The sequence below is a fragment of the Narcine bancroftii genome, chromosome 12, assembly GCF_036971445.1.
Source record: "Narcine bancroftii isolate sNarBan1 chromosome 12, sNarBan1.hap1, whole genome shotgun sequence".
Classification (NCBI taxonomy): domain Eukaryota; kingdom Metazoa; phylum Chordata; class Chondrichthyes; order Torpediniformes; family Narcinidae; genus Narcine; species Narcine bancroftii.
In genome coordinates, this window is record NC_091480.1 from 86,267,902 (window position 1) to 86,339,990 (window position 72,089).

General features: G+C 40.1%; 1 protein-coding gene across 7 annotated transcripts; it reads left to right on the top strand.

Moving 5' to 3' along the window:
• Positions 1-24,247: 24,247 nt before the first annotated feature.
• znf281b (zinc finger protein 281b) lies at positions 24,248-47,050 on the top strand. 7 transcript variants are annotated; one of them, XM_069904580.1, is made up of 8 exons: positions 24,248-24,418; positions 25,698-25,920; positions 28,216-28,613; positions 37,936-38,055; positions 39,326-39,446; positions 40,761-40,844; positions 41,014-41,132; positions 45,255-47,050. In XM_069904580.1, the coding sequence occupies exons 3-8, from the start codon at positions 28,260-28,262 to the stop codon at positions 46,800-46,802; spliced, it is 2,346 nt and encodes a 781-aa protein (XP_069760681.1). In that variant the 5' UTR covers positions 24,248-24,418; positions 25,698-25,920; positions 28,216-28,259; the 3' UTR covers positions 46,803-47,050. The 7 variants fall into 7 exon arrangements, with proteins under 7 accessions (XP_069760681.1, XP_069760682.1, XP_069760680.1 ...); XM_069904581.1 differs by having other exon boundaries at positions 25,698-25,857; XM_069904579.1 differs by lacking the exon at positions 25,698-25,920.
• The last annotated feature ends 25,039 nt before the right edge of the window (positions 47,051-72,089 follow it).

A 72,089-nucleotide genomic window follows, 5' to 3' on the forward strand; every position in this document is an offset into this window, starting at 1 on the left:
AACTATATGTCTTTAAATATTAATGGAATACATAACCAAATTAAAAGGAATAAACTACCAAATTTAAATGAATAAATGTATTCCATTAGAAAAAATAACATATTGGTTAAGAAATAATATTGAAATATTCGTACAAGTATAGGAGCCTTACATTAAATACAATAGCGAAAACCTACCGGGGACAAACATTACCTAAGTTGATGGAAGGAGAAGGAAAGAAAAGAATGGACTCAGTAGAATTTCTGGTATAATTTTGTTGAATGACAACATTGTCTGACTGGATTAATGCAACCTAGATTGTATACCTAAAATGGATGAGAGGGGGGGTGGGGGGGTGGTTTGGGAGGAAAGGGGGGGGGGAGAAAAAGTCACTGTATATGTGTGAAAAAGAAATTGTGTATATCATGGCTAATGTGATTTATGGTGTGAAAAATAAAAAAAATTTAAAAAAAAAAAAAAAAAAAAAAAACCTCAAGGTGAAAAGGATCTTCCTCTGAACCTTTTATCCCTCACTCTAAATCTACATCCTTTGCTTATGGGCAAAATCCCCCAACTCAGAAAAAGTTTGAAAACCACTGTTTTAATCGTACCTCATTGACTCGTTATGTGCACGGTTCCATAGCTCCAAAGGAAATGGGCCAATGACAATTTTTCTCAAGCAAAATATTTCAATAACAATTGGGTCGAGAGCAGTGATTCTCAACCTTCCCTTCCCACTCACTTACCGCCTTAAGCAATCCCTTACGAATCATATAGGGATTACATATAATGGTATGTGAGTGGAAAGAAAACGGTTGAGAGAACTGCTCCAACCCTTTATGTCTTTGGAATCCAGGAGGAAGCTGTAACACCCAAAGGAAACCCATACAGTTATGGGAAGAGCAGACAGCATTGGATTTGAACCTGAGTTGCTGGCACTGTAACAACGTTGCGCTAACCTCCACACGAACCATGCCATATCTCCCCATATCTGCATGGGTTTCCTCCAGGTGCTGCCATTTCCTCCCACCCTCCGAAACCTACTGGGGTTGTAGGTTATTTGGAGTATTTTGGCAGCACGGGCTCAAGGGCCTGTTAATGAGCTGTGTGTCTAAATTTAAATGTAAATTATTATCTTTTTTTTTGTTTAAAGAAATAGATGTTATTGTTGTTGGTAATTTTATAGTGCCAAAACAGAATGCTTTCTAGCAGCATGGCTTACCCTCAATTGAAAATATCTTTCATGTAGAATTCTACTCTTGATATCCTGAGATGCGCTTGATCTTGTGATCGTCGTAATACATCAAATATTCATTCAGAATGTATATTTCTATCATCAGTCCCTCAAAGGAATTCAAGTCAAACAAAAATCGTGCACTGAATTATTAGACAAGCTTTTTCCCACCAGACACTGCTCTAACTTAAAAATATTCTGTCCATATTCTATTTACTTCATTGTTTTATACATCATATTCCTTGGAAACAAACATGTTTGTACTCATGAGCTTATTGTAAAGCATCGAGTCCATGCTGCTGAAGATCCAGCTGCGCTGGGTGGGTCACGTCTCCAGAATGGAGGACCATCGCCTTCCCAAGATCGTGTTATATGGCAAGCTCTCCACTGGCCACCGTGACAGAGGTGCACCAAAGAAAAGGTACAGGGACTGCCTAAAGAAATCTCTTGGTGCCTGCCACATTGACCACTGCCAGTGGGCTGATATCGCCTCAAACCGTGCATCTTGGCGCCTCACAGTTCGGAGGGCAGCAACCTCCTTTGAAGAAGACTGCAGAGCCCACCTCACTGACAAAAGGCAAAGGAGGAAAAACCCAACCCCAACCAACCAATTTTCCCCTGCAACCGCTTCAACCGTGTCTGCCTGTCCCGCATCGGACTTGTCAGCCACAAACGAGCCTGCAACTGACGTGGACATTTACCCCCTCCATAAATCTTCATCCGCGAAGCCAAGCCAAAGAATTCAAGATACAAGTTAGTATCCAGCGAGTGGAAATAAAAGTGATACAACACAAATAAGAAATTTAAAAAAACATTCTGTAGATGATGGAAATCTGAAATTAAATGAACAGACTGGAAATGCTGGTGGAGTGGGAAACAGTGCAAAAAAGTTTACGCTTCAGGTCGTGGATCTTCCTAACCTCTCTGATGAAAGCTCATTCACTTGAAACATTAACCCTCTTTCTCTCTCCACACATGCTGATCTTACGTCTGCATAAATCACTAAGCTTGCTTACAATCTGACTGTGAGACTAAATATTTTAACACTTCATCCAATATGTGCATTTTGTGACAGGGTGACCAAATTTTCCTCCTAAATTATGTCCAAGAGCATGTCATATCCCTTCATGCCTCCAAAGAACTGCACCCTGCTGGGTTCTGCTCATAGGGGAGTAACATGGATCTGACCACATTGAAAAATCCCTCCGTAAATGGAAAATGCTATGAAATAAATTTTGTCCGTCAACACTCAGAAATGTTAAAGTGACCCTCATGGAGTAGAATTGAGCTCATGATTGCACTTTCATTAAAAATTGAAGCACATTTAGAGCACAGCACCCTGGAAATTGTAATATTGCCATGGGTAACACTGAAAATTAAAGACAAGAGGTCAAAAAATGTTTTTGCAGAAAGATTCTGTAATTATTTTTCCTGCGTTCGTCCCAGTCAAGCATAAAATGGATACAATTTCAGAAATTTAAACATATTAATATCATTAGGTAAGTAATGTAAATGCAAGATAATCTTTGGCCTAGAATTATAGCTAATGCACAAATCACTCTTGATCCAGACTCAATTTAATAAGGGCCATCTCTGCTGGATTGTTTGGAGTAAAAATCACGAAAGTCTGCAGACACTGGGGTTGAAGTAAATACACAAACAGCCCAAACAGTGTTCTTTACGGAGCAAAGGTAAAGATACATAATCAGTGGTTCAGGCTTGAGCCCTTCATCAAGGTACGAACAAAATGTGGCCAGGCACCCGCACAAATTGGAGGGGGTAGGGGCAGGGGAAGAGCAGTCCCATAGGCTGTGCGGCACTTCCTGCAGCCACAGGGGAAGGTGCCAAGGGGGAAGGGAGAAATGAGTAGGTGAGGGAGTCACATGGCTTCCCCTCCACCACCATCAACTCAGCCCTCATCTGTATCTCCTCCATTTCTCATCTACGCTGGCCCCCTCTGCCCCAGATGTAGCAAACACAGGATTCCCTTTGTCCTTACCTACCACCCCTCTAGTCTCTGCATCCAACACACTGTCCTCCACAATTTCCACCACCTACAGCAGGCCCCCACCACTTGACACATTTTTCCCTCTCCTCCTTCTGTAGGGACCACCCCTTCCATGATTCCCTCGTCCACTCATCCTCCCTCGTCCACTCATCCTTCCCTTTGGCACCTTCTCCAAAAGGCCACACTTGGGCCCACACCTCCTCCCTCACCACAGTTCAGGGCCCCAATAATTCCTTTCACTTGAAGCAACTCTTCACTTGTGTATCCACAGGAGTTATGTACTGCATCCTGTTCTCCCTTTATGGCCTTCTCTACATCAGAGAGGCTGGACAGACTGGGAGATTGCTTCGCTGAGCACCTTTGCTCTGTCCACATCAGTGACAGGGACCTCCCAGTGGCCAACCACTTCAATTCCTCACCACAATCCCATGATCACATCTGTCCATGGCCTTATACTATCCCATGTAAAAGGGAGGAACAACACTTGATTTTCCATCTGGGCACCCTCCAACCAGATGGTATCAACATCAACTTCTCTGGTTTCTGCTAGTCTACTCTCTGTTCTCCCTCCCTCCCCTTTCCCTTTGTCTTCTTTCCTCCAAATCTCCACCCCCTTCCCTCTCCGTTCACAGAGCCATCTCTCCTCCCCCCCACCCCACCCCCCACCCCCGTTTGCTGGTGTGCCCTCCCCTCCCTCATCCACCTATTGCCTCCTGCCATTGGGACAGAGCTTCTCCCCCTGCCCCTCCCTCCCTCATGCCATTTAGCTAGGTTGCCTGTCCACATTTTGTTCATACCTTGATGAAGGGCCCGAGCCCAAAGAGTTGCTGATGTATTTTTTCTGCATAAAGTAAACTGTTTGACCAGTAATGAGTTTTTACTTTAGATAGTTTTCTTGCTGATTTTTATGCCTATTAATTGTAGCAGAACAGTGTCTGCAATGTGAGTCAACTTTTTTGAGCTAAAGATTCAGGGAAGCATGTTAATTTTAGCATTATAACTAAACTATCTGACTGAAAGAAAACAGGCAGATATAAAAGATTGAATTTATACGGGAGTCCCCATGCTTTCAGCAAATCTCCCTTATAATGGAGATTGTGCAAAGCCCTGGTGAAATTCAATTTCCATGACTTCAAACAGCATCAGGAGACAATGATCACCATATAAATATTGCATATTCTTAATGCTTTAACTGCTCTGCTTTTGAGATTTTGAAGATTGATATAATAAAGATCACAGGTAATGTGTTTCTAAGCTTTGCGCAATTGTATCCATGATGAAAACAGCAAAAAAAAATTAATTTCATAGTTATTTACCTTCATCAGTTAAAAACTATTCAAAAGGACTATAAGGACGCTTGGACACAATAGTTTTGGAGAAAGGTTTCATGTACATCAGGCTTTTTAATGACTAACATCTTCTGCTATCGTGAAATGATTAAAACAGTATGAGAGTAGAACATTGAGCAGCAAAGTAATTGTTTGATGTGCGTATCCTTTCCTATCTACAGCATGGTGATAACCTCTTCCAGTTTATAGGTGACTGGTGGCGTTACGGATTCTGCCTGAACATTAGCGTTAATAATTGGCAGTGAGTTAAAACCTTAGCATTTGTTATAAATCAATTTGATCAATTAATAAATCTATTTGTGACTGCATCGTAAAGTTCTCTAGTCTGCATTTTATTCAGCAAGATCTTTATTGCATTACAATTAACCAGAAGCTCTTTGTTTTGGCCTGAAAGTAAAGGGTAGACAATCAACTGACCATCTTAACCTGGAATGAGAGATCCACAGATAATTGTCTTGTCCATTTCATTGGATGGTTGCATTTGGGCAGTGGTTCTCAACCTTTATTTTCCCCCACTCATAAGTTATCCCTTACTAAGCACAGAGCACCTGTGGCATTGGATTGATGGTTGATTGATGGGTTGCTGACCTAAGTTAAATTGTTCATTGCCACCTATACTGTTAGCCAGAATCAGACACACACAAAGATAAACAACAGGCTCTAATTCACAAAGACTTCCAGTGGCTGCAGCAACTCTGAGTGAGGCCTCAGGAGGCCGGCGCAGGCTTATATCCCGGAGGGTGATTGGCACCCGACCAGGTGGCTTGATCCATTCAGGCCGACTGATTGACAGCCGGCCAGGCATTGTCCTGTCCCCCTTACGCTCCTGCAGGTACAGAGGTTGCCCCCTGCAGTAGGCCGGGGGTGTACCACCACATGTACATAGATGCAGAGCTTTGCAGGCCATGCAGGCAGCTCGGAAAGAGTTGCTAAGCTTCGGTGATCCACAAAAGGTTCACAGGTCGCACAGTTAGCGGTCCCACACTGCCCGTAAGGTGTTTGTACATTCTCCCTGTTTCCTCCAAGTGCTCTGGTTTCCTCCCACCGTTCAAAAACATACGGAATTTGTAGATCAATTTCTGTAATTGGGCAGCATGGACTCGTGGGTCGGGAAGGCTTCTCACCATATTATATGTATGTATAAATGTCTAAAATTGTAATGAGGTTAATCGTGATAATGATAGCATCTAATTTTAACAGGCAAACTGATTTTGAAATTTAAGTCAAAACTAACAGTGGCTTCGCAGCAGGAATGCTGCACTCTGGGTAGCAAGGATAAGTTAGGCCGAAGGGCCTGTTTCATGCTGGATGACACTAGTCCCTGAACTGTTCAGTCTGATCCCCTCTCTCACTGTCAGGCTCTCCAAAGACCTACACCACCCAGCACACGCTCTGTTCTCACTGCTGCTATCAGGTAAAAGGTATAGGTACTGCAAGACTCGCACCACCAGGTTCAGGAACGGCTGCTACCCCTCCACCCTCAGACTCCTCGACAACAAACTCAGTCAGGGTCTCATTTGTGCACATTATTGATTTTTTTTAAATTCTCTCTGTATTGCACATTCAGTTTGTTTACGTTCATTGTCCTGTTTACAGTTCTTTATTTACATGTATATGATGTGTACAGTTTATTTTGCACTACCAATAAGTGGTAATTCTGCTTCACCCACAGTAAAAAAAGAATCTCATGTATGCACTCTGACAATAAATCTGAATCTGGATCCTAAGATCATGTTACAGATTCAGACAACTCTGCTTGGTCTCAGAAGGCATCAACATTTTCCAATTTTCCAATGTTTAAGAAGATGCAACAATGCCACCTACTGTTTGCAAACTGTATTGGCTTCCACTAATCCCTTCAAAATGGTGGTTTCAGATCATGGATTTAATTCTTTAAACATTACAGTCAGGCTAATAATAAAACTCTTCAATATTTTAGCACTGAAGTATTGGTCATATCTTTCTCATTTTTTTATCTGAGGTAACGTGCATTCTTCATTAAGAATGAAGGCATTGAAATACCCTCAAAAACAAGCCACTGTCATTGGCCATAGAACACGACAACATAGAAACAAGCCCTTTGGCCCATCTAGTCTGTGCTGATCTATTATTCTGCTTAATCCTATTGACCATATCCCACCATGCCCTTCCCATCCATGAACCTGTCTAAATGTTTCTTAAATATCAAAATTAAGCTTGCCAATTATAATGGGCCAATAATCTCCCTCAGAATTATTAATTACACTGCTGATCTCCGCCAGCTGCATCATGGCTTTCTGCTTCAACATAAAGTCATCTTAAAGTCTGTACTCCGAGGGAACACTTCATCTACTTTTCCTTCATGACCAGGCAGAGACTGAATGGCAGGTTTCCCCAAAAGTGTAGGCACGAAAGAGGTAGAGGTGCCACAAGACTTGCACCACCAGGTTCAGGAACAGCTGCTACGACTCCACCATCAGACTCCTCAATGACTAATTCAATCAGGGACTCATCTAAGGACTTTTATTTTTGCACTTTACTGTTTGTTTGTTTTTTAACCTCTCTGTGTTGCACATTCCTCTTGTTTATATGTGTACAGTTTTGATTTGCACTACCAATTAGTGGAAATTCTGCCTTGCCCACAGGAAAAAGAATCTCAGGGTTGTATGTGATATCATGTACGTACTCTGACAATAAATCTGAAAAGATCTCCCCTGCAAACTTCAGCTTGAAGCTCTGAACTACAGCTCTGGAGAGTTTTTGAGTTGTATATACAAAAAGAATTATCATCAAATCCTAACCCCCAGGAGGCATATTTGCACCCCACTCCTGTCATTATAGCTTCTATTAATGTAATTGCCACATTTCCCAGCAACAGGAAGAGTATCACTTGTTTTACAATATTTCCGTTTAATCGTGAATCGTGTCGGTCCAGATTTTTGATTTTCCGGATTCTTAGGCAGTACTATTAAAATTCAATTTTGAGGAGGAATAAAGAAGAGAGAAAGATGTAAATTTTGATAGTATATTCACTCACAAATGCAGCATGCTTCATTAATGAAAGCGAGCAGTTTTAAAGATAAATGAAAAATGCCACTGTGAATCCGTGCTGCTTCCACTCGCAAACGAAAGCCCGCTAAATTTTAAAAGTTTGAGATTTTTCGAAAAGTCCGGAATCCAGATTTTTGAACTTCTACTGTGGTCGCAAATATCACGGTTGTTGAGCCAACATGCAGAGAACTGTAAGAATCCACAACATTTCAAAGGGGTTATGCCACACTGAAACCCATTTCAACACAATGTGTTGGGAAGGCTTGTTTTTCTGAAATTCACGACGCAAGTTCTTCCACCAAATGCAACTTTCTCAAAGAATATTAGAGTGATCTATTATGCTGGTTTAATGCCAAAAATAGCATGGCAAATTTGTGACCAAAATGTCCACTGAAAACACTGTGTCATGGGATGGAGGAAAGATATCACTGAGTTCACCAAACTGCATCTCCTCGAGTAATCCAATTCAATCTACTCAGGAAACGGAGTTCATTTAATCATCACAGGGACATTATAGGACATAGGAAGTTGGAACAGAAGTAGGCCAAAAATGGCCCATCGAGCCTGCTCCGCCATTCAATACGATCATGGCTGATCTAATTTATGACCTAACTCCACCTACCTGCCCTCTCCCCATATCTCCTAATTCCTCTATCATTTTAAAATTTATCTAACCGAATTTTAAATATGTTTAATGAGGCAGCCTCAATCACTTCCCTGGTTAGAGAATTCCAAACATTCACTACTCCCTGGGAAAAACTATTTTTCCTCATCTCTGTCCTAAATCTACTCCCCCGAATCTTGAGACTGTGTCCTCTCGTTTTAGTTTCCCCGGCCAGCTCAAAAATCCTTCCTACATCTCTCCTATCCATACCCTTCATAATCCTATATGTTTCTATAAGATCTCCTCTCATTCTTCTGAACTCGAGCGAATACAATCCTAGACTATTTAATCTTTCATCATGTCAATCCCTTCATCCCAGGGATCAACCTACTAAACCTCCTCTGGACCGTCTCCAAAGCCAGTATATCCTTCCTCAAATATGGAGACCAGAACTGGACACAGTACTCCAGGTGCGGTCTCACCAGTACCTTATACAGTTGCAACATTACCTCCCTACTCCTGAATTCAATTCCTCTAGCGATGAAGGCCAACATTCCATTTGCCTTCTTAATAACCTGCTGCACCTGCAACCTAACTTTTTGCGATTCATAAATTTATGATTTGGTGATCAAGGTTGAGACTGGCAGAAGGGGTACCAGGTGTCAGAACCATGATGCGAGAGGCTGCCAAGGGTGCTGGAGGCTCGGGTTGTCGATGGTTTGGACTGAAGTCTGTGTGGCTGCAGAGGCTCAGATGCACTGGAGGTGAATCCGCAGACACTTGGTGACTCTGGGGGAAACTCTCTTTTGCTTCTCTTTCTCTGACGGTAAGAGTAGCCCAGCAATTTCTGCTGATCACGAATCTATCTGCCTTATGGCAGACAAGTAGCAATTTCATATATTAGTTTTTATTACATGACAATAAAGGAATATTGAATCCTGAAGGTTAGGAATGTGCACAGCTAGTGTCTTCAAGAATTATTGCTGCAAATAGTTTCCAAAATGAGCAAATATTATGATTATAAACCTTCCAACAGATGCTCTTGCTGACTCAGAGTTATCTCCAAGCAATCACAGTACCTCAACTTTCTGAGTCATTAAAAGGCCTCTCCCATTCTCCTTGAGGTTAAACTGGCAACATATGCTCTCCAGTGAGCATCCTCCAACCCACAAGAAAAGCAGGTCAGAATGCATCTTAATAGAAGGTGATGGGATCAGAGGGAGAATGTCCAGTTTTAAGAATTTACACTGTAGGTTCAGATCTACTGATTTGATTAGCCTCTTTTTTTTAAACTGTCTTCAGTTTCAGCTGTCATTCTACTACACTGGAGCAGCACAATGGTAGAGCTGTACCTGTCACCTCCAGTGACCTTGGTTCAATCCTGACTTCAGAGTTTGCACTGTCTCCCTGTGACTATCCTCTGAAAAGGCTTGTTTCTTATCACATGCCCAAGATGTATGGGTTGGTAGATTATTTGACCGCTCATAAATGCTCACAGTAAGTGGGTGGTAAGAGTCTCTGCAGAGTTGACGAGAGCACGAGGATAATATAAATGAGATTAGTGTAGAATTAGCAATAATAGGTGTTTGATACTGAGCATAAACTCGGTGGTCAAAGGGTCTGGTTCTGCACCCCTCCATAAATCTTCGTCCGCGAAGCCAAGCCAAAGGAAGAAGAATGAGTTAATGACAAAACAAAAGCAAGCAAAGAGTTCAAATTACCATCATATATAAAGCTTTAAAGTAAGTTTAGAATTAATTTGCAATTAAAATTTTGTAAGTGGTTAGCTTAGGTGACTGCTTTTGGAGATGTATTAGAAGGTCATATATTAATGCTTACGCAAGCTTCTGCATGCATCCTTAATAACTACCCCCGTCCCAAAATCTCATGTAGGTCACTAAAATCACTTTTTCCTAAAGATACACAGATTTATATGAATATGTTCAACTGCAGTTTAAAGATTGTTCTGTATTCCAGGATGCAAATATCTATATAAAAAAAACAAAGTGAATAAAAATAGATTATTTTAAACACAAAGGATAAATTTACAGATCAATAACTATTGTAATAATAGTCTAGGGTTGCAGCTAGTTTAACCAGCAATGTAATGGATAAAGATTCATTAACGTGTTTTGTACAGGAGATTTGTTTCTGACCTTGGCCACAACACGATTTATCCCCACAGTGTCATAGGTATGATATCACATTTGTAGAAAATCCTGATAAAGTATCTCATCTTGATGGATTTTTCTGCCAGCATACCAGTAAAACTGCAAAAGGGATTTTCCTGATGTGACACATTTTGCCATAAGCTGAGTGAGATTTAATAAACTTGCTGTTTATTGAGGAAATGATCACAAGGTCACTGTTTCAACCAATTATGAATTGTATTTTATTCAGTAGCGAACAAAAGTAAGCAAATACTTTTGCAAGATTCTTTTTCTTTGGCTTGGCTTCGCGGACGAAGATTTATGGAGGGGGTAAAAAGTCCACGTCAGCTGCAGGCTCGTTTGTGGCTGACCAGTCCGATGCGGGACAGGCAGACACGATTGCAGCGGTTGCAATGGAAAATTGGTTGGTTGGGGTTGGGTGTTGGGTTTTTCCTCCTTTGCCTTTTGTCAGTGAGGTGGGCTCTGCGGTCTTCTTCAAAGGAGGCTGCTGCCCGCCAAACTGTGAGGCGCCAAGATGCACGGTTTGAGGCGTTATCAGCCCACTGGCGGTGGTCAATGTGGCAGGCACCAAGAGATTTCTTTAGGCAGTCCTTGTACCTTTTCTTTGGTGCACCTCTGTCACGGTGGCCAGTGGAGAGCTCGCCATATAATACGATCTTGGGAAGGCGATGGTCTTCCATTCTGGAGACGTGACCCATCCAGCGCAGCTGGATCTTCAGCAGCGTGGACTCGATGCTGTCGACCTCTGCCATCTCGAGTACCTCGACGTTAGGGGTGTGAGCGCTCCAATGGATGTTGAGGATGGAGCGGAGACAACGCTGGTGGAAGCGTTCTAGGAGCCGTAGGTGGTGCCGGTAGAGGACCCATGATTCGGAGCCGAACAGGAGTGTGGGTATGACAACGGCTCTGTATACGCTTATCTTTGTGAGGTTTTTCAGTTGGTTGTTTTTCCAGACTCTTTTGTGTAGTCTTCCAAAGGCGCTATTTGCCTTGGCGAGTCTGTTGTCTATCTCATTGTCGATCCTTGCATCTGATGAAATGGTGCAGCCGAGATAGGTAAACTGGTTGACCGTTTTGAGTTTTGTGTGCCCGATGGAGATGTGGGGGGGCTGGTAGTCATGGTGGGGAGCTGGCTGATGGAGGACCTCAGTTTTCTTCAGGCTGACTTCCAGGCCAAACATTTTGGCAGTTTCCGCAAAGCAGGACGTCAAGCGCTGAAGAGCTGGCTCTGAATGGGCAACTAAAGCGGCATCATCTGCAAAGAGTAGTTCACGGACAAGTTTCTCTTGTGTCTTGGTGTGAGCTTGCAGGCGCCTCAGATTGAAGAGACTGCCATCCGTGCGGTACCGGATGTAAACAGCGTCTTCATTGTTGGGGTCTTTCATGGCTTGGTTCAGCATCATGCTGAAGAAGATTGAAAAGAGGGTTGGTGCGAGAACACAGCCTTGCTTCACGCCATTGTTAATGGAGAAGGGTTCAGAGAGCTCATTGCTGTATCTGACCCGACCTTGTTGGTTTTCGTGCAGTTGGATAATCATGTTGAGGAACTTTGGGGGACATCCGATGCGCTCTAGTATTTGCCAAAGCCCTTTCCTGCTCACGGTGTCGAAGGCTTTGGTGAGGTCAACAAAGGTGATGTAGAGTCCTTTGTTTTGTTCTCTACACTTTTCTTGGAGCTGTCTGAGGGCAAAGACCATGTCAGTGGTTCCTCTGTTAGCGCGAAAGCCGCACTGTGATTCTGGGAGAATATTCTCAGCGACACTAGGTATTATTCTATTTAGTAGAATCCTAGCGAAGATTTTGCCTGCAATGGAGAGCAACGTGATTCCCCTGTAGTTTGAGCAGTCTGATTTCTCGCCTTTGTTTTTGTACAGGGTGATGATGGTGGCATCACGAAGATCCTGAGGCAGTTTACCTTGGTCCCAACAAAGCTTGAAAAACTCATGCAGTTTGGCATGCAGAGTTTTGCCGCCAGCCTTCCAGACTTCTGGGGGGATTCCATCCATACCTGCTGCTTTGCCACTTTTCAGTTGTTCGATTGCCTTATATGTCTCATCCAGGGTGGGAACCTCATCCAGCTCTAGCCTTAGGGGCTGTTGAGGGAGCTGGAGCAGGGCGGAATCTTGGACTGAGCGGTTGGTACTGAAAAGAGATTGGAAGTGTTCTGACCATCGGTTGAGGATGGAGATCTTGTCGCTGAGGAGGACTTTGCCGTCTGAGCTGCGCAGCGGGCTTTGGACTTGGGGTGAGGGGCCGTACACAGCCTTTAGAGCCTCGTAGAAACCCCTGAAGTCCTGATGTGACACATTTTGCCATAAGCTGAGTGAGATTTAATAAACTTGCTGTTTATTGAGGAAATGATCACAAGGTCACTGTTTCAACCAATTATGAATTGTATTTTATTCAGTAGCGAACAAAAGTAAGCAAATACTTTTGCAAGATTAGCCTCAAAATATTCAGCGTGTGTTGAAGATTCCAAGGGAAGAAGCACTCAGACATAACTTGCCGTGAGCAACTGTTCCTCCCTGAAAGTAAATTTCAACAACTACACCAGAGGCATGAAAATGTGCCAAATGTAATATTACCTATATTCCTCGAAATTCTTTTCTTTGGCTTGGCTTCGCGGACGAAAGATTTATGGAGGGATACGTCAGCTGCAGGCTCATTGGTGGCTGACAAGTCCGATGCGGGACAGGCAGACACGGTTGCAGCGGTTACAAGGGAAAATTGGTTGGTTGGGGTTGGGTGTTGGTGTTCCTCGAAATACAACCTATTAATTAACAGTGCTCAATCATTCACACAAAATTACCTGCTTTTATTCCCCTTCCTGGACACCATTTATTAAGGTTAGTTCAAAAACAAAAATATTGTACTGACAATAACTACACCAGTAGTGCGAGTATAATTTTATAAACTAATATGTACACTAAGAGGTCTTGTCTCTCTGCAAGACGAACCTGGAAGGCTAGACTAGCTCTGGACTGCTTTATAGACAAGGTCACTGGGATGACCCCTGGTGACCTAATGGTGTAATTACAAGAGGTCTTGTCTCTGCAAGACGAACCTGGAAGGCTGGACTGTAGCTCTGGACTGCTTTATAGACAAGGTCACCGGGATGACCCCTGGTGGCCTAGTGGTGTCATTACATATCACCACAAATATAATTTCAATATTTAGTTTCAAGTTGCTCTTCTCTTTCCTGTCTTTTGAAAGGATATACAATCACAAATTTGTACTTTAATACAATTCAGTTTTACTACAAAATATTTTCATTCAAAAACAGTGTTCTAGATATATCTAACCAATCTCGACTGACCAACATCAATATTTCTAGAATCAGATCATTATCATGGTATCACTTCCTCATTCTCCAACATCAACATCCTTCACTCTCTTCTTGCTTCTGTTCAAACTTTCACAAACCATCATCGCACAGCTAATTTAATTTGTTTTGATTTGCATGTGCATTCTTGGTTTTCTTTAGTTTTCATTCCTTTGTCAGGGTTAAACTAATTTGACAGAAGACTCAAGTGCTTTGAAAGGCTAACGTTGCAACCTAATGCATTTTGCAGTAGACTAGTAACATTCCCTTGCACTTCTAATGAACATTACATCATACTTCCAGTCACTAGAATACATGATCTTCTTGTTAATGCACTTGGTCCTTGGTTGCAGATTTACTTATCTTGTGCTTCACAGCATGAGGTATTGAAGGCATTTTCCTCTTCTATTACACAAAAGTCTTAGCTGAATATAACAAATGATTTACTATAGTGCATGTACTCAATTTAAAATGATCAAATGACCCATTAGATATCAATGAATGGACAGTTGTATAAACTTTCTCAACCTTACATATTTCTATGTTAAATTTTATGTGAAAATCACTGTTATGCTTTTTATCTACTGTAAATATTGACAATAGAATTCTGAAAGTCCACCCTGACATTATAAAAATGCTTTTAATGAGTATCTTCACCATCTTCCTTCGTATGCCGGATTCCAAGTACAAGAGATTGTGGCACGATCAATGACAACTCGCAGACATGAAGCAAGAAGTCAAAGGCTTTATTGATCAGAAGACCCAGACACGCCTCTACATGCTCCAGGCTCATGAAGGAGGAGAGTAAGGCACTCCATCTTTATTAGAGGATTTTATGGGGAGGGGCTACAGGTACAGAAGGCAGACCATCCTGCCCAGCTCAATGAGGATATACCCAGCTATGCCTGAAGTAAGTACCATGCTCCACCACAGAGATTAATGTAATTCTCTGTCTAGAAATGTAAGCCTACTTATTCATTTCTCAAACTCCAACTCCTTGCTCCTGAATATGGCCAGCCCACTGCTAAGCGCAAAACACAAGCAAAAGGGCAAAAGTTTAAGGTGAAGGAAGAAAGATTTATAAGGGGTAAAACACAAAAGTCTGCAGATGCCATGATCAAAGTCAAAACCTAATACTGGAGAAGTTCAGCAGTTAAAAAAATGTTATTTATCTTTGGCTTGGCTTCGCGGACGAAGATTTAAGGAGGGGGTAAAAGTCCACGTCAGCTGCAGGCTCGTTTGTGGCTGACAAGTCCGATGCGGGACAGGCAGACACGGTTGCAGCGGCTGCAGGGGAAAATTGGTTGGTTAGGGTTGGGTGTTGGGTTTTTCCTCCTTTGCCTTTTGTCAGTGAGGTGGGCTCTGCGGTCTTCTTCAAAGGAGGTTGCTGCCCGCCAAACTGTGAGGCGCCAAGATGCACGGTTTGAGGCGATATCAGCCCACTGGCGGTGGTCAATGTGGCAGGCACCAAGAGATTTCTTTAGGCAGTCCTTGTACCTTTTCTTTGGTGCACCTCTGTCACGGTGGCCAGTGGAGAGCTCGCCATATAACACGATCTTGGGAAGGCGATGGTCCTCCATTATGGAGACGTGACCCATCCAGCGCAGCTGGATCTTCAGCAGCGTGGACTCGATGCTGTCGACCTCTGCCATCTCGAGTACTTCGACGTTAGGGATGAAAGCGCTCCAATGGATGTTGAGGATGGAGCGGAGACAACGCTGGTCGAAGCGTTCTAGGAGCCGTAGGTGATGCCGGTAGAGGACCCATGATTCGGAGCCGAACAGGAATGTGGGTATGACAACGGCTCTGTATACGCTTATCTTTGTGAGGTTTTTCAGTTGGTTATTTTTCCAGACTCTTTTGTGTAGTCTTCCAAAGGCGTTATTTGCCTTGGCGAGTCTGTTGTCTATCTCATTGTCGATCCTTGCATCTGATGAAATGGTGCAGCCGAGATAGGTAAACTGGTTGACCGTTTTGAGTTTTGTGTGCCCGATGGAGATGTGGGGGGGCTGGTAGTCATGGTGGGGAGCTGGCTGATGGAGGACCTCAGTTTTCTTCAGGCTGACTTCCAGGCCAAACATTTTGGCAGTTTCCGCAAAGCAGGACGTCAAGCGCTGAAGAGCTGGCTCTGAATGGGCAACTAAAGCGGCATCGTCTGCAAAGAGTAGTTCACGGACAAGTTTCTCTTGTGTCTTGGTGTGAGCTTGCAGGCGCCTCAGATTGAAGAGACTGCCATCCGTGCGGTACCGGATGTAAACAGCGTCTTCATTGTTGGGGTCTTTCATGGCTTGGTTCAGCATCATGCTGAAGAAGATTGAAAAGAGGGTTGGTGCGAGAACACAGCCTTGCTTCACGCCATTGTTAATGGAGAAGGGTTCAGAGAGCTCATTGCTGTATCTGACCCGACCTTGTTGGTTTTCGTGCAGTTGGATAATCATGTTGAGGAACTTTGGGGGACATCCGATGCGCTCTAGTATTTGCCAAAGCCCTTTCCTGCTCACGGTGTCGAAGGCTTTGGTGAGGTCAACAAAGGTGATGTAGAGTCCTTTGTTTTGTTCTCTGCACTTTTCTTGGAGCTGTCTGAGGGCAAAGACCATGTCAGTAGTTCCTCTGTTTGCGCGAAAGCCGCACTGTGATTCTGGGAGAATATTCTCGGCGACACTAGGTATTATTCTATTTAGTAGAATCCTAGCGAAGATTTTGCCTGCAATGGAGAGCAACGTGATTCCCCTGTAGTTTGAGCAGTCTGATTTCTCGCCTTTGTTTTTGTACAGGGTGATGATGGTGGCATCACGAAGATCCTGAGGCAGTTTTCCTTGGTCCCAACAAAGCTTGAAAAACTCATGCAGTTTGGCATGCAGAGTTTTGCCGCCAGCCTTCCAGACCTCTGTTATTTATATAACAAGCTAAAGATACATAAACAACGTTTTGGGCTTGAGCCTGAAATGTTGGTTATGTTATCTTTATCTCTTTTTTATGCTATGCTGTTTGACCTGCTGAGTTTCTCGAATATATATACGATATATAAAGAGCTTTTTTTTTTAACTGAGGGTGATATAATTATGCAATAAACTGCTAGAGGAAGGGATAAAGGCAGTAATAATTACATTTATAAGATATTTGGAATAGTAGGCAGATAGGGAAGGGTTAGTACAATATGGGACAAGTGCAGACAAATGGGACTAGCTCAGATGGGCAAATTGATAAGCCTAGACAAGTTGGGCCAAATGGCCTGCTTCCATGCTGTTCAGCTCTGTAACTCTACGAATCTAAACAATTGCTCCTCTTTCTTCGGGTATGTATTCATGGGTTTAGCATCCCCAGATAGATTCACTTTACAACTCAGTGTCTGGCAACTCTAGGTGAATGATCATTCCCCCTCTCCTTAAACGCTTCTTCATCTCCTTCCAGAGTTGCCTGAATTGGGCAGATTTGTCCTTTGGCCACTGGTTCCACTTTGAACTTTTTCAATTTGGCTTCCATCATGACTGGCAAAGTCCTGATGCAAACTGTCCTCATTGAGGGTCAAGAACTTCAAATTCCTGGGTGTCAACATCTCTGAGGGTCTGTCCTGGAGCTTCCATGTTGATGCGATCATGAAGAAGTCAACTAACCTACCCAAATTTCCTCTTGTTTGTAACCCAATTGCACTTAACTCGATTGACAATATGTGGCTCATCTTCACATATTATACCTCTTTGCTGTGAGCCACATTTCCTTCAATGTGTCTATCTGTATTCCTTCTCTATCATCTCAGGCAGATTCTTCAAGTGTGTAGTTTTGTCAATAATTCATTCCAAATTCAAATACCTTGTTACGTCTTCCACCCACCTTACAAATTTCCTTCAAACGTATCCACTTTTTGCAATTGAGTTTACAAATTTCTTCCTCTTCCTTCCTTGGTCTGAAAACCACAAAACTGGTTTCCTCCTCTCCAACATAAATTATGAAAAACATCTGGAGTTTTTTTTTAAAGTTACTGGTGCCATATAAAAAATTGTGGTTGTTTTTTTCCCCATGAAAATATTTTGCAGTTATTTACAGAATTAACAAATTATAATCTAAATTACTAAGGCAAATGTATTTGTTTGCAATAGATTTATTCCATGAAAATCTTCAAAATTCTTCAGATTTAATTAGCGCAAATGTATTTTAATTCTCAATTCAATTCACTTCATTAACTGAAAATTCTGAGAAGTTTTATACATTTTATATATGTACTGAAATACTTAAGTCTCGTTCTTTATTGGAGATTGTAGCAGTATGCCTTTGTAGTTGTATAATTGTACATGGTACTGACACTTCATTGAAAAACAGAGGAAGCACTGAAATGTGATGTGAAATATTGAGCCTCGACTCCAAGTGCCTTAGTGTCATACTTACGTCTTGGACCACAATCACTGGGAATACCTGGTCACACTTAGTTAGTTAACATCCTTGTTGTGGATGAGATTTACATCTGCTACTGAATCACTTATCTGAACTTCTGCTCTTTCTACAATTAACTTCAAGGCTAGCAGAGTGGAGGCTCTGGTAGGGCAAGAGGCTAACCAAAAATTGCTGATGCGAATTAAGGTATATTTTTAAGAAATTGTTCGTTTCTCCCTCCTTCCACCACTCTATAACTATCAATAACTATATTTCCTATCACCTCACTCACAACGGGTACCATTCACCCTTCATCCCCATTTACACAACTTTATGGTGAATCCTCATTAAGCAGCCTCTCAGCTTCAGAAATTGCTGCTTGTTTTCAAACCATTCAGTTCTCCTGCCTAATGGTAAGGAAATATCTGTAACATTTTCCTTCCACCAGTGGTGTGTCATTTCTGTACTCCAGTTTTGGACATCTCTGGCCTTAATTCCTTGTCAGTAGCAGCCATATCTAAAGTAATAAGGGCAGAATGGTTAGCACAGCTGTTAGCAAACATGGTTAGAGTACCAGCGGCTGAGTTTGGAATCCGGTGCTGTCTGCAAGGAGTTTGTATGTTCTACTCTTGTCTGCTTGGGTTTCGTCTGGGCACACCAGTTTCCTGCCACCCTTCAAAACATGCAGGGGTTGTAGGTAAATTAGGGTATTTGGATGGCACAGGCTTGTGGGCCAGAAGGGCCTGTTACTGTGCTGTATGTCTAAATTTAAATTTACTCATCTAGAATTCCCTCCAAAACTGGACTTTTCATCCCTCCTTGTTTGATCTAAACATTAACCACGTTTTTCTCTCTCTGTTGACCATTTCAAGCACTTTTTAGTTTTTATTTTTTTTTTCTGGCATCTTAATTCATTTGATTTTCAATCTTTGCTCAAGCCTTTTGCAAGCAAATCTAATGTCTGCTCAACAGATTTTACTTTATATTATCACAGACCATTTTACAAAGTTATATAAGGACAAGCTGTATTTATTCGAATGTGCAAAGGTCTCAAACAAACTTTTTTTCTAAAACATGAAGGATTTGCCTTTGCCCTGGTAAAAATTCTCCCTCCAGAAGTCTGTCAAAACTTGTTAGTCGTTCACTTAATTATTTCTTATGAGACTTGACTGTGAGCATTTCGTGATCATGTGCTTCACTAGACAATTATTTTCCACAAGGTTATCCACTTTGGAAGGAAAAATGGAAGATCAGAATATTATTTAAATGGCAAGCGATTAAAACATGCCGCTGTGCAGAGGACTTGGGAGTGCTTGTGTATGAATAGCAAAAGTTTGGTTTGCAGGCGTAACAGGCTATCAAGAAGCAAATAATATTGGCCTTCATTGCTAGGGGGATTGAACTTAGGAGCAGAGAGGTTATGCTGAAAGGTACTATACAAGGTACTACTGAGACCACTCCGTATGTGAGTGGGAAGGGAAGGTTGAGAACCACTGCTCTAGACCCAATTGTTACTGAAATATTTAGCTTAAGAAAAATTATCATTGGTCCATTTCCTTTGGAGTTATGAAACCTTGCACATAGCGAGTCAGAGGTTCAATTAAAATAGTGGTTTTCAAACTTTTTCTTTCCACCCACATACCACCTTAAGCAATCCCTTACTAATCACACAGCACTTATGGCATAGGGAATGTGAGTGGAAGAAAAAGGTTGAGAATGACTGGTCTACAATAACCACAAGTTGCTGCTCCACGTTTCCAGAAATTGACCTGATATATTCCTTCAGAGTGCTTCAGAAAGCCCTGTGATTAATAAGGGATTGCTTAAGGTGGTATGTGGGTAGAAAGAAATAGTTTGATAACCACAGTTTTAATTATTTCTCATTGACTCGTTATGTGCACAGTTTCATAACTCCAAAGGAAATAGGCCAATGACAATTTTTCTCCTGCAAAATATTTCAGTAACAACTGGGTCTAGAGCAGTGATTCTCAACCTTCCCTTCCCACCCACATACCACCTTAAGCAATCCCTTACTAATTACAGAGCCCCTCTAGTGTAGAGAGTGGAAAGAAAATAGTTGAGAACCACTGGGTTAACCTATGAGGAGAGATTGAGTCATCTAGGACTGTACTCAATTAAATTTAGAAGAATGAGAGGGAATCTTATACAAACATAAAATTATGAAGAGTATAAAAAAGATAAGCTGGGTAAGTTGTTTCCATTGGTAAGGGAGACCAGAACTAGAGACATAACTTCAAGATTCTAGGTAGTAAATTTAGGACAGAGATGAGGAGGAACTGCTTTTCACAGAGGGTTGTGAAACTGTGGAATTTGCTGCCCATTGAAGCAGAGGAGGTGACTTCAGTAAATATATTTAAGACAAGGTTGGATAGATGTTTACAAAGTAGGGGAATTAAGGGATATGGGGAAAAGGTAAGTTGATGGAGATGAGCCCATCATCAGATCAGCCATGATCATATTGAATAGTGGAGCAGGTTTGATGGGCCGGATGGCCAATTCTTGCTCCTATTTCTTAAGTTCTGATAACCTAAGCACCTCATAACAAATAAACATGCACAGATTGGATGAAACTGCAACTGCACCAGGAATACATGGTCTTTTTCTCTCAAAGATCACACCTCAGTTGCTTTATTCAAGAGGGTGTGAAATTAACAAAATGACATCCCTAGGGAAAACTTGGAACTATTTTTCTAATCATACAGAAATGTCATAATTTACTGGTAGTAGTTTTCAAACTGCCCCCTAAACACACATTCCACCTTAAGCAATCCCTATGCCATAAGTGCTCTCCAGAGGAAAAGGGATTGCTTAAGGTGGGATGTGAATTGTTATGTACTAAACTAGCATCAATGGTAATATCCAAGACAATTATATTTTAAAAACAATTATTTTTTATGAATAACTTAATACTTCTTACTCAACTCTAAACTTAACCCTACTATGCACAAGTATACACACACACACACACACACACACACACACACACACACACACACACACACACACACACACACACACATACACAAATATATATATATAGTGTGTGTGTGCGGTAAAACAAAAGCAATTACAGTTCAGCACAATTCTGAAGAGATTATTTTTAAAGTTCAGTCTCAGAATGCTTTCGTGTTGAAACTCAAAGTCTTTACTGCTGTTCAAAAGCAATTATGGAATAAGTGTGAGGCATTAGATTTTTTTAAATTGTTCCTCAAAAGCAATTGTGAAGTATTTTGAAACATCAAGTCATCAGACCTCTTTAAAACTCACAAGTTTCTTGTTGAGTGGTTTTCGGACCAACGTTTCTTCATATGAATGATTTTTCTCCCTCTTGCAGGGAGATTTCGGGATCTGTGTTCCACGCGATGAATTTGCCCTCTTTTCAAAGAGACGGAGAAGTGGCTATTTTCTTCCCCAATGATTTCACAAACCCAGACAGGGGTTAAAGCAGTGGTTCTCAACCTTTTTCTTTCCACTCACATTCCACCTTAAGCATTGCCTAGGCCGTAAGTGCTCTGTGATTAGTAAGGGATTGCTTAAGGTGGGATGTGAGCGGAAAGGAAAAGGTTGAAAACCACTGTTTTAATCGTGCCTCATTGACTCGGTCTGTGCATGGTTTCATAACTCCAGAGGAAATGGGAAAATGACAATTTTGCTCAAGCCAAATATTTTAGTAGCAATTGGGTCCAGAGCGATGGTTCTCAACCTTCCCTTCCCACTCACACCCCACCTTAAGCATTGCCTCTGCCATAAGTGATCTGTGATTAGTAAGGGATTGCTTAAGGTGGGATGTGAGTGGAAAGAAATAGTTTGATAACCACTGTTTTAATCGTGCCTCATTGACTCGTTCTGTGCACGGTTTCATAACTCCAGAGGAAATGGGCCAATGACGATTTTTCTCAAGCAAAATATTTCAGTAGCCATTGGGTCCAGAGCAATGGTTCTCAACCTTCCCTTCCCACTCACACCCCACCTTAATTAAGCATTGCCTCTGCCATAAGTGATCTGTGATTAGTAAGGGATTGCTTAAGGTGGGATGTGAGCAGAAAGAAAAAGGTTGAAAACCACTGTTTTAATCGTGCCTCATTGACTCATTCTGTGCACGGTTTCATAACTCCAGAGGAAATGGGCCAATGATGATTTTGCTCAAGCCAAATATTTCAGTAGCCATTGGGTCCAGAGCGGCGGTTCTCAACCTTCCCTTCCCATTCACACACCACCTTAAGCAATCCCTTACTAATCACAGAGCACTGATGGCATAGGGATTACTTAAAGTAGTACGAGAGTGGAAAGAGAAAGGTTGACAAACCACCTTAAGCAATCCCTTACTAATCACAGAGTACTGATGGCATAGGGATTACTTAAAGTGGGATGTGAGCGGAAAGTAAAAGGTTGAAAACCACTGTTTTAATCGTGCCTCATTGACTCGTTCTGTGCACGGTTTCATAACTCCAGAGGAAATGGGCCAATGACGATTTTGCTCAAGCCAAATATTTCAGTAGCCATTGGGTCCAGAGCAATGGTTCTCAACCTTCCCTTCCCACTCACACCCCACCTTAATTAAGCATTGCCTCTGCCATAAGTGATCTGTGATTAGTAAGGGATTGCTTAAGGTGGGATGTGAGCAGAAAGAAAAAGGTTGAAAACCACTGTTTTAATCGTGCCTCATTGACTCGTTCTGTGCACGGTTTCATAACTCCAGAGGAAATGGGCCAATGATGATTTTGCTCAAGCCAAATATTTCAGTAGCCATTGGGTCCAGAGCGGCGGTTCTCAACCTTCCCTTCCCATTCACACACCACCTTAAGCAATCCCTTACTAATCACAGAGCACTGATGGCATAGGGATTACTTAAAGTAGTACGAGAGTGGAAAGAGAAAGGTTGACAAACCACCTTAAGCAATCCCTTACTAATCACAGAGTACTGATGGCATAGGGATTACTTAAAGTGGGATGTGAGCGGAAAGTAAAAGGTTGAAAACCACTGTTTTAATCGTGCCTCATTGACTTGTTCTGTGCACGGTTTCATAACTCCAGAGGAAATGGGCCAATGACGATTTTGCTCAAGCCAAATATTTCAGTAGCCATTGGGTCCAGAGCAATGGTTCTCAACCTTCCCTTCCCACTCACACCCCACCTTAATTAAGCATTGCCTCTGCCATAAGTGATCTGTGATTAGTAAGGGATTGCTTAAGGTGGGATGTGAGCAGAAAGAAAAAGGTTGAAAACCACTGTTTTAATCGTGCCTCATTGACTCGTTCTGTGCACGGTTTCATAACTCCAGAGGAAATGGGCCAATGATGATTTTGCTCAAGCCAAATATTTCAGTAGCCATTGGGTCCAGAGCGGCGGTTCTCAACCTTCCCTTCCCATTCACACACCACCTTAAGCAATCCCTTACTAATCACAGAGCACTGATGGCATAGGGATTACTTAAAGTAGTACGAGAGTGGAAAGAGAAAGGTTGACAAACCACCTTAAGCAATCCCTTACTAATCACAGAGTACTGATGGCATAGGGATTACTTAAAGTGGGATGTGAGCGGAAAGTAAAAGGTTGAAAACCACTGTTTTAATCGTGCCTCATTGACTCGTTCTGTGCACGGTTTCATAACTCCAGAGGAAATGGGCCAATGACGATTTTGCTCAAGCCAAATATTTCAGTAGCCATTGGGTCCAGAGCAATGGTTCTCAACCTTCCCTTCCCACTCACACCCCACCTTAATTAAGCATTGCCTCTGCCATAAGTGATCTGTGATTAGTAAGGGATTGCTTAAGGTGGGATGTGAGCAGAAAGAAAAAGGTTGAAAACCACTGTTTTAATCGTGCCTCATTGACTCGTTCTGTGCACGGTTTCATAACTCCAGAGGAAATGGGCCAATGACGATTTTGCTCAAGCCAAATATTTCAGTAGCCATTGGGTCCAGAGCAATGGTTCTCAACCTTCCCTTCCCACTCACACCCCACCTTAAGCACACAGAGCACATGGCATTAGGGATTACTTCATGCATTAGGGATTACTTCATGCATTAGGGATTACTTCATGCATTAGGGATTACAGTGCGAAGGGATTGGTGGAGGTGGGATGGGGAGCAGTTGGAAGCACCAGCTGACATCAACCCGGATCGCGTTTGCTCACAAGCCGGGCGGCCCCGCGCATGCGCGGTGGGCGGGGAGGCGCTCGGCAAGACTCGGCGCCTCTCGCGATTGTCCCCATCCGAGCTCCCGTATTACCCGGCGTGCAGCCTGGGCCAAGATGGAGGAGCCGAGCGGCTGAACGATGTTGACAAATTAGCGACTGAATTGAGCCTTAAATTCGGGGAGCGGCGATGCGAGGTGAGCGGGAAGTGGGGGAGCCCACCCACCTCCCCCCCGCCCCCCAGTCGACGGCGGCGGGGCCGGCGGACGAGGACGAGGCGGGCGGCGGGGGGGTGGCCGGACAAAGCGGCGCTGGAGCCGGCCTGAGAGTGAGGAGAAAGCCCCCGGTCCTTCCCGCAGGGCCCCGAGCCCAGCAGTCCCGCGGGGAACCCTAACCCCCCCCCCCCCCCACCCCACCTGGCCCCCACCACGACTTCACCCCAGGATCGTGGCAAGTTTTTTTCTTAAAAATCTCTTTCTATAAATCAAATTTCAACCAATATTCAAATGAAACAGAAATTGTCCAGTCCTGGGTAGGATTTCACCCTAAATTTGAATCCACTCCAGTTACTTTTCCCATCCTGCATCCTTGCACAGGAGTTGGGTTTTATTCAACATGCTTTTTTTTTGGGGGGGGGGGGTGGGGAGAAATTGGAATGATCCATGAGGAAAGTTTTCCTAAGCAGTTCCATTGGAAACAATGGGAATCCGATTAATGAGTGTTGAACTGGTTGGGGGGGGTGGGGTTGGGGGGGTGGGGGGGGACTCGATCAGCTGGTTCACTCAGCTCTGGTTGAGCCAGCTGTGTTCCTGGATACAGGAATGTTCCATTGTTGATCATGGCAGTGAAATTCCCTTGCACAATCTTGCTTGTGAGTAGCTCCAATGTGATGCATTTTGTTAAAAATTAAAAGAAATTCTGGAGGTTATTTCTCTTTAAATGCATGTTCCAAAACTGTTTACTCATTTTTGAGAAATTCTTGTCCTCTTAATATTACTATGTACAGTTCTGAATCAGCAGTGTTTGAAATATAACATTGTTGTCCTCAACTAAGTGCAATCTTGTATTTCAGATTGTGCTCAGTTGGGAACACAATGTCGCCTTGTACAAATACCAAATGTTTAATATTTGATGACGTCAGGCATCATGATCAGTTGACCAAAAGACACTTGCAGACTGGTGTCATTTTTATTATTTAAGGTATAAGCTAAACCTATAGGCACTGCACAGTCTTAGAAAACCAAGGTAAAGTTTGGCAAACGTGCACCCAAATGAGTTTGCTGATTTTTGTTCTACTCCAGTCTGGTTTTTTTGGGGGCGGGGGGGGGGGGCTTTATTGAACAGCCTTATCAGCAACACTCCACTTTTGGGGTGCTTGTGGAAATTGATGACACGAGAAGAAGAGGAAGACATTTTTTTAATTATTAAAGAAGCATTTTGTATGGAAAACATTTTCATTCCCGCATTCTTTTCCAGTTTAAGTGTCGAATCACAGACAAGGATCTTGTGTATAAATTGTGATCGGATACTTCCACTGAGCAATATTTTGAAAATGGAAACACCGAGGGAGGAGTAAATGACAAAAGTCTGCAGACACCGTGGTTGAAGTAAACACAATGCTAGAGAAACTCAGCAGGTCAAACAGTGTATATTAGTAAAGATAAAGTTGCTTAATGTTTTGGGCAAGCCTTTCATCAAGGTATGGAAAAATGTTCATACACCTGGGGGGGGGGGGGGGGGGGGGTGGTTTGTTCATCTGGAAGGTGTGCCTTCCCTGTAACCTTCTTTTGATCAAGAGAGCTGACCTATTTCAGTAAATTCAGTTTCTCAAGCCAAGCATGATAAATCTCACATAAATAATAGGATAAAACAAATGAAAAGTTGAATGTTTGAAATATAATGGTGCCCTGAATGGGGGAAAAACATTCTTGAACACAAACATTTTCTTCTTTTATTCCAGAAATTAAGTAATAAAACTTTTAATTTATTGTTGGGAAATTTATTTTGGGGATTTGATGATAGTGAAATTTAAACAAGTTAGAATATCCTTAACTGTCCAGTGGGTACATCTCAAATGTGATTCTATTTATATGGAATGTAATTAAAATTGATTGTACAATGCAGTTACTCATGTAAGTAGACTAGATTTTGTAACAAACAAAATGCATATGTCATTCATTACATATATATTTGTCCACATACAATGAACCTTTGCACTGGACCATGCAATAGTTTGGAAATCCAAAACTCTGGTGACCTCTACTGGAAATCAGGGACACATGGCTGTTTATATCCTGAAACAATTGGATTGAAGTGTCTTACTGAGGCTTCATCAGCAAGTGTAAACTAGATTATTTAATATGATGCCCCAATCGGGCCATAAAACAAATATAGAAAGAAAAAGTTTAAAATGTCATTGTAAGTCTTCAGTGCATAAAATTGCTAAGAATGAGATTCCGAACTTAAATTTTCAATGCCCAAATGCAGTGATAAGACTTGCGTGCAAACTGCATTTTTTTTTTGTTCTCGTGTGAAGTCCTATCTCTATTGAGTATTCTGGAAATCAACCACTAAAGTACACTCATGTGTGATGTATATGTAAGTATGTGTGTGTGTCAGATTTCTTGATAGCACCCCATTAACACAGAGTTTTTTGATGCAGCTTCCTTGCATTAGTTTAAGTTTTGAGCACATTTTCCTCACAAGAACTGGACATTTTAGTTTACAAGCAAAAGTAGATAATTTATGGGACCTTTTCTATGCCTTAGCACTACCGTTCAGATTCCACGTTATTTCATATTAACAGTTGATACTTATTTCTTGTGGACACAACTTAGTGTTGCAAGTGTTCAGTAACTGGTAAATCTAAGAGTATAGACATGAACTGCAGATAAAAGGCCACACATTTTCTCAAACTAATCCTGCAAATTGAAGAAGTAGAAAGAATATCAAACAAAATAGAAACTATATCTAAATCCATAAAAATGTTTGTAGTATTCAAAAAAAGTTTCGAATTTGGTGATTTTATTTTGTAGGGAGCTATCGGTAATGGAAACACTTAATTTTGAAATGCATTGTTGTCTTCTCCTTCATGGACCTTATTTAAACATTCTTTGGCTTGGCTTTACGGATGAAGATTTATGGAGGGCTATGTCCACGTCTGCTGCAGGCTCATTGGTGACTGACAAATCCGATGCGGGACAGGCAGGCACGGTTGCAAGGGAAAATTGGTGGGTTGGGTGTTGGGTTTTTCCTCCTTTGTCTTTTGTCAGTGAGGTGGGCTCTGCGGTCTTCTTCAAAGGAGGTTGATGCCCGCCGAACCATGAGGCGCCAAGATGCACGGTTTAAGCATATAAATCTTTCAAACATACCTTTTTGGATATGAAAAAAGTTGACTTGGGAGACTCCAGTTGCAGAATAGTGTGTGTTGAAATTGACTGGAAAGATCTAGTTTTAATTAAATATTAAGCACCCATCACTTGGATGTTATTTGATTTAAAGTAACTCCTACTTCATCAGACAGGCAGTGTGTTCTGATGAAATGCTGTACTTCCCCATTATTTGACCGTGAAAATTCAATTCCTAAAAGTTGATGAAAGTTGAGCCCTACCAACTTTCTTGTACCTCGTTAAAACACTGAATAAAAATGTTACTAAGGTAACAAAACAACTGAATGATTATGATGTCATGAGCATCAAGATCAAAGTATTGAGTAGACCACAAAAGGAATGTCGTCACCTCTCTACCTAGGATGACTGTCATTGTAACTTTTATGGTAAAGGATCCCACGCTGCAGTCACTGTTTCCAACATAGATGTCCTCTTGTAACCGATATTAAGATATCAGTAATCAACAAAATATAAATGATAAGAGTGATTCTTTTGGCTATTAATGTGCATTTTAAATTTTCTAACCCTTTCATTAACAGGGTTAGCAACATTGTATGCTTAACTGTTTCATGTGTCTTAATAATTTTGTCCTCTCTTTACTTTAGGAGTGTGCTGTCGATCTGGCTTTGAATAATTTTAGACCTACATCATGAGCATTGTTCACGACAAACTAGGTAACGAATTCCTCAGGAACGGTGGGATGGAACCAAACTTTTCTTCTGGTATGATCATGTTCAGTCACCTCCCACCAATCACAAATTTTTCCAGCCTCGCTACTCATTCTGTCACATCATCTGTACCTCAGGATTTGATCCTCAAAAAAGATCCTGATGCGCCAGCAGAAAAATATCCATCAGAATATGTGCAGCCAATCTCGGACATTAAAGAGAAAAAGTTCTCCGCGCATGATGGATTTTTATTTTTTAAGAACAAGCTTCTTGAGGAAGAAGAGATGGGCAGAGGACAGAGCATCTTGACCCACAATCTAAATCATACTGGTGTAGTAAGTAGAATGTTTACCATTCAAAATCTTGCAATGCTTGATAGTTGAATGTTTTTAATGAAGTTAAATCGGATGATTTGCTTCCTACCCAATGAAGCAATAATGAAGTTCCATCTTTGACCATGACCTTCGATGAGACTGATTTTTTTTTTCATTTAATACTTTGAGTAGGCCAGTTTTTTTTCTGTTTTATACCTAATACTAGTTGAAGTCAATGCCTCCCATCAGTATATGATTCTACATGGTGATAATCTTTTAAGCCTAACCAAATTAAGAGTAGTGGATTATTCATCTCATGCAGGTTGGAATTGAAGCTGCCATCCAGTGGTATGCTGTATTTATCTGTTGCATTGTTGAGATGTCCGTTAACTTGTTTGTTTTGCTTTTTTTTTAAATCTCTTTCTCCCTTGTATATTGTGGTAAGAGATGAAGCATTTTCCATTTTGATGCCCCAGATCACTGATCATGCATTCAGAGGTCAAATAGTAATTGATACTCAACAATATACTGCAGCCTCAATCTCAGAAGAATAGTCCTTTCAGTGGTATTTTGTGATAGATGCCCCTCAAGAAGAGGTGGGCTATGTAAAATTGATTAATTTGCCTAATATATTTTCCATATTTTGGATGTGTGGTATTACTGGTTATGAGACTGGATTAACATTGAGGAACTTCAAATACAACAGGAGCACTTTTTATTCATTATCAGTAATAAGAGAGTGTCTGCTACCCATCCAATAATAATCTTTGACTCCCCAGTCCATTTTTTAAATTTATTTTGTTCTTTGAATGTGGGAAACATGATAAGTTTGACATTTATTGTGCAATCCTGCTATTGAAGGCTATATAATGCGAGAATGGATTCCCGAGTTCACTCAGACTTCATCGGTGTTCTAAACAATTGTGGGTGGGTGATACATGCTGCTAAGTTTGGTATTCACATCTTTGGATACAAATGCAGTTGAATAAAACAATTTTTAGTACAGTAGCACAAGAATAAGTTCAAGGCAGAATCATATATGATGTGAACACACACAACATGACATGAGGCATGTGGTTTTGTAGTATCACTTTATCTAAAATCACAGGTATATCTAAAAAATATTTGCTTTAAACTTCCTGATTTGACCATTTTATCAGGATCGTACAATGTATATGATTCATGGATAAATACAGCATGAAAATGGGCTCTTTGACCTAATGAGTTCATGCCAACGATCAATGCCCATTCTACATTGAATGTCTTTGTTTTCCCCACCTTCTCAACAACTCCAAGATTCTACCACACACTTGCATTCGAGGGCCAATGAACTTGCTACCAGCTCATGTGGAAGAAAACTGGAATATCTAGGCAGTGACAGGGAGAATGTAAAAACTCCTTAGAGGCAACACATGAAGCCAAGCATTGGCTCTGCTTGCTGTGCCTTTCTTAAAATACCAATATAACTTTTCCTGTAGCCTTGCAAAATAAGCAGTCAATATGCTTTCAAAAGTTGGCATTCAATCTCGTTTTACCACCCTTTTACAAAGTACAGAGAACCATTACATATTATATAAAATTGTGCTTCTTCCATTTGGTTCTGCACTCAATACAAATACAGGTTGTACCTCAAATCTGGCGATGTTTGGACCTGGCCATTGCCAGACCACAGAAAATGCCAGAAAACAGAAATTGACCCCTAAGGGAACCCCCTTTGTAAACATAAAAAGGTAGAACAAAGCTTAAAACAGGACATAATACTGTGGGGCAGAACGGTTAGCTTAGCAGTTAGCCCAACGCCTGTACAGAGCCAGCTATTGGGACTGGGTTTGAGTCCCATGCTGTCTGTAAGGAATTTGTACTAAGGGCAGCAGATTCAACTTTTACAGCGCCAACAATAGGGACCATGGTTCGAGTCCTGCACTCTCTGTAAGGAGTTTGTACTAATGGCAGCAAATTCAAAAGTGCTGGACCACGGGTGTTGCCAGACCAGAGTGCTGGATGAGAGAGGTACAACCTGTATGTGGAAAGTGCTAGCTTTTTTTGACCAAACAATTATTGTGAGCATTCTTATCATTATTTTACAGGTGACTATCATCTTACAATTCCTGATCAACTAAATTGGGTGGCCAAACTTGTTGGTTGTGGGCCACATTAAGAAAAATATAAGGAGATTGGATGTGGGAGTTGTTGGAGTATTTTATGTTTTAAATGTGCTGTCATACTTTGAGTTTAAAAAGGGAAAACTGAGAGATGAAAATGGGTGGTGAGAAAGCGGAAATGAGGTGAAAACAGGATATGAGATGGCCACGCTGAACTATATGACTATAGACATTAATGTAATACATAACCAAATTAAATGGAAGAAGCTATTAAATTTACTGAAAAAAGAAAAAAATAGATATAACATTTGTACAGGAAACACATCTAACTGAAGTGGAACATAATAAATTAAAGAGAGACTGGGTAGGGCACGTAGCGGCAGCATCATATAATTCAAAAGCTAGAGATGTAGCTATGTTAATTAATAAAAATAGAGGAGGAAATAATAGATCCAGCAGGGAGGTATGTAATGATAAAGTGTCAGATATATTCAGAATTTTGAAATTTGCTCAATATATATGCACCTAATGAGGAGGATTAAAAGTTTATGCAAGATATTTTTTTGAAGATTGTAGATAAAACTGGACAAAAAAACGAGCAAAAAGAATTAAAGTGGTCAAATTTATGGTTAAATCAATTGCAGGAAATGAAACATGGATATATGGAGGAGACAGCACCCAAGAGAGATGGAATACTCATATTATTCAAGTAGGCATACTCAAGGATTGATATATTTTTGTTGTCGGCCCATATTCAAGGGAAAATTAGGAAAACTGAATATAAAGCTAGATTACTATCTGATCATTCACACCTGTTATTAGCAATAGAACTGGAGGACATCCCACTAAGAACATATAGATGGAGGTTAAACTCCATGCTACTTAAAAAGCAGGAATTTAGAGAGTTTATTGAACGCCAAATTAAAACATATTTTGAAATAAATACGGAATCAGTGAAAGACAAATTTATATTATGGAACGCAATGAAAGCCTTCATTAGAGGGCAGATAATAAGTTATGTAACTAAGATGAAAAAGGACTACAATCGGGAAATAGAGCAATTGGAAAGGGAGATGGTAAGTACAGAAAAGGAACTAGTAAAAAGGGATGATATAACAAAAAGGAGAGAATTGGCGGACAAAAAAAAATACGAAACATTACAAACGTATAAGGTGAAGAACATAATGAAAATAAAGCAAAAGTATTATGAACTAGGGGGAAAAAAACACTTAAAATATTAGCCTGGCAACCTAAAACAGGACAAGCTAAAAGAACTGTATTGGCATCAAGGAAAAAGGACAAACAAATAACATATAACCCAATAGAGATTTATGAGAACTTTAAGGAATTTTATGAACAATTATACCAAACTGAGGACAAGGGAAAAGATGATAAAGTAGATTTTTTAGCTAAAATTGATCTGCCGAAATTGCAAGAAGAGGAATAAAACAAACTGATAAAACCATTTGAAATAGAGGAAGTACAGGATATATTAAAAAAGCTGCCGAACAATAAAAGGCCTGGAGAGGATGGATTCCCAATAGAATTCTATAAAACATTTAAAGAGTTATTAATTCCTCCTCTCCTGGAAGTAATGAACCAGATAGAAGAAACACAAAACTTGCCAGACTCATGTAAGACAGCAATAATTATAGTAATTTCCAAAGACGGGGAAGGATCCACTAACACCAGCATCATATAGACCAATATCGCTACTTAATTCAGATTATAAGATAATAGCAAAATTATTAGTAAACATCTGGCCAATTGTGTACCAAAAATAGTGAAACAAGATCAAACTTGATTATTAAGAAAAGACGAACAGCGGATAATGTCTGTAAACTTATTAATCTAATTAAAACAGTTCAAGGAAATAAGAAGCCAACAGTGGCTGTTGCTTTAGATGCAGAAAAAGTCTTTGACAGAGTAGAATGGAATTATTTATTTAAAGTATTACAGAGGTTCAATCTAACAGAAAAATATATTAATTGGATTAAAGCCATTATATAATGGACCATTGGCGAAGGTAATAGTAAATGGATATGTATCGAACCAATTTAAATTAAGTAGGTCAATTAGACAGGGATGTCCCTCACTGTTCGCTTTAGCAATAGAACCATTTGGCAGAACTGATGAGAACAGTAAATAAAATAAAAGGGATAAAAATAAAAGAGAAGGAGTATAAAATCAGTTTATTTGCAGATGACATCATAGTACTTAACAGAACCAGAAATATCAATAAAAGAATTACATAAGAAATTGAAGGAGTATGGAGAAATATCGGGGTACAAGATCAATGCAAATAAAAGTGAAGTGATGCCAATGAGTAATGCGAATTATACAGAATTTAAAAAAGAATCACCATTTAAATGGCAAACACAAGCAATCTGATACCTAAGTATTAGGATAGATAATAACTCAAGCCACCTGTACAAATTAAATTATCAGTCACTAATTAAGAAATTGCAGGAAGACTTAGAACATTGGAAAGAATTACCGCTAATGTTGATAGGGAGGGTAAATTGCTTTAAAATTAATGTCATCCCAAGGATACAATACTTATTTCAATCATTACCAATTCCCTTAGAGAAACTCTTTAATGAACTAAAGAGAATTAGAAGGAAATTCTTGTGGAAAGGGGGGAAACCGAGGATAGCGTTAGATAAATTAACAGAGAGGTACAACTAAGGTGGTTTGCAGTTACCAAACTTTAAAAATTATTATAGAGCAGCACAATTAAGGAATTTATCAGATTTTTACCAGACAAGAGAAAAACCAGACTGGACTAAGATAGAACTAGATAAAATAGGTGAGAAGGTACCGGAACATATACTTTATAAGTAGGATGAAAAGCTGGAACAATATAAAAGCTCACCAGTACTGCATCATTTACTCAATATATGGAAGAAGATCCACTTAGAAAGGAAAAAAAGAATTACCAAATACCAAAATTACTATTGACGTAAAATCCGCTAATCCCTTTTACAATAGATAACCTTTCCTTTAGAGAATGGGAGAGAAAAGGAATCAAAAGAATAGAAAATTGTTTTTTGGGAAATAATTTATTAACATTTGAACAGTTGAAGTACAAATATGGAATAACTCATGGTACAATGTTTGCATATCATCAATTGAAAGCTTATTTAAAGGATAAATTGGGAAGCAGACTAAGATTACCAGAAGGAAGCAGCTTTGAATATGTGATTACAGACACAATGATAATTAAAAATTTATAACGAATATGTACATTAAGCTGCAAGATAAGAAAAATGATGAAATAAGCTATAAACCCAAACAAAAGTGGGAAAAGGATTTAAACATAAAGATAAAAAATGAAACATGGGAAAAGTGATGTTCTAGAACTATGAAGAATATAATAAACACAAGGTTACGCATGATACAGTATAATTGGTTACACAGGTCACACTCTAAAAGTTTTTTTTAAATGGGATCCAACATTATCAGATAGATGTTTTCACTGTAAGAAGGAAATGAGAACAGTACATGCAATTTGGGTATGTGAGAAAGTGAAAATGTTTTGTGAAGATCTAAATCAGATATTAAATAAAATCACAAAAAATAACATACCAAAAAATCCAGAGATCTTTCTTCTAAGTAATATAAGAAGTAAGGAATTAGGCCTCAAATTGGATAAAGCGCAAAAAAAAAATTATTATGATAGCCTTAGCAGTAGCAAAATATATATATATAATGTCCACTTGGGAAAAAAAAATAAAGTCACATTATTTGAACAAATTTGGGAACCTTGCATGGAACTTAACAGAGAGGGCTTGCCTTGGACCTCCACCCCCTAAAATGATAAGAAGACAAAATGATTTCATCCAGTGTGTAAAAGTAGATGACACATTTTTCTTGTTTATTTTTTCATTGTGTGAAGACATTGTTTAATGGTTTTATTGTATTGTATATGTTGAATATTTATTGGTTTTGGAGGGGGGTGGGAAGGAGGGAGGGAGGGTAGGGGGGAAAAAAGGGAGAAAATGCCACTGTGTATATTTAATGAGAAACGCTTGTATATATTTTGCTTGATATGGTTCACAGTGTAAAATAAAAAAATATTTAAAAAAAAAATATGGGCAAAACAGTTTTAAGCTTGGCAATTTTCGACCAATTAGACTGCAAAAAAAAGCAGTGTTTTTAGACCAGGAAACCTCTGTGCCATCAAAAATTAATTTTCTATCAAAATAACTATGCGACACTACTGAAAAATTTAACTGTTGACATTACAGTAGTTTATCGATGTGCTCACATACAGTAGGCATTTCTGTATCTGCTGCTCTTTAATTTAAGTGAATACCTTAAAACTCATTCAAAAAGCAACGTAAAATTTAAAAAAAATGGGGTGCAAAATGAGAACAAGAAAAAAGATCAATCTCCAACTTTCCTCCATGACTCTGTGAGTCCAGTTCATGGCCCGAGTGTCCTCTGTAATAATTATGATGCAATATGTAAATCTGTAGCTCGGCTATTAAAGTTAACAGATTCCTTGCAAATCAAACAAACCTTGACTTCTGCGAAAAAGTATTTATTTTCCCTCCAGGTCTGAAATTTTCAGCAATCCCTTGCTATTTTCTCTTTTCAGTTTTGCCCTGTTTAATCAACTTAGGTAAATGTCTTTTTTTAACTGGCCCAAAGCCGTGTTATCCCCTGCACACATTATGGGGAAAAAAGGTGAATTGACCTTTTATGCAGAGGATGGAAAAGGCAGATCGCACGGTCCTTTTACGCAGAGGATATTCCAGAACCGGCTTCCGAAGATGAAGGAGGAGGGGCGTGTAATGCAATAGTGCTGCATGCCACCATGACGTACACGCCGGGAAGTGAAAACACCCTATGCATAACAATGGCAACTGAGGAGCAGGTACAAGCGTTAGTGGAGATCTGATCGAGCAGTCTTAGAGCTCCGGCAGATCTTCTGCGCATCATAATCTCCTTTTTCGCAGATGGGCATTTTAAAATTCACGCTCTTGGGTCGTGAACTGATGACGTCATTTTTTTTTTCCATTTTCTATTGGTTGTGGGGGAAAGTATATTTTGGTTTCTACCATTCTCCGTCTCTTATTCTAAATAAATAGTTGTATATGAAGATTAATAATCACAAACTGTTCTTAAGACAGGGATTCAAAATCTTCTTCTCTGGTCCTACACCAGCTACTTGAGAGCTTCTTTGACAAATATCCCTTGTAAATTTTTAATGGCTAAGCAGTTTCTGAAGTGGTAATTTAGTGTAATTTAGCACCAAGTGTCATAAAAGCTTTTTAGAATCAGAATTTATTGTCATGAACGTGTCACAAAATTTGTTGTTTTGTGGCAGCGTCACGGTATGAACATTTATATAAACCACCTTACAAAATAAATTTTAAAAATGCAAAAGAAATCAAAGTAAGGCCAGTGTCTGTGATTAATTCAGCCCACCAAAATATTTGCTAAACATACAGTACTTAGTTTTTGCAGGCTTTCGGTGTATTTCAGTTTGCTTTTGAGAAGTTACTTTGCATGTTTTTATAATTCACACCTTTAAAATGTTTTAATAGAGAGACCCTATGTACCAAATGTTCTAATTGGTAACATAAAACAGATTATTTATTGTACGTATCATCAATACATTATAAATCAAAACCATAATATAAATTATAATAAAAATACAATACATTTAGATTCCTTTCTTTATTTATATAAATATATATCTGTGTGTTTATTTATTTATATACATATATTTTTTAAAAGGGGTATTTGGTCTTATTCTGTAATATGATCCATAATAATCCATATTTAAACCCATCTTTAATGATCACTACTAAAAAAAAGAATAAGTAAAAAAGGAAAAAAAATACACCCCTAGTTAATCTACTCCTACTTGTATAAATTATAAAGATCTGAATTGAGTAACGACCTTCAGATAGCAGACAGGAAATCTTTAGAGCATCCATACCCTTAAATCTTCAAATTGTAATAATAATCCATGAACGCTTCCCATATTTTCTCAAATTCAAACTTTCTATTTTTAATGCTATATCTGATTTTTTTTTTCCCTCCAAACTTAAATAAGACATAGTATCATGTAACTATTGAATATGAGCAGATGAAGAGTTATCCTTCCATTTCATTAGAATTGCTCATCTGAACTGGTGCGGACGTTATTCATTCAAGCCAGTGAAAGTATTTGTGAGCACTTCTGTATTTTTTTTTCTGATTATGTTTGGGCAAAACTTTTGTTAAAGTAACCTAATGATGATCTTGTGTCATTGTAATAGAATTATTCCATTTTGTAATCCTTGGTTTTGTCTGGAGTAAATTCCACGATTGATTATGGCTGTTTAAAGAAGGATTTTACCTTTTACCTAACAAGATAAATAAGACCTATGATTCCTGATCAAGGTTTCAGGGTTCTTTATTTGTTTCAGGATTCTTTTCTTGCTCCCCCAGGGAGTCGTGTCAAAGGAAGAGAGGAAAGCAATACCTTTAAATTTACATATTTTTAAATTTAAAAAAAAATTTTAGACATACAGCATGATAAAAGACCCTTTTGGCCAACGAGCCAGTGCCGCTCAATTACACCCAATTAACCTATAATCCCCGGGTATGTTTTGAACAGTGGGAAGAAACCAGAGCACCTGGAGAAAACCCACGCACACACTGGTAGAGCATACAAACTCCTTACAGACAACGCAGCATTCGAACCTTGGTCCTGGTCATTGGCGCTGTAACCGTGAAATAGAAAATGGCTAAAAATAACAAATTGATGTGATCATTGAACTGTTTTGTATTTTAACTATCTTCTTTGAAAATTTGTTTGATGGTACTTGACTTAGAGCAGTAGTTTTCCAACTTCTTCTTTCCACTCAGATACCATTAATCCCTATGCCAAAGGTGCTCTGTGATTAGTAAGGGATTACTTAAAATGATATGTGAGTGGGGGGAAAACGATTAAGAATCACAGCTCTAGACCCAATTGTTTCTGAAATATTTTGCTTGAGAAAATTGTCATTGGTCCATTTGGAGTTATGAAACCATGCACATAATGAGTCAATTGGATACAATTAAAATAGTGGTTTTCAAACTTTTTTCCCCCACTCACATACCACCTTCGGTGATCCCTTTCTAATCACAGAGCACCTATAGCATATGGATTACTTAAGGTGGTATGCGAGTTGAAAGAAAAAGTTCAAAAACCACTGGCTTAAAGAATAGAAATTAAGAGTTTATTTTTATTTTTCCAGTCGCAAGTCAGATATGAAAAAGATTACCTCACCGTTCCAAAACAAGGGACTGTTAAGAGGGCAAAGAAACAAAATTCTCAGGATATAAAGCCCAAGCGGAAACGGAGTGAAACGTCCAAGGTAGGGTTTCAGCCACTGCATTGATTAGCCAAAGGTGGTTCAGAGTAAACTTCTGTTTGATATTTGAAGATTTTATTAATGATTTTGAGGCTTAATTGCATAGCTATTAAATTTAAGGTACTTGGGAGCCCCCGAGTTGAACATTATAGCAAGCTGATTAATCAAAGTTCTTGCAAACAATATTTACTCAATATATTTGTAGTTCAAATGGAGATGATGGGATTTCCAAAGATTTTGAGAACATAACTGACTAAAAATAGTTTTAACATTTTATTTCAATGAGAATTGCTGCCAAAATAAATTCTATCTTGAGGAGTTGATTTCAATTATTTGAAATGAGCCCGATCAACATGGGTGTACATTGATGCTTTTTAACTGAAATATTAAAAAAAATAGCCAAGACTGTGGGAAAAATTGTAGTTTCTCAGCATCAATTGGGCTGAGGCAAATATATCTATAGACTGTGATAAATTAAGAGATCAGTTAATGAGTTTAACAGCAATAATTTGGATCCCACAACACTCCCATAGTAAATCATTGCAAATTGTCATATTTGAAATGTTTACATAGGGTGTGATTCTGTTCTATCCATTTACCATGCACTTTTGTTTGTCTGTGTGTATAAGTAAAACAAGAAAGTCTGCAAGTGGTTGAAGTAAAAACACAATGCTGGTTGGAAGGAGGGAAGAACCCCATTTTGCCATATAAATTACACCGTTTGACCTGCTGAATTTCTCCAGCATTGTGTTTTTACTTATATATACAGTGCATGTATATTAGTGGTAATTAGTCCATTTTTGTTAAACTTATTTAGACTTGACTTTAAAATTAAAAAAAAAAATAAAGAGAACTGGATATAATGTACGATTCTACAATCTTAAAATGCAATATGTTTGTTCTTTTCCAATTTACTCCTTTCCTTACTCAAAGTATTGTGCATTTGATTTTGATATGTTACATTGTGTTAAGTTCTCTATTGAGTCAAGTGGAGGTCTTTTTAAGTCTTTCTCACATGCAATGGCTTGACAAATTGATTAGTAATCTCCCTGCACACCATTCTTGTCTTTTTTCTTGGTTCCATTGGAGAATGACTAGAATTTTAAAATTACTGAAATTGGCTTTGTCATTTTATCTTAAATAATTTATTTGAATTTTAAATTGCTGCCATTGTGTCTGAACAGGCTTTTAACCTCACTGTGACATTGAGTTTCATTTGTGCCTTAATCACATTATTCTTTGGGCTTTACAATGCAATTATTTTCCTTCATAGTCTTCAGCAGGTGGAGATGGTACCAGTCTTTTACATGGTCCCAAGGTTCACATATGTGAACATTGCTGTGCCTCCTTCCGTAGTTCTTACCACCTTCGTCGCCATGTCCTCATTCATACTGGTAAGGACTGAGAAAGAACTGAAAATGAACTATGAACTTTCCCACTTGTTATTCTTCCAGTCACAAGTCAGATATGAAAAAAATTACCTCACTGTTCCAAAACAAAGGACCATTAAGAGGGCAAAGAAACAAAATTTCACTGTTCGGTGTTTGTTGTGTTCTTCGGGGTGAAGTTTTGATAACATTGCATAAATAATACAGTAAAACCCTTGTTATCTAGAATTTAAGCAACTGGTGGAAAAAAAATCATAAATAAATAGAATGATAGAAATAAATACGAATAGATTAAAAAGTTAAATAAAAGTGTAAAACTGGAAAACGAAATGTTCTCTGAAGTAACACATTAATCTTTGGTGAAGATGAGACCAAATATTCAGCCTTGATCATGCTTTGCTCTTAGAAACTGTTTGAATAAAGTTTGAATAAAGTTTGAATAAAGTTTGAATAAAGTTTGAATAAAGTTTGAATAAAGTTTGAATAAAGTTTGAATAAAGTTTGAATAAAGTTTGAATAAAGTTTGAATAAAGTTTGAATAAAGTTTGAATAAAGTTTGAATAAAGTTTGAATAAAGTTTGAATAAAGTTTGAATAAAGATTGAATAAAGATTGAATAAAGATTGAATAAAGATTGAATAAAGATTGAATAAAGATTGAATAAAGATTGAATAAAGATTGAATAAAGATTGAATAAAGATTGAATAAAGATTGAATAAAGATTGAATAAAGATTGAATAAAGATTGAATAAAGATTGAATAAAGATTGAATAAAGATTGAATAAAATTGTGTTTGAATAAAATGGCGAAGTCCAGGATAAAGAGCTGCTTAATGCTGCTCGCTGTTGAGGTGACTCTCTTAGAGTGTCTCCTTACCCCTGCTTACTTGGTGTCTTTATCTTTATTAGTATATCATTAAGTATATTTGTAAGGCTTTATTTGTAAACTCGAGGGAGGGGGTACAGTTGTGTAGCAGTTAGTGCAACACTATTTCAGTGCCAGCGACTGGGGCTTAAATTTAAATTTTGTGAGTTACGGGAATTACCTGATTAAAGTGAATGTTACTTAATTAAGGACTACAATACTGATTTTTGTCTTTTAAATGTTTTTTATCTTAATGCTAGTGTATTAGTTAGGCATTGTAAGAGTGAGTCTCAAGCAACTGGAAAACTCACTTATCTGGCATCTACCAATTCCCACAGGTGCTGGATACCAGAGGTTTTACTGTACGTGTTTCTTTATGTTTGAGGTTCTTAATAATTTAAAGCAGTTTGACCCAATAGCTCATGTCTAATGAATAATTGTACACTTGTTCTTTTAGGTGAACGGCCTTTCCAATGTAGCCAGTGTAATATGTGCTTCATTCAGAAGTATCTGCTTCAGAGGCACGAGAAGATCCACAGTGGTATGTACACAGGTTACATCGGCCTCCATCTTAACCTAATTCAGTCCTTTTTAAATTTTATTGTCATTGGTTTGGAAAAAAATACTTGATGTCCTAATCATAAATGTAGATACACTTGCTAATTGATTATATTCTTTTGAAGTAAAACTAAAATATATGTTCCTTGAAGGAGAGAAGCCATTCTGTTGTGATCAGTGTAATATGAGATTCATCCAGAAATATCACATGGAAAGACACAAACGGACACACAGTGGAGAAAAGCCTTATCAGTGCCACACTTGTCAACAGGTATAGCTGTCAACTTTAGAAATCAGTTTTGTGCATGAAAGAATATAGAATGTGAATGGCAAATTACAGATGTTACATTTCAAAGGAAAAGTCTGTGTGAGAGCAGTGGGTGTAGAGTTAAATACTGTCTGATTCAGCTTTGCATGAAAAAGCAAATGCAGTGATTCAGCAGGTTATGATTCATTTTGGGAAGAGTGATTATTGAAAGTCAGAAAATATATTTCCTGTATTTGATTTATTAGCAAACTTTTCTCAGACTAATACTGAACATGTATTCTGAGCAAAATAAGGAAGAGTATAAAGGGAGGAAATTATGACGGACCTTCTGCAGCTAATACAACATGAGAATGTTTCCTTCTTTTCCTGCCCATTTTAACACCTATTACTGTGAGTGCATTGTCAAACATAAAGCACCGTCCACTCAGTGCAGCCCTATAGAGACTCTCCCCCCAAATGTAACCAAATTTTAAAACTTGATTCCCATGCAAAAACTTTCTTTCCTTTCTCTCTTGTTACCTATTAGCAATTCATCCCAGAGATCTCCTGAGACTGCATCACATTTCCACAGATTTCATCAGTGCATCTATCCATGCACTGGAAAAAGTTTCCAAGAGTAACCAGATTGAGAAAACTTACTTCACAACACCTGCACACTGTACCTGGCAGAATGCCTGGCCCCAAGTCTGAGAGACTTTTCTTGCATTTGGGTTTGTCAGTTCCTGTTAGGTTCTAGTTGGATAGCCATATTTGAGATCGAAACCTACCTGAATTCTTGTTCTGCTTTAGTGACACATCAGAACAGACAAATTGACCTGTTTGTAACTGATAATACAATTAACGTCAAAAGTAAAACACAAAAATTTGTAGACACTGTGGTTGAAGTAAAAACACAATGCTGGAGAAATTCAGCTGGTCAAACAATGTTCTTTATATAGCAAAGGCAAAAATACATCACCGACGTTTTGGGCTTGAGCTCTTCCTAAAGGTATGGGAAAATATCAGTAGGTGTCCGAATAAAGGAATATTGGGGGGGGGGGGGTGTCACAAAGGCAGGATGTGATAGGTGGAGAAGGGAGAGAGGGGACAGCAGTGATCAAGGGGAAGAGGGATGGTTAGGTGAAGGGAGGGAGGAGAACTGGACAGGGGAAGAGAAGGGGGAGAGAAAAGAGGAGAGCAGGTTAGCAGAAGCCATTAATGCCATCTGGCTGGGAAATTCCCAGATGGAAAATCAGGTGTTCCTCCAATTTGTGAATGGTCTTGGTGAGACAAGGCCATGGACAGTCAGGTGAGTGTGACACAGAACTGAACTGAAATGGTTGGCTACTAAGGTCTCTGCCACTGGTGCGGACGAAGCAAAGGTGCTCAGCAAAGCGATCTCCCATTCTTTACCCAGTAGAGATGGCCACAAAAAGAGCACCTGATGTGGTAAATCAGTCCTTCAGATATACCAGTGAGGTGTTGCTTCTCTTGAAAGGCCTGTTTGGGGCCCCGGACCGTGGTGAGGGAGGAGGTGTGGGCGCAAGTGTGGCACCTCCTGCAGCCACGGGGGAAGGTGCTAGGGGTCAATTGGTGGGGACAGATAAGTGCACAAGGGAGTCACGGAGGGAGCGTTCTCTCCAGAAGGCAGAGAGGGGAGAAGAGGCGAAGATGTGTCTGATATTGGGATCCTGTTTTAAGCACTGTTCCCTCTAAGCTGTGCGCGTGTACACGTCTTGCAACCATTACACAAAGGAAATTAATGTGTGCACAAAAGGTCAGTTCCCTAAAATAATGTAGTAATTAATGGAACAGCAACTGAACAAAGTATAGAATAAAATCTTAATTAATAATATTATGTCGCAGAATGCAATCAAATTTGTATTATATTGAAGCATGCCAATATAATTTTATTAGCCATGAGAGATAGGCTGTGCCAAAATGATCTTGAAACAATTTGAAGTTTACATTTGTGCAAGCATTCAGTGCGCACATACTTTTGTCACAGGAAAAAAAATGTGCGCAACATAAGATTTTTTGCGCACACTGACGACTAAAAATTGAGGGAACATTGGTGGTAAATGCTGGAAATTCTGGAGGATTATGTGTTGGATGAAGAGACTGGTGAGGTGGTAGGTGAGGATAAGGGGGTTTCTGTGTTGGTTCCGTCTGTGGGTAGAGGGGGCCAGAGCAGATGAGCGGGAGATTGAGGAGATCCAGGTGAAGGCTGAGTTGATGGTGTGGAGGGGAAAGCCATATTTGTGGAAGAAGGCACACTTTTTGTAAGATCTGGACTGGAAGACCTCATGTTGGAGACTGAGAAATTGAGGGAAGGGGATAGAATCCAAGCTGGGAGAGGGTGTGAGGAAGTGTGGTCCTGGGAGTTGGTGGGTTTGCAATATATGTTGGTGGAAAACTTGTCACCTGAGGTGGAGACAGAGATCCAAGAAAGGGAGAGTGTTGTCAGTAATGGACAAGGTGAGTTTGAGATCGGGGTGGTAGTTGGGCCACAAAATGGATGAAGTAGACAAACTCATCGCAGGTGCATAGACAGCCCCGGGTGACTTCAGATTCCCCAAACTGGACCGCCTCATTTTCACGAAGGATGTCCAATCCCTCTATATCTCCATCACCCTTATAGAAGGTCTTGCAGCAATTTGCTTCTTTCTGGACCATAGTCCCAACCAGTCACCCTCTACCACCACCCTCCTCCACCTGGCAGAAATTGGCCTCTCTTTGAACAACTTCTCCTTTAACATCACACTTCCTCCAAGTCAAAGGAGTAACCATGGGTGCCTACATGGGTCCCAAACACGCCTGCCTGTTTGGGTTTCGAGGAGCAATCCATGTTGCAAGCCTACACAGACGAGACCCCTCAACTCTTCTCCTCCGGTATATCGATTATTACATCGGGACAAGTTTTCCACCGACATATATTACAAACCTACTATCTCTCACAGCTACCTTGATTACACCCTGTCACCTGCAAGTGTTCTTATCCCCTTGTCTCAATTTCTCAGACTGTTCCCAAGATTAGGTCTTCCAGTCCAAATCTTCTGAAAAGTCTGCCTTCTGACACAAACGTGGCTTCCCCTCCACTGCCATCAACTCGGCCCTTACCCGCATCTCCTCCATCTCCCGCTCATCTGCTCTGGCCTCCTCTGCCCCCAGATGCAACAAACATAGAACACCTCCCCCCATCCTCTACCTACCTCCCCACCAGCCTCCACATCCAACATGATCCAGATTTCCGGCCCTTACAACAAATTATGTATTTTTTTTTTACCTTTGCCATATAAAGAACACAATTTGACCAGCTGAGTTTCTCCAGCATTGTATTTTTACTATACTTAACTGTCAAACTGATTTTGTCAAATATTGAGCAGATTATTTTCCTGTTTACCTCCCTTGACATCAGTCTGTCAGCTTGAGGCTTAATGGAGTCCTGGGTGATCATTTGTTTGAGAAAATGAAACTTGAATTAATACTTTGTTTCGCCCATCCCTGTGCAACATATTTTTAATAATCACTTATAATCTTGGGAAAAATAGCAGTCATATTCATGCAAGTTCTCCTAATTATTGGTGGATAATGACAAAATAATCCATTCTTGTAATATTGTACGGTCATTATTCTTCAGAGGTGGGGGGTAATTTCCCTATTTTCCTCTTGAAAGTGTGTCTGAATTCTTTTGGTTGTGCTTAAGAGGGAAACGGAACCAGTTCAATATCTCTTGAAAGAGCATGTGTAAAGATGCAGCAAAACTTTATTGCAACACTAAAATGTCAGTTCAGTTCTGTAGAATGAAGCTTCTGATTCCACAACCTAGTAATGAAAACACAAAAGTAATTTATAAAATTAACAAACTCCAAGATTCTAGTAATTCTTGTGTGAAGTAAATCTACCCCTTTATTTTTTTGCTCCCCTTTTCATTTGTGTTTCATATTTTTGTAGAATTTATATTTAACTGAATTGCCCTCTCTGAGAGTGCACAATAATTTTCCTGTGACCACTAATATATAATGAGAGATTTGAGAGAACAGTTTTCTGAAATAGCAACTTTCTTTATTCAAATAATCCTTCGTTGATTGGTGTTTGTCTATGTAGGTGCACATAAGATATAATTGCTTTTTATCTTTTCTTCAGTATTTTTCCAGAACAGATAGGTTATTAAAGCACAGACGTACATGTGGTGAAGTCCTTGGTAAAAGTGAAAATGGAATGGAACCTGGACCATCCAGTCAAATGGGAAATGGTTGTTTCACTTCATCTCAGGGAATGACAGGAGCACGCAAAAAAGCAAAACCTAAAGCTGCATCTCAGGACACTAAGGACAAGGCAGTCCGCAAAAAGAATAAATCTAACATATCTGAACTGCAAAGTAGCTTAACCATCTGCAAAGATAAATTGTCTGTATATAACATGAATGAATATGCCGTTGAGATGCCAATGGGGTCTTCTAGTATAAAGTTGGGAAGTACGAGTGAAGAGGAGTTACAAACAAGAGCACCTAAATTGGTAATCAAAAAAGTGAGCCGGAAGAGCCCTCAAAGGACAAGCCTGAACAATGCGGCCCATCTCGTTATACCTGCCACGGAGCTGATGAGGCAAAAGTTGATGGCAAACAAACAAGGAACTGTGGAAATGAACACCAACACCAGCATGGATAATATTGTCTTGCTGCAGAACACGGGCAGTAAAACAGAACAGGCTAGTAACTGCAACTATGATGAAGCTATGCAGTTTTTTAAGAAAAAAAGATACTTGCAAGCGGTCTCCAATAACAGTGACTATGCAATGAGTATAGGACAAATGGCATCTCAGCAGTCTGTCATTCAGGCAGCAGTTGCCAGTGTGATGGACACCGAAACCTCGCTTACGCTATTGGATCCTTCTCCAATGAATGTGGATGTGAAAGTCTGTCATGAGAAGTCTGGAATTCCAGATGAGGTCCTTCAAAGCCTTCTTGACCAATATTCCCATAAACATGAGGTCCCTTTTGAGATGGCCGACCAACATATGCCAATCCATTCTACAGGGGAGAATCCAGAGATGCACGAGGAGGCTGTTGGTCCAGAACCACATACATCCCGTAGTGACAAAACAGGAATGCTCCAAGAATATTCCAAGTACCTCCAGCAAGCTTTAGAAAGAACAAGTCATGGTGATGGGTTCTCACTCGCCCCAGGGATGCAGTTCTGTCCTACTAGTCTTCCATCAAGTCTCCCCAGCCATAATCTATTCCCTGATAAACAGGCTTACACCACACCTGCACTTGAGTGTGGTTTCAGCCCATCTATTACCTCAGTGTTGCCGACCACCTCACCAAAGCCACATTTTGGTTTGTTGGTCGGAAGTTCCCAACCTGGCATTCACTTTCCCAGTACAGAAACTGGCCATCAAAGGCTGACGCCATCTCAGGAGTTGGTCGGGCAGCTGGAACAACAAAAGAACTTGGAAGGTAGCCTGAATCATCAGGTCTATCAGATTGAGAATTTTGCCCAGGCCTTTGGCTCTCAGTTCAAGTCAGGCGGGAGGGTGCCAATGACCTTCAGCAGTGGCACCAGTGAAGAAGCAGGTCACCGAATAAGGACTACAGTTTCTGAATTCTCAGGGTACACTAATTTGTTGTCTGATGATAATGAGCCAATTAGTACAGGAGCCAAGACTCCGACCAGCCAAAGTTATAGGTAAGGTCATAAGAATGACCAGGCTGGGGGGGGGGGGGGCCTTGAGTGCTTGATACCATGTTTCAACCATGAGTAAGCACATTGCCAGTCCAAATGTTTATATATCAGGTTCTGAGAAAAACAATGTAAAATTAATGAAGCCCTTCCAATGCAACATTTTACCATTTTGTTTGGTGCATTCAGTCTGTAATCATGTTAGAACAGTTTGTATTAGGAATAAATTTTAAACACAGTGGATAGGCAGAAATTTAATTAAGTCTTGATTTTTTTTTCTCTCTCTCTCTCTCTCTCTCTCAATGGATTGGAAAATGTTTTAGAAAAATAGCATGACTTAGATGGGGGTTAAATGTTTTTGTGGGATTTGTTTTTTAATTCAACTGTACCATGAATGGAAGTGTTGCTGTTAAACAACATCAGGGAAATTATTGGAAAATTGAAACATCATTTCTATTGAGCTATGGCTCTTGTTTATCGTACAACTCAGGAAACGTGATGCAGTAAGGGGAGATTTCTCTAGAATCAAATTCCACAAGCACTGCCTTGAAAGGGGAACAGAACTTTGATGTTAGAAAAATTGCAATGTGTCTCTGTGCATTCAAGCATTTGGTCCCTGAAAGCAGCTTTGAAACCACAAGGCATCAGCTTCATTGACTCAGAAGGAACTAATTGACCAATTTCATTTCAGAATTAGTAATTTTTACAAAAGGCAAAAAAATTAGGTAGAGCAACACTTTATTTACCTCATTCTACATTTTAAAAGCCGTGGATAGGCAGGTACCAATGCAAGTATCAGTAGTAAAAGTAGCATGAATCAACGTTGCGTAAATATAATAATTCCTGTTGGACGCTATTGATAATGTGAGCAGTGTTTACAGGGGAAAAAAAGACTTTGGTTTTAGAAAATTGTAAAGTACAGGGTGAAAGGATGAAACCACAGTTCTGTACAGTGATATTGAAAAGTTCAGTATACTAGATCATAAAAGTCCTTTATACATTTCATAGTGTTGCAAAAGCATAGTGTTATAATTCAGATTTACCCATCAGTTTGATAGGTAACCTGCTAATATAATAGCCATTAAAAATGTGTGGCAATTTGCTGCTTTGTTTTGAGCTGTCAGATCCTTGGAAAAGCAAGAAGTGGTCACAAGTATCAAATCTAATTAAACCGACAAATGCCTGGTTGGCCCAGTTGTATAGATTTAAAGTAATTTTACTTTGATCCTGTGTTCCATCCTTGATGCCTGAGGCCAAATATGATTACAGTACATAAGCTTTGTTATTTATAATTCATAAATAGTTTGTGTAGTTTCAGGAATTGTCTTGTAAAGTTGCTAACAATTATATTGTATGTTTGGGAAAAAAAATTGTATTTGATGAATTATTTCAAGAGTCAGTTAGAAAATCTCCCTTATCCCAGAAGACCAAGTGGGATCCAAGGTGAACTCTGGTTGTGGTTTGTGTGTCAAGAGTCAAGAATGTCTCCTCAGGTTTTTCAAAGCATCATACATTGATCTGGGATCACCTAACCAACAATAATCATGATCTGAAGCTCTCCCTGTTTAATTATATTGACATGATAAAGATTGCTGTTGGTCATTCACCACCTGCTTACCCCCTTGCTAACTGAGCCTGACTATTACATTTCACCATTAAGCAAGTTTAATCTTTTAAACCAGTGTAAATTAAACAGGATGGAGATTATGCCAAACATTTTGAATTTGGTCTTGAAAGAACACATCATGAAGGAAGAGATTTGCTCTCTGCCCAGTGTAATAAGATTCTTCAACTGTTAAAATTAAAGCACGACCTTAAATTTGCACAAATTAGGTTCAGATGAAGGAAATAGAACATATTGTCTTTACATGAACGAGCTGTTAAATTAAGCCAGTGATTTTTACCTCAAAAAATTACCTTGGGAGCTGGTTGCATTTACCTTAAATTTATACATCATAATTCTACATACTTTTTCCATGCTACTGTGAATTATCTAAAATTACACCTTTGTACTCTGATTTCTGATATGTTATTCTCTTGAGGCTCAAGAGCTTCACATAATCATCTATTTCCTTTTTTTTTAAAAAAAGCACTATTTAGTGAAAATTGATTATTGTTCTCCACTGTGAAACATCAATTCTATATTCTGGAATGGTGGCTAGATCCAAATTTTGTCTTGTAAAATAGCATAGCGTTCGTATAATATTATTCATGACTGAATTTTGTTGCTTCCCAGCCTTCATAGCTGCTGTTCTCACAATTTGCTTCAAACACAGAAGTTAAGGGGTGGGGGTGGGGCATATAAAATTAAACAGTAATAAACATTGAAAAAATTCTTGTGTTTAGCTGTGCATTGGTCTACCAGAGATCACACGTGCTTTAAAAAAATTTCCATGATACTTTGTCAGAAATATTTCTGTCTAGGATGTTGATGTTTCCCCCCACCTCCCCCAACCATTCTCCACTTCCTTCAGTTTAAAACCCCAGCTCACTTGCAAGTGAAATAGAGAAGGCAGTCAGGAGGTGGGGTGGGTTTAATTTATTATGCATTTTTAATATTGCTTTTTCAATAATTTTGTTTTATCGGCCATAATAATAATAAACTAAAGCTACAACTAATGTTGTAGTATAAAATTAAATCATCCTGAAAGAGATTTATCTATTTTTGTGGGAGAAGATTCCACTTTAGCCTCTCAACTAAATCCAACGATGTAGAATGTCCATTAAAATTGACCACAATTTTACTTTTATCTTCTTGCTGTACGTCATGTTCAACTGTACATCAAACTTGCTTCATGTAGAAATTGTGACTTATGGTAAAGCATAACTATAAAAACCTCCATAAGTTGTCTAAAACTGCTTTTAAAAACTATAATGAGGATTTATATTTCAAATGTTAATGGGTGAACTGAAAAAACTTTCTTTACATGAAACCAAAAATCAGAGCAAGTATTTCACTTTGAACATTAATTGTCAGTTCACAATTGATGAATCAAGTTTCAAATCTAAATTGTATGCAAGAGCAGAAATCCATCCTGTGGATGGGACACCTTTTCTTTGCTGATATGCAGTCATCACTGAGTGAAGTAGCGGTTCTACAATTGAGGATTAGGACTGAAGCAACTCCACTTTTGCAATGGCGGTCCCAAGTAGACAATTTTATGAATGTAGTTGTATGGTAACCCATCCTGACAATGAGGGGAGCGGGGGGGGGGGTGGGGGGGGGGGGGGGGGGGGGCGGGGGATCAATCTAGTTTTCCACTTTTGTACACCCTACATTATTGTCTTAGTATCTTAACTGAAGAAGTTCTCAAGGGAGCCATTTTAGAAGTAAAATACTTGAATATTTAGTCACTATCTAATGAGGTTGAGTGTCTGAAAATTGAATTCTTTCCCCACAGTGGTGCAAATGGGCAAATCTCAAGAGACCAGAAATAGTTTAATTCCATTTGCTTCTGTCACAAAGTAATTTATAAATTCATCTCCAAAATTCCATTAGATACCATTGTTTTTTTTTTCACTTCAGAACAAAACCAATCAATGCACCAATATCACAAAAGTTTGCTTCTTTCATGCTTATTACGGCTGCAATTGTAGACTGCAATGTGTAATTTAGGCTGTTGCAAATTTAAATTTCATACCAAATGAAGGATCTATACAAAACGTGTTTTTGCTTTTGCTTAATGTGTGAAGTCAACTGGAAGTGTTCTCTGTAGTTTTGGGGTTTCAGCCATTGACTTCATCATTACACACTTACTTGTTTTCAAGTTTTAGTCTCAAGTCACTTCAGTTATCGGACTGAAATTGCACAGGACAATTTCTAGCTCTCTCACATTCTCCTACTAATTTTCATTATTGCCTTCTTAAAAACTTGATAACTTTGACTTGTTTATTTCAATAATTAAATTCAGTTCCTCACAAATTCATAGACTTGGTGATGCCATTGGGAATGAATAATTACAAAATATTTTCTGATTTTTATTTTAAAGTGACTGGAATAAATAACACTGAAGGTTGCTTTTGTCAGAACATTATAAAATGAATCAGAGTTTGTACATGATTGAATAATTATGTACACAAAGAACACTGCGCGACTTGCTGAGTTTCTCCAGAACATTTGTGTATTACAATCACAGTGTCTGCAGACTTTCTTGTTTAACTGTACATAATTACTTATTTTCTGTAAAATATTTAGTCAAGTATGTCTGGAATGTATGTTCTAAGAACGGTTAATTGCAAGCTTTCAGTAGATCAGTTTAATTGTCTGATGTGAATACTAATGACAGACTGCATTGCATCAATTCTTTTCTTCCTGCTTTTTGTTTTAATACTTAATATTTGATACCATTAAAAAAAACCTTGCACACACAAAGAAACATTTAAGTCTGCACGTGTCTCCACATGTGTGTCTGCATGTGAGTAAGACTGAATAATCTTTAGTCAGTAATAGTCCCATTGAATTTTTGTAAAATGTTCAACTGATCAAGGTAAAATTTAGTTTGGATTTCAGGAACATTCAAATTGTCACACTTGATATAATGGTATGTTTGCGTTTTATTGTTTCCTTCAATTCAAAGTGTAGTTATGATGTTATTAACATGGTGTATAGGACTCCAGTGACCTCAGAGCAATAATGAATGTGGCACAGTGAATTCCTGTTTCCAACTTCCATATGTGGAACTAAGTTGATTATTTCTACTGCTATTAGTATAACAGTTCTCTAGCTTTTAAAATAACAAATTTTTCTCAAGTTCTGATAACTCGTCTATTGCTCTAATGCATTTTATTTGATATGATCCTTTCAATTTCGTTCAGTTAAAGGGCATGAAACAGTTATAAGTTATCACAAGTAATTGTTGATTATCAACTTCCAAGTGTTAGAACATTACTGAAGTGGTGACTAGCAATAAGTACATTGGAAAGAACAAATTTATCCAGATATAATATGCAGGTATAGCTGGAAATTATATTTCTTCATAGCTGGTCTAGAATTTACACCTTTTAAGTTCACTGGATCAATGTATCTGATGTTTTTTGAACGTTATTGTCAAGATGAAGGTTGATAGAACCAGCGGTGTGACTGCATTGGAGGTCTAAGCTCAATAATTGTACGTCATTCACACATTTTGGGAATAATATGGATGTTTGGGCAATAGACATTTTGCAAATTACTGGCATTGCCTTGAAGGAAACCTCTTTTAGAAACTTGCTAAATTTGGAAGGCTGGTTTTGGAAGGTGAAATGTTGATAGAACCAACGGTGTGACTGCATTGGAGGTCTAAGCTCAATAAGTGTATGTCATTCACACATTTTGAGAATAATATGGATGTTTGGGCAATAGACATTTTGCAAATTACTGGCATTGCCTTGAAGGAAACCTCTTTTAGAAACTTGCTAAATTTGGAAGGCTGGTTTTGGAAGGTGAAATGTTGATAGAACCAACGGTGTGACTGCATTGGAGGTCTAAGCTCAATAATTGTACGTCATTCACACATTTTGGGAATAATATGGATGTTTGGGCAATAGACATTTTGCAAATTACTGGCATTGCCTTGAAGGAAACCTCTTAGAACCTTGCTAAATTTGGAAGGCTGGTTTTGGAAGGTGAAATCAGCACAGATGAAATTAAATATCGTTTCCACAGGTTTTAAAGCATTCTTATGAAATATTAGTTAGATTGTCTAGAAATTATCCCAACGTAAGATCACAAATCAGTTCTTAATATTCAGTTAAAAAGAAAGTTTTTTAATTATTGGTTTCATCTGAAATATTTTTTTCTGAGCAAGAAAAACGAGGGCAAAATAGTATTGTGTTTTCTGCAAGCTCATTGCCAAAACTGAGTTATAAGTTAACTTGTTCGTTTAATACATTGGTTAAAATACCATGATCGTATCAGGCTTTGTTTTTAATGAGAAATGCTATTCAATCTTTAAACCATCAGAATATTTTTTTTAAAATGTGTCAATTTCAGGGGCACTGTTGCAACACTGATCAGAATTAGCCTCCCATCCACCTGGTGAATTAATTCACAATACAGAACTTGTACAGAAATAAGTATCTTGGAAGGACTGTCAGATGAATAATTTGAAGATTATTTCACACAGTCGGGATGGATTTGTTCTGGGTATCCAGAGCATGAACTAGATTAAAAGGCAATTAAATGTGAGTTTCACATTCCTTTCTCTTTCCTCTGTTAATGTTCATTGCTTCATGTGGAACAGATTAATTTTGTTTAAGAAAATTGAATTTGAGACTAATTTACTGGGTTTGCTTTCAAATGAAAGGAACTTAAAATCAATGCAACTGTCCAATGATATTTCACTTCCTGTGCTATTTTAAATCCTATTCTCAAAGTTGAAGGTCTTTGCGGCGCTGAATAATTCAGCAAAGGGTTCTATTGTAAAATATTCAGAACTGTAGTGTTCAACTTTTTCCCGTATCGAGCAGCATTTGTTCCTCAGAAGTTGAATTGGGTCAATTTTAATGTGTCGCGATAATAGAGCAGTAATATTGGCAACCCTCGCCTTCCTCCAACCAAGCAGATGAATAACGAATTGGAGGTTAAAGTGCTAAAAGGAACTAATTCTGAAAGAACTCTGAAATTACTACTAGATTCCTGTTCGCGTTAGGACCAACGATATGATTTGAGGAAAACAATGAAACAAGGTTTCATGAATGATTGTCTACCTCCAATTCTCCGTCCAGTCAAATAATCTTTTTTTTTACTTGTAAGAATTTTATGAAAGAAAAGTACATCGGCCATTTAATCTCCTTGGGTTACTGCCTAGTAGATTAATCTTTTAATTCCCGGAAACCTAAGAACAGTACTGGAGGCACGATGAGCCTGGTTGTTCCAGATACTTAGAGTTGTTCAGTAGTACACACCTCCAATCAGGAAAACCTTGGCAATATGAAAATAATAGTACAGATAATATTGATAATCCAGGTGAAGACCTATGCAATATTTTTCATAAATGCGCCGCTTCTTTCCTTCTAGAGATATTTCTCAGATTACAACTTCTAACATGGCATTAGCAATACCTTGATCTTTACACAGCTGGGGATGTATAAAAGTATGGATACTGTGTTGATCTCTTGCAAAGCCACAGATAAACATTGTCAAAAGCCATTACAGTGTAAATATACATTAATTATTAATGCTTTCATCAGAATTCTGATAATGTGAATGTTCATAGGTAGATTTTTCAAGTGTTGAAACAGCAATTATCAAATTTATTGACTACTTATCCTGTTCCCATAAAGGGGTGAACAAGCTGGAGTCAGTGATTTACATCAAAACAGGATTACTTTTTAAGAGCCGAAACAATTTTATAGTAAAACTGCATGTAAAGCGAGACTTTAGTCCATGTTCTCTTCAAACCAGCAATACAATACAAATGCAGGACAAGTGATTTTTAAATCTCTTAGCTGAAGCACCAACTCATTTGGCTTTCGTCATCCAGCCTCTGAATTACTGCACAACCAAGAAGAGACTGGCTGATACCGTTCCAGCATTAGAGCCATCCCTCTGTACTCCCAATCACTGCACTGCCGCCAGCCCCAGCCACAGAGTCACTGCAGCAGTAACGACATTCCGTTCTGCAGTGTAGTCCCTTGAATTAAAGTTGATGATTACATCAGGAACTCGATCATCTATTATTGCACTCTCCTGCATTAACGCAGAAATGTTGAGCTTCTTTCGCCTACCACATCAAATAAGTTAATCAGGTGTTTATTAAAAGACACCGTAAATGTGGAAGTTTAGATTTGGGGGGTGGGGGGGAAGAAATTTACATATTGCAGTTAATGGGAGTGCTATTTTTGCACATGACTTGTTCTCAACCTGTGTAGAAGTAAGAGTATCATGAATGCATGGAGGGAGCTGAAGAGATGAAGGTTCTACAGTAATAAGTGTATTTAAAAAGCATGTTACAAAATGGAGATTTAAAGCCACATTTGTGACTATTAAAAGCACCAAAAAACATTGCAAAGTTTTTGAACCAGGAAAGTCTGTTGTCTCTATTTAAACCATTAGCCTTATATATTAACATACCACATTTACCTCACAATAGCAGTTTTTGTAGGAAGTGTTTAATTGTGCATTTTTTAAAGTTTGTAAGAAAACTGTTTACTTCCATTCATTATGTGAAATATACTTGTATTATTCAAGGATCCTTCTGTTACCATTGAGCAGTGTATCCTTATTTACTTCACACAATTGAAATTATGTAATGATTATGTCTTTTGCCTTTTTTCCTGTTTGTATAGATCATGTGAACTTTCTTAATGGTCAATTTAGTGTGTGTGGTGCACCATTTATGACATCAATAAAATGTTCCTGCCAACTATCACTTGATTAGATTTGAAGTTCATTACTCAAGCAAGAGACAGTGATATTATCGAGTTAGTTTGGTTGCTGTGAATGGATACAACGTCAATCAGCAAGTACAAACCCCCCCCCCCCCACATCCAGTTCCCAATTCCGTTGCCTGTAAGCACATGAGTGCTTTGAAAGATGAATATGTAAATTACCTCGGGCATTGCAAACTGAACACAAGGTATATAAATTGTGGGGGGGGGTGGGAATAATTTATTGTCAACATGTTTTAAATCACTTTTTAAACTTTGGATTAATTGATACTTTCACTATTTCTGTGGAGGATTAAGTTCTGATTTTGAGATGTGAAATATTGAATGCTACCTTGCCTTGACATGCAACAGCTGTACCGTCAGCCACATCACAATATTGTTCATGGAATATTATTGCCTAGCAATTTAACTGGGACAGTCACGTGTGTTTTTTTTTTAGTTTTAAATAAAGCTGGAGAAACTCATCAGGGTCAGTGCAAAGATAAAGATCCATAGCCAAGGTTTTGGGCTTGAGTCCTTCGTCAAGGTATGAACAAATTGTGGGTAGGCGCCCGAACAAAATAGTGGAAGAAAGGGCAAGGAGAGGAGCAAAGTCTGACAGGAGGAGGTAATAGGTGGTGCTTAAGGGAGGAAAGGCTCTGTGAACGGAGAGGGAGGGGGTGGTGACGTGGAAAGAAGACCAATGGGAAGGGAGGGAGAACAGGGAGTGGACGAGCAGAAACAGAGGTCAATGTTAATCCAGTTGGAGAGTGCCCATATGGAAATGGAGAGGGAAGGGGGTGGAGAGCTGGAGGAAAGAAGACAGAGGGATGGGGAATAGAGCGGAGAACAGGGAGTGGACTAGCAGAAACCAAGAGGTCGATAACGTCAGGTTGGAGAGTGCCCTGGCAGAAAATTATGTAGCTCCTCCAATTAACAGGTGGTTTGGGTTTGAAAGTACACAAGGCCATGGACAGACACATCAACATAGGGGTGGGGCCCAGTGTTGAAATGGTTGGCCACTAGGAGATTCTTGTCACTGATCTGGACAGAGCAATGGCACTCAGAAGTGATTCCCTGGACTGCGTCCAGTCTCTCCATTGTAGAGAAAGCCACGACAGGAGCAGTAGATGTCTCCTGCAGAAACGCTTGAAAGGACTGTTTGGGGTTTTGGTGAGGGAGGAGGTGTGGTGCTAACTGTAGCTGCAGGGGAAGGTACTGAGGGGGTGATTAATGGGAAGGGATGAGTCAACAGGGATGGATCTTCAAGGAAGGTGGGGAGGGTAGCAGAACATGATATAGGTGACAGTAATTACAGAGGGTCATGCGTTGGCTTCATGTGTGGTGATCACGTTTTGAGGTTGGAAAGGCAATAGAAGGAATTAATGGTTTCTCGACCTGTAAGAGCATCCATTTATTCCTCCAGCCTCAAGATCAAATTATGTAATTCCCTGCAGTAGTAAATTAAGTTGCTGTTAGAAGCAATGAGAATTATCTAGTCCAGCCATTCTTAAAGGGGGCATGGACTGAAAATATTTTATTTTTTAAAAAAAAGTTTCATGTAGTTGGTAGGAGTGTACAGAGAATTTTTTTTAAATTAGATGTAACAGGCCCTTTCAGCCCAAACACCTGTGCTACCCAATTACACCAGTTGACCTACAACCTCTGGTCCGTTTCAAACGGTGGAGCACGTAGAAACACACATCCTGGGATTCGAGCCCCAGTCCTCGCTGGCACTGTAAAGGGGTTGCACTAACCGCTACGCCAACCGTGCTGCCCACCTGCCTGCTTCACAGAGAAAGGGGCCCATAACTTTTGAACAGAGTCCTAAGGGAGCTCTCACCAAAATGGGGTTGAGAATGGCGGCTCTCGTTGTCAACAGGATTTGTGGAATAAATATACTTAACAAAAAGCAATTAAAATAGCATTGTTCCTATGTGACCTCCATGCTGCCTACACTCAAAATGTAAGAGCACACTTCATTTTTTTTAATCCTGCTGACTGAAAACAGACGTCATTCTAATGCATAGAATTGTTTAATGAACAGATGTAGAGGCCTTGCATCAATGGCTTTACCATGCATAATTTGATTTGCACTCTGAATATTTATGCAGTTCCCTGACTTAATTTATAAATGAAAGAATCAGGCCTGGCCTAATAACTAATGTTCTTGATGCAGATCCAATTTGCCTCTGTTCATTTATATGTTGGCCACTCAATTGACACAAATAATTTTATTCCCATTAAGATCTTAACTGAACTTAACTTTGAGCCAAAGATATTAGGGTAGTTTCTACCTGAGCACTGCACTACTTATATTATTAAATATAGACCACTGAAAGGGTCTACCTTGAAATTACTATTAATCTTTCAGAAAAATAGTGTGCTCAGCTTTACAAAACTTCCCCAAGTTCCATGGTCATTCACTTTCCATTTGTACCTTTCACTAACATTTTGACCATGAGCAACAGTGAAATGCTTAAAAAAGGCAGAGGGTGCCATACAGATTACATATTTAAGCAGACCTTATCCTATACTCGAGTTAAACTAAATGAGAGAGGTCCAGAATGCGACCTTCCACTTGTGTCCATGGGCATTGAGTTTCTCCCCAGCCAGTCCCAGCTTGTAGTCGTAGACTCCATTCCAGCAACCTGGGCACATTCTGCAGATTGGTCCAATCCACTCAGCTGACCCCTTCCCATACCACTCAGAGCCAGTAAGTAACAACAATTAGCATAGAACATTACAGCACAGAAAACAGGTCCTTTGGCCCTTCTAGTCTGTGCCAAACTGTTATTCTGCCTCATCCCACTGGCCTGCACCCAGTCCATAGCCCTCCATAACCGATCCCATCCACGTTCCAGTCCAAATTTCTCTTAAGTGTGAAGATTGAGCCTATATTCACCACTTCAGCTGGCAGCTCGTTCCACACTCCCACCACTCACTGAGTGAAGAAGTTACCCAAACACTCCCCCTAAACCTTTCCCATTTAACCCTTAACCCATGTCCTCTGCTTTGTATCTCTCATAACCTCAGTGGAAAAAGCCTAATTTATCCTATCAGTTACTATGCCCACATAACTTTGTATACCTTTATCAAATCTCCCCTCATTCTTCTACTCTCCAGGGAATAAAGTCCTAAACTGTTTAACCTTTCTCTGTAACTCAGTTCCTGAAGTCCTAGCAGAATCCTAGCATGTCAGTGTTTGCAGGGAAATTAAAATGGGAGGTGTTGGATTTGGATTTGTTGGCTGGAGACAAGAAGGACTGGAAACCTGGAAGTGGAACAGACCGGCTGTTTCTCAGTACCAGAGAACCTAGGTATGGTGTTAGCGTATTCTCCCAATGAATGCATGGGTTTTCTCCCACATCACAGTGACACGTTGGGTTAATTGGGTTCTATAAATGATCTCCAGTGTGTAAGAGAGCAATAAAATCTGAGGGAAGTTAATGAGAGTGGGGAAAATTTTAAAAGTGGGATTAATATGGAAGTACTGCAGATGAGTTGTTGATGGTTCACACAAACTCAGTGGGACAAAGGATCAGGTATAAAACTCTATTACTCTAAGGACTTTGGAGCCAGGAGATTTTTTAATTTTAATATTTTTTTAAAGTTTAGACATACAGCACGGTAACAGGCCAATTTGGCCCACGAGCCCGTGCCGCCCAATTGCATCCAATTGGCATACAAACCCTCGGTACTTTTTTGAATAGTGGGAGGAAGCTGGAGGAAACCCACGGAGACATGGGGAGACGGCTTGGGATTCGAACCCCCGTCCCGATCGCTGGTGTTGTAACAGCGTTGCACTAACTGTGCCGCCCGCTCTTGGGGAATGGAGCTGATGTTGCAGGAGACCAGAAAACAGAGAGAACACCCCAGTTTGAGGAGGAGAAGCAGAGGAGATGGCCCCACGGGTTGGTGACCACGGTGATGGATAAGTGAGGGGCTCTGAGGCTGGAGAACACGCAGGCAGCGTGACTTGCGGCAAGGAACTCACGCAGGCTGTGGGCTGCTGCCGACTGCGGACAAAGGACTCACACCAAGCTGCAGAGTGCTGAAGATTGGCTCGAGATGGAAATGAGATGCAAGAGGTTGCCAAAGATTTCCTGATCGTTCCGGAGGTGTGCATCTGGGTTGCTGATGGTTTGGACTGAAGGCTGCTAGACCACTGGAGGCAAAGCCATTGACATTCAGTAACTTGGGGGGGACGGGACATTTCTCTTTCTCTGGCCTGTCAGCGGCATTGAGCAATTCCTGCTGAGAGCAAATCTTTATCTGCCTTACAGTAAACTAAAGGAAAATTTGTGAAATACAAAGTTTTCTGTTTTATTACATGACAATAATTTTGAATCTTGAAATGGAACAAAACATCTGGAGCAGGAATTCTGGGGGTTGGAGGAGTGGAGCCAGGTATCTGAAGCTGGTGACTGGAGCCAGGTAGACAGAATGGAGACTGGATCTGTGCTCTGGAGACAGGGGGTTTGGAATATGGAGCGAGAGGGATGTCTTTTTTTTTACAAAAAAAATCTTTTTGAAGTAGTGACTTTAATTTAATTATCAATCGGGACAAGAGTTTTATTGGAGGTCTGATTTAGGCCTTTTATAACTAGCTCTGATCCTCTCATTCACCAACCTCTGTAAATATCCTCTTCAGCCTTGAATTAGGCACTTGGTTTACTGCAGTGAATCAAAAAAGTCTGCAAGATGCTGTGATGGTAGTTAATAACCAAAAAAAAACACTGGAGAAACGGCAGGTCCTGCTCAGCTTCTTTTATTAATTTGGTTTATTGGCTCTGACTTAATGTTGGATGTTTCATTTACTATGGGATTGAACCCGTGGTCTTGCCACAGGAAGTAGTTGAGGCCGATTCCTTGTCAATATTTAAGAAGTAGGTTAGATTTGGCCCTTGTGGCTAAGGGGATCAGGGGGTATGGGGAGAAGGCAGGAACCGGGTACTGATCAACCATGATCATATTGAATGGCAGTGTAGGCTTGAAGGGCCAAATGGCCTACTCCTGCACCTATTTTTCTATGTCTTTTGATGATGTTTCAGGTAGATTTTCACAGATTTTAAAAAAATATATGCAGGTATTTCATTCCAAAGATAAATCCCTTCTTGGTTAATTTGAGCTTCAACCACTAGATGCTGCTGTGGAGCTGGAAATGATGAGCTCCTCTCCATTTCAAAAAAAACCCTGACATATGAGCACACTGCTCTCACTTTCTTCCATAAAGATTTACTAAAGAAGATTTAATGATTAGAAGAAAATACCACAGAATATCTATCATGTCAAATTGGCTGTGACCTTTTCTATTTGACGCACGAAGGGCTCAGGCCTGAAACGTTTACTTCCTATGGATGTTGCATGACCTGCTGAGTTTCTTGATCACTTCTATGTATTGCATGTTGTTTATTTATGATTTTGTCTTCTGGTATGGATGGTCACCATCCTGTCAACTTTCTACAGGAGCTCTATCGAGAGAGAGAGGGCATCCTAGTCGGCTGCATTGTGGCGTGGTACGATTGCTATAGAGTATAGAGCATTGAAATAGAGGTCAATCCACAGGACCATAAGAGTAGCAGAGAGGACTCACCCCCTCCCCCCTCCCCATTGATATGATCTACCAGGATTGATGTCTGAAGAGGGCTCGCAAAATCATTGAGGACCCCTGTCACAGCATCTTCCAGCTACTGCTGAACTGCTCATACAAACCTTCTACTACTTAATTGACAATATTTATTTTTATATAAATAAATGCAGGTACGTTCTACATATGAATCATTTGTATGAATGTGCATTATGTCTATAAGTGCGTCTGAATGTTTTTGCGCCGAAGACCGGAGAACGCTGTTGATCGGGTTGTACTTGTGCAATCAGATGACAATTGAACTTGGTAGTGTAACTGATGGAGAACTGGACCTAAGCTTTCTGTCAGTTCTCCTGGAACAGAGGGATGGTTTGTTAAATTATTTGGGGAAAAAATCTTATCATAGCTCCCAGGTTGAAATAATTATTTCACAGAGAAAACGCTCTGAATTTTAGTTCCAAAGTCACATTTATTTGTCATTGATTAACTATCAACAGTATTTGTTTGCGGTCTGCACATATCAATCCAGAGATTCACCACCAATTTCTTACAAGAAATTTGTTTATTCTGGCCCTCCACATCAATTTCTCTGCTCTGTTTCCAAACAGCGAATAATAAACTAGTATGTGTCTCCCTCTAATTTCAACATAACCTCTCTAGGGGAGACTATCCCCAGCTTGCAGATCTAGGCATTAATCTTTCAGTAAATGAAACACTGGTTCTTTATTTTAACGATTAGAGTAAACCTTGTTTTGGTATGCCCTCTTTCAATCCGGATTATATTTTTTTTGGAAAAGTACGTTCCAAACTCTGCAGGCACTAAAACCTCAGTCAACATCATCTTAAGTTTAGGTTTAATGGATGTGATCAGACATATCTTGTGATGTGAAATTTATTCCAAACTCAGGCATGTTATTTGTTTTCTTCATCGTCCTCCTTGGCAGTCTGTTGGGATATAAAATGACTGGCTCTTATTTTAATTCTGCGAACTCCATTGGAAATAGACCACATTCTATTGGAAGTAGACAAAAAAAAACTCCAGAGGGTTGTTAACTCAGCCTGTGACATCACAGGCACCAGACTTCACTCCATCGAGGACGTCGACAAGAGGCAAGCATCCTCTATCCTCAAGGACCCCCACCCACCCAGGCTACACCCTCCTTACTCTGCTGCCATTGGGGGAAAAAAGGTACTGGAGCCTAAAGATGAGCTTTCAGTGGGTCAAAGACAGTTTCTTCTGCACTTTCATCAGATTCCTGAATGATTATTGAACCAAAGACACTGCCTCACTTTGACTTTTCATGTACTATTTTTATTTATTGTTGTAAGGTGGTTTATATGAACGTTTGCACTGTGATTGCTGCCCCAAAATAACAAATCTTGTGACTTGTTCTGATTCAGATTCCATCTCAACGTATATTTGTGTTAAAAGTGATGGATAAGAATGGGTGGCACAGTTAGTGTGTGGTTACCACATCACTGTTACAGCGCCAGCGATCAGGACCATGGTCGAACCCGGCACTGTCTGCAAGGATTTTGTACGTTCTCCCTGTGTCTGCATGGGTTTCCTCCAGGTGCTCTGGTTTCCTCCCACCGTTCAAAACGTACCGGAAATCGTAGGTCGATTGGATGTAATTGGGCGGCCTGGGCTCGCGGGCCTATAACTGTACTATATGTCTGAGTCCTACACTCCTCTGCACATGTTACAGAATTGCAGCGTTATGAATTACCAGGGGATCCAGCTTTTATTAGAATTTTCAATTATTGTTTTATCACAGTGTTGGGTGGAAGTGAATTGGTTTTGTGAAATTTTTATTGTGAGGCCATTTTTGTATGTGTAGTTTTCTTGTGACTTTTTGGTCAAAAATATTTTCTTACTCGTACAATTCTTTCTTTTAATACTGGACTACAACCAAATGTTGGCAGCATGGTGTTCACTGGTGGTATCCTGCCTACGATATCACAAGCTTTACACTATCGATGTATTGGAGGCACAAGAAAGCCCACTGTTCAACAATAAGAAGATCCAAAGTATCCGTCTGCCAGCGTTGTTAGTTTTCTAATAAATTATGATTCTGAAACATAATTGTTGTAGGACAGTTTTGTACAGTGGAGGTCGTTTTTAGAGGATCTTCTGCATCGCAGATGATGAGTGTAGTTGACAATGGCTTGGAATATGGACCTGGGGTAGCCTTAGTTCCAGAGTGGAGACAATGAATGTAGATCAGTTTTCCAAGAGGAATGTAGGTTTGTTCCATTCCAGCAGGAGTATTAAGGTGCAATATTGCATCAAGAGAGATTGAGAAGTGTGTTGGAGAGATGTTGCCAGTCGAGTCCGAGATTCGGCTTATTGTCAACCTATCGGTTAAGATTGTGAATTACAAGCCATTGTGAATGAAATATAAAGATTGCAAACCAGTAATTTTTTACCCTACAGACTATATCTTGTAGCCCGGAAGATGAAAGAGAGTTAAAATGTTGGGGGTGGGGGGGTGGAGTGAACATCCAAGTTGGGATAGGGAAGGAGAGCAGCTGGGGTTAGCGGGGCAGAATTGTGTCTGGGGACGGGAGCAGGAATGTGGCAGAGAGCAGAGTCGGGCAGGAATGCACTTGAGAATGGGGACAGCGGACAGCTGGGAGTTGAGGGATAGCTGCCCTCCTGTTCTAGCCCCCAGTAGGAAGCTTATTGGAGGTGAGGTGCAGCATCGCACTGAGAGAGCTTGCAGCTGAGTGTAGGGGGCTTTTTGACGTGTTGGGCCAGCCAGCCACTGTGAAGCTCCTGCTTGCTGACGCCACATGAGTTAGATTATTTAGCAGGTCTGAAAACTAGAGAGTGAAGGGTTTAAATTTGGGAGGGGGTTCCCATGGAGTTGCCCTCGCTTCACTTATTGTGAGAGGGGCTATTTTAATGAGATGGAAAGATACTGTTCTCGTACTCAATGGATGTCGAAATGATGGCGTGTCTGACTTTGGAAAAAATTAGATGTTTTACTACTGAAATGAATCTTTGTTGCTTTATGGGGTTCTTTCCTTAATTACTTTCAAAATGTGTAAGATTAACTAGTTTTTGAACCCAACATTTGGATTGATATTTAGTTTAGTGTTTTTCTTTTTAACGTAACAAGAAACTATTTGTATTGCTGTAAAGGTTCCATTATTGTCACGTAATACTACATTTAAAATGTAAACATACATGACATTCTTTGTCCACCGTAAGAAACGAGCCCCCACTGAGGAACAAACTTGCAACCCCTAGCTTACAAGACCAGTGCTCCAACCACTGAACTAACTATCAGAGCCTTCTGTTGCCTTCCTGTTCCTTGCTTAAACCTCGAAGGCCTAAGGCCCGAAACGTCGGTAAAATATCTTTACCTCCTATGGTGGCTGAGAGACCGGCTGAGTTCCTGTAGCTTTTCTGTGTCTTTTTATTACAATCTGCAGACTTTTGTGAAATAACCATTGGGTAGGAGGGGTTTTGGGGAATGTGACAAGATGGTCAATACAACAAGTTAGTGGGCTCGGATATGTGTGAAAAATCATAAACTCCAAGGAAAATTACAAACCTATGTTAAAAGCTGAGAAAGTTACTGTTTAAACCAAAACATGAGTATTTTGAATAAAATATGTTCTGAGTAAAGCAAACAGGCCTTCAGTGAGAGGTCAAATTGGAATGGAGATCCTTTATCAGTTGGCGGTGGCTTTCAAATGTTTTTCTGCCCACACACATCCCACCTTAAGTAATCCCTAAGCCATCGGTGCTCTGTGATTAGTAAGGGATTGCTTAAGGTGGGATGTGAATGCGCAGAAAAACGTTTGAAAACCATGAGTTAGAGGTTGATAATTGATTATATAGAGAACACCTGTGTCTCCTAGTCTCTGGCAGGACAAAGTGAACTAAAGTTAAAGATTACCAGGTAAGGATGAAAATAGCAAACTGATTTCTAAGTGGAGCCAGAAATAGCTTTCTATTTCAGATTTATTCTTCTGTGTTGAAAGTTACTTGGATAAAATTGAATCTGGGCATGTCTGTGTTTCTGGTAAATAATCCATAAAAATATGTTGCTTTTCATTATTTGAGAATGATCCACATAATCTGTGAAGTGGCACATGTCAATGTGATCTCTAGTCCTTTGATTAGGTGAACAGCTGCTTAACTTGTTCTGCTTTCCTGAGAATTGTTTTTGTCTTCTTAGTTTGGAATGATTTTATGCTACAAGGTGAACAAAAATAACTAGTATGGTGCAGCCTGTGGTAAATGTTGTGTTTAACATAGAAAATATGCCAAACAGTTTTGCAAAGGGTTACTGGTGAAATAAAATGGGCATTGAATCAAATTTGAAGTTATTGACAATGGTCAGTGTTGTGGTCGCTCATTAATCTGGCTCCGCCCCACCCTGTGGCTGGACCTGTGGTTCCTTCCTCTTGACCCTGTATAAAGGCTCCACCACCGTAGCCCCTCCTCCCTCTTGACCCTGAATAAAGGCTCCACCACCGTAGCCCCTCCTCCCTCTTGACCCTGAATAAAGGCTCCACCACCGTAGCCTCTCCTCCCTCTTGACCCTGAATAAAGGCTCCACCACCGTAGCCCCTCCTCCCTCGACCCTGTATAAAGGCTCCACCACCGTAGCCCCTCCTCCCTCTTGACCCTGTATAAAGGCTCCACCACTGTAGCCCCTCTTGACCCTGTATAAAGGCTCCCACACCAGAACCTCTCCCCAGAAAGGCTGGATCACAGCACAGGATGGCTTTCAAGTTTATTGTAAATAAAAGCCTACTGTTCTGTAACTCCAGTCTTTTGAGTTATTGATAGCGTATCAGTCAGTATTTTTATTTTAAGGAGACTATGAAGAAATGCTGAAATCTCAAGGCAGGAGATGATATGGGTTGAGATGTGTGGAGAAGCACAAGTGGTGTGGATTCTGATATAAGTAGCAGTTTAGGTAAGGACAGAGGCTTGGAAGAAGATATTAGCAACAAGTAACAGGGGTGGGGTTGGAAGTAGATGGTGTAGATGCTGACAACCTGGTTCAGTCTGACTGTAACAGGGATTGGATTCAAGAGCAACTATTTGATGGTTTGAAGATGGCAGCTTTAACTTTCTAAAAAATGTCATAATTTTGAGAATTTTGGACAAGTGATGAATCCACACAGTAGCAGCAAAGAAATGATAGTTAACAAGAGCTTCGTCATTGGAATTTGTACCCATGAATGCAAAAGACCAGAACCCCTTCAAGAGAGATGATTATTTTACAAGACAGGATGCAGATAGCTGCAATTTTTGCCTTTGTTTCCAATAGTTTGATGAGGTAATACTGCAGCTCTTTAAAACACTGGTTGGACCACACTTGGAATATTGTGTTCAGTTTTGGTTGCTTCATTGGAGGAAGGATGTGGAAGCTATAGAGAGAGTGCAGAGGAGGTTTATCAGGATGATGCCAGGATCCGAGAACGTGTCTTATGAGGCAAGGTTAACAGAGCTAGGGCTTTTCGATCTGGGACGAAGAAGGATGAGAGGTGACTTAATAGAAGTCTAGAAGATTATGAGAGGGATAGATAGGGTGGACATCAAGCACTTTTTATCCTGGGGTGAGAGTATCCAACACTAGAGGACATCTGTATAAGGTGTGAGGAGAAAGGTTTAGAGGAGATGTCAGGGGTAAGTTATTTTACACAGAGAGCGGTGGGCACCTGGAATGCATTGCAGGGGTAGTGTGGAGGTTGGTATAATAAGGACATTTAGACAGATACATGGATACAATAAAATTAGAGGATATGGGTGTAAGACCATAAGACATAGGAGCAGAAATTAGCCATTCTGCCCATCAAGTCTGCCCTGCCATTTAATCCATTTTCCCACTCGGCCCCACTGCTTGCCCATCTCCCCATAACCTTTGAAGCCCTGGCTAATCAAGAACCTATCAATCTCTGTCTTAAATACACCCAATGACCTGGCCTCCTCAATCTCTTGTGGCAGCAAATTCTACCGATTTACCACCTTCTGAAAAGTCTGCATATCTCTGTTCTAAGTAGACACCCATCAATCCTGAAGTTGTGCCCTCTTGTCCTAGACTCTCCCATCATGAAGAACAACCTTCCTACATCCAGTCTGTCCATGCCTTTCAAGGTTTAGTTTGTTGAGTAGGTTTCTATTAGTCAGCACAGCATAGTGGGCTGAAGGGCCTGTTCTTTGATTCTCTATGCTCTATATTGTATATGGGCTCTGATTCTGATCCACTGGTGTCCTGTGATAAGAACAATATTTTTGGATGGCCTAATTAAACATCTTCTGAAATATAAGGGTATTCCTGACCTTGTTGCTGGTCTAGTTTCCTGTGCTCACATTCTGGCAGGAAATAGTTTACTAACATCAGGTCCAGGTGTATAGTATCTAATACATTTTGCCAGAACTGCTGTTCATTTATCAGTGAGCAAATTTTCACAGGGATCTGAAAACATTAGATCCTTATAAATGTAAATAGGAAAATAAACCTTTGCTGTTGCGATGAAAAACTGCGACTTTGCAATTGGAGTTAAGCCTCCATGATCAAAACTCCAAGTGTGACTGAGTCTTTGATGAAGATTTCACTGTATATGTAGTTTTATTTTGCCATTGACTCCTCCCAAACTTTTTACTGTTTATGGTTATTTGACCTTCTAGCCTGGAGCAGCTTGATGATGTGTTATTCTACAACAGGTTGCCTGTGGGTATGGAAAATCTGACTCTTTACAAAGAGAGTTAACAGGCCTCTGAGATCATGGGTGAGGGAGGGAGTAAATTTGTTGAGTTCGTGTTGGCAATCATGATACTCTGGAATTTAAATTTAGACATACAGCACGGTAACGGGCCCTTTTGGCCCACGAGCCCGTGTCGCCCAATTGACCTACAATTTTTGAATGGTGGGACGAAACCAAGTGTCCAGAGAAACCCACGCAAATACAGGGAAAACATACAAACTCCTCAAAGACAGCTCTGGATTTGAACCCCAATCGCTGGCACCGTATCAGCTTTGCGCTAACCCGTACCGCCCAACTCTGCCTGTCTTTTGTCTTGTTTTATTTACCCCCTGAAGGGGTTAAGTGTCTACAGTTTACATGGGCTATCCCGTTTATACACCCACCCTTAGGATTAATCTTCATTTTTGTAGGTTTTGCTGTACAATTTGAGGTTCCGGTTTTGAACTTCTGTTCTGTGCCATGTTCCAGTCTAGGTGGCCAAGGGTAAAATGTCAAGAGTAGACACGACAGTTGATGCTTCCATTTTAGCAAAATAACAGAACAAAAAGGGGGCACAACATTTGGGCACCACGGGTACCATCTTTGTATTTCTTTTGTAACCTTGATGAGAGGGAGGGGTTAGATTCGTATTCATTTTAGGGTTTTTCTTTTAGATAAATGGATTTACGGGGTTTAATTATGAACAATTGCCCTTTTTTCAGATTTTATTAAGGTATAATGCGATTTGTTCTAATACTATTTAGATGTATAATCATTTTCATAGATAATTACATTTAATAATAAGGGATGGAATTTAAAATTGTCATATTGTGCATTTTAATTTTAGGTTATGTATATGTTAATATTTTTCCTTTCTTTATTAATATCTTGTATGGATTATTATGTTAAACTCAATAAAAATATTTTTAAAAGAAAAAAAGCATAGCGGTTAGTACAATTGTGTTACAGCGCCAGAAATTGGGACAGGGCTTCGAATCCCGCTCTGTCTGTTTGGAGTTTGTCCGTTCTCTCCGTGTCTGCATGAATTTCCTCCCTCCATTCAAATTGTATCAGGGGTTATAGGTTAATTGGGTGTAATTGGGCAGTACACCCCCTTTGGGCCAAAATGGCCTGTAACTGTGCTGTACGTCTAAATTAAAAATGTAAATTTCAACATCCCAAAGTATTCCTTTGAAGCATAATCAGAAAAAAGTTGAACCAAGCAGTTGAATCCAGGACAGGCTCTAAACTATGTTCAAGGGGCAAGCCTTAAAGAGATTCTGACTGATTCAATGGTTCTATCAAATTATGTCATGTTTAAGAAAGTAGTTCATTGATATTTCTGTTAAATTTGAAAAGAATTGGCAACCTTTTATAAATTATTACCATATGACTTCGTTAGTATAATTATTTTCCTTCCAGACTATATTTAATTTTATTTCTTTTCTCTTTGTTGGTGAAGACCAGATGATTAATTTTTATTAATAAATTCTCAGGATAGGCTGCCCAACCTTTTTACATTTTTTTTTAGCTTTTTTTTTCTTAGAGTAGGAAGCAGAGGAATGATGCAGGGTACTACCAGAAGGCAGGGAGATCACCAACCCCCCAACCCCAGTTTGAGAAGGAGAAGCAGAGGAGATGACCCGACGGGATGGTGTCCGCAGCGGCGGACCAGTGAAGGGCTCTGTGACTGAAGGACACACAGGCAGTGGGCTGTTAGCGACTCGAGGCGAGGGAACCACGCCGGCTGAGGGATGCCGGAGGCTGCGGTCAAAGGATTTGCACCAGGCTGCGGACTGCTGGGGACTAACTCAAGACTGGCTGAAGGAGTACTAGGTATCGGAACCAGGATGCGAGAAGGTATGGAGGGTTCTGATTGTGTCGGAGATTTGGATCTGGCGCCGGGTTGCCTACGGTTTGGACTGGAGTCTGGGTGGCTGTGGAGGCTGCGGGAGTGCTGGGGGAAAATCCACGAACATTCAGGCTCTCTTGCATCTTTCTCTAACTCTTGATGGTGAATATGTCTGTTTTATGGCAGACTAAAGGTAAAATCACAACGTTTTTATTGCATGACAATAAATGAATCTAACCCCTACCATTCTCTGCATCAGAAAATGTCAGAACTTCATCACCCTCTGTCACAGTCAAGTGTGGTAGAGGCACAGTTGGAAGATCTGCAGCTCACTGTTCCAGTACTTTTGATGCAAATACATAAGCAATCTAAAACCTTTAAGTTGGACAATATCTCAAATCAATAATTTGTTGTCAACATGTACTGTCATAGAACCACACAGCACGGAGACAGTGCGATGAGCCTAGGGAACGCCACAGTTAACGTAGCAGCTAGCACGCCAGCAACCGGAGTTCAAATCCGGCCTCGTCTGTGAGGAGTTTGTACGTTCTCCCTGTATCTGCATGAGTTTCCTCCGGATGCTCTAGTTTCCACCCACCCTTCAAAATAGGTTAATTGGGTGTAATTGGGCTTGTGGGCCAGAAGGGCCTGTGACCGTGCTGTATGTCTAAATAGATTAGCCCACCAAGCTCATGCTGATCTACAGTACCCCTCCAACTTAACAGTCCTTGACCCCCCCCCCCCACCACCTTCTATGTTGTAACAATTTGCATGCCTGTCTAGCTATTTCTTCAATGGGGTGAGGATCCTTCTGCCTCTACACCCTCTCAGGCAATGCACTCCAGATTGCAGCATCACTCCAGACAAAGAAATTCTACCATATTTTCCTCTAAACTTCTGTAATGGTATGGATTGCATGTACTAATTGGTAGGTAAAGGCTCAGGCTGGCCCGTCCCCTGATGACACTCTCTCCTGGACTCCTCCCTTGGGACCCAGGCCATAAAGGTCGGGCCACCTCTCCCTTCCCTGCACTTCCCTAATTTGGATCCAGGCCAGCTCAAGTCTTGTGTACAATAAAGCCTATTGTTCCCCTCAGTCTTTCTGATTATTGGGGCAACTAGTAGCACCCAACAACCTCAGATCCCTTACATTGTCCTCTGGTTACTTAGGCCTCTGTTACGGAGAAATGTTTCTCGTCATCTGTTTCCCCCCCTTATTATTTTGCATTCTCCAATCAGCCCCCTGCCCCTCACACCCACCCATTTTTGTTGGGGTCCAAGGAAGACCAATCCCATCTCCTTCGCGCTATGCACACCATCTTGGTGGACGTGTGGCCTCAAATTAGACACGGATTGTTGTAAATAAAGGAGAGAATTTTGGGGCGCTGGGTGATGTTTAAATAATCCTGTCCCAGTCACCACAAGCTTTGAATAATTTATATTTCCATCTATTGAGAGAGGAGGTGATTTTTGTTTCCAGAAATCTTACTAAGCAGATTCTCAACGCAGCCTTCCCAGAGCAATTCGCAGTGGAAAATAAATGTTTATTGATACCATTAGGCCTTTTTGAGTAGTGAGTCACAGCAAAGAACAATAGGCGACTGGTTAGCAATGAGTTACACTGAGTCAAGGTTAGAGTAAGGAGCGAGTTTGATTGGCTAGACAGCTTATTTCATGCTCCCTTGCTGCCTTTACTCAATCAAAGTGATTCTGGCCTCATAAACCACAAAAGTATTCTGCGAATGTGCTCAGAATGCCATGTCTAAATTAGAGCAGTAAATGGATGGAGCCTTTTTCATTGAAGATACTAGTTTAACAGCAGTGAACATTTATTTAGTGACCATGTGAGATGTATGCCACAACATTAAAATAATGGGTGTCACGGTTTGTCGCGTGGCGGTTAGCACGCTGTTACATGGATGGGTCACATCTCCAGAATGGAGGACCATCGCCTTCCCAAGATCGTGTTATATGGCGAGCTCTCCACTGGCCACCGTGACAGAGGTGCACCAAAGAAAAGGTACAAGGACTGCCTAAAGAAATCTCTTGGTGCCTGCCACATTGACCACCGCCAGTGGGCTGATCTCGCCTCCAACCGTGCATCTTGGCGCCTCACAGTTCGGCGGGCAGCAACCTCCTTTGAAGAAGACCGCAGAGCCCACCTCACTGACAAAAGACAAAGGAGGAAAAACCCATCACCCAACCCCAACCCACCAATTTTCCCTTGCAACCGCTGCAACCGTGTCTGCCTGTCCCGCATCGGGCTTGTCAGCCACCAACGAGCCTGCAGCTGACGTGGACTTTACCCCTCCATAAATCTTCGTCCGCGAAGCCAAGCCAAAGAATAACACCGCCAGTGACCCAGGTTCGGATCCAGCGCCGTCTGAAAGGAGTTTGTATGTTCTCCCCGTGTCTGCCTGGGTTTCCTCCACGTGCCCCGGTTTCCTCCCACTGTATAAAAATGCACCGGGGTTGTAGAGCAGCACTGGCTCGTGGGTTGAAATGGCCTGTTACTGTGCTGTACGTCTAAATTTAAATTTAATTTTTCTGTATGAGGTGAAGGTACACAATAAGCTTGGTCATGTTGCTACCCAGTTGTTCACACCACACTGTTCTATATATTATCCATGTACAGTATGTGAATGCATTCTGTATCTGAGCCATTGGTCTTTTTAATGGCTGTTATGAGATCATGTTATGTTTTTATTTACTGGTGTTGTTGACAGCTAATGTCTTTAAGATAAGCCATTCTAAATCACTGGAATCCTCCGGTGATGGTAGATCCATGGTTC

Excerpts from the sequence above, each read along its gene's own strand:
- znf281b (XM_069904580.1), top strand. The coding sequence starts at position 28,260 with ATGAGCATTGTTCACGACAAACTAGGTAACGAATTCCTCAGGAACGGT. Across the intron at positions 39,447-40,760 it reads CCATGTCCTCATTCATACTG|GTGAACGGCCTTTCCAATGT; the intron begins GTAAGGACTGAG and ends TTGTTCTTTTAG. Across the intron at positions 40,845-41,013 it reads GCACGAGAAGATCCACAGTG|GAGAGAAGCCATTCTGTTGT; the intron begins GTATGTACACAG and ends TGTTCCTTGAAG.